Source organism: Macaca thibetana, chromosome 14 (assembly GCF_024542745.1).
Source record: "Macaca thibetana thibetana isolate TM-01 chromosome 14, ASM2454274v1, whole genome shotgun sequence".
Classification (NCBI taxonomy): domain Eukaryota; kingdom Metazoa; phylum Chordata; class Mammalia; order Primates; family Cercopithecidae; genus Macaca; species Macaca thibetana.
Window position 1 is genome coordinate 106,423,127 of NC_065591.1, and position 72,089 is coordinate 106,495,215.

The 72,089-nt window shown below is 37.8% G+C and overlaps 1 protein-coding gene across 1 annotated transcript; it reads left to right on the top strand.

Moving 5' to 3' along the window:
• The first annotated feature begins 7,557 nt into the window (after window positions 1-7,557).
• On the top strand, window positions 7,558-51,640 carry NXPE2 (neurexophilin and PC-esterase domain family member 2). Its single transcript, XM_050759273.1, has 6 exons — window positions 7,558-7,664; window positions 27,910-28,015; window positions 42,306-43,039; window positions 48,223-48,284; window positions 50,014-50,229; window positions 50,614-51,640. Exons 1-6 carry the CDS (start codon window positions 7,558-7,560, stop codon window positions 51,147-51,149), a joined length of 1,761 nt encoding a protein of 586 aa, XP_050615230.1. The 3' UTR covers window positions 51,150-51,640.
• Window positions 51,641-72,089: the final 20,449 nt, after the last annotated feature.

Below are 72,089 nucleotides of genomic sequence, written 5' to 3' on the forward strand. Positions count from 1 at the left end.
GCTAACAGAGATGGCTGAGAGCACAGCAGGAAGCAGGAACACTGAGGAAAAACCCTCCTGCATCTCAGCCCCCACCCTAAGCAGAAGGCAACAAAGAATTCAAAGTCTGTGGTACATTGAAGGTAATAATATAATAGCTAGCATAATGTATAATATATATAATATTACATATATAATAGCAAAACAAAAACCATAAACAAAACAAACCAAATTATTAGGGTGCTGTTAGGTTCACAGTGGCACCCCAGCTTGCTGCATCCCAGGTTGAAGTGGAACTTGGAACTCAGTTGGAATTCCAAAGCATTTGTTACCCAACTGATAAAGCTATTTACTTTTTCTAAAACCTACACCAGTACTTCAAATTGTTTTTTTAATCTACTGCCTAGAGTGTTTCACACCCTGGTCAAAGTACTCTAATAAGACTCCGGATGGGTGAGAGATAAGCAGGGAGAGAAGGGTCACACTGAGAGGGGCTCTGAGACCTCAGTTGAGTTAGCAGGTGAATCTGGCACATGAAAAAATATTCATGGATGTTGAGCATATGGAAGGGGAAATGATGCCCTTAAGGAATCCTGTTCCTTTCTACCCCTTTGGAAAGGCTTCAAAGCACCAGAGCCAAAGCTACCTGTGCCTAAGCTGGAAACTCCCTAGACTGTGATTTGTACGGTCAAAAATTGTCCAGAGTGAGATTCCAACACTTGCAGGATTTGAGATCTTGGGCAGATGTGTTAAGCTTCTAGGGTCTCACAGTTCTCTGCTATAGAATGAGGATTATGATGGAATTCATCTCTAAGGGCTGTTGTGAGGATTAAAAGAGATGGTCCATGTAAAATGCTTAACACAGTGAGTGTTGCTCGACATATGTTAACTGTTATTGTTATAATTGTCATCAGGAGGTAATAAAGTCTTGAAATCATTCTTGAAGTTAGAATTAGGAAGAGGAAATTGAAGCAAAGAATATTGTAGAGAACCTGACTTGCTGAATGAATATGAAGGGTGATACAGCAGAGTCAAGAATGACTCTATGTTTTGAGACTCTGGGGTTGGCAGAATGGTGGCACCTATGGGGCACTGAAATGCCTGTGTCTAGTTTATAAAAGGCAACGCATTCAGCTAGAGCATTTTCCATTTGGTACTACAAGCCTAGTGGTGCCAACCACTTTTTCAAGTCAAGCCAGAAATCCAGATGATTATGTAAAATCTGAAGTTTTAGTATTCTTAAAAATCTGGAGCAAACAAAAGATGACTGTGTGATGAAAATTTGCAACCTCTGTGTAAAATCTGGACGGCTCTGCTGATGTAGAACTCATCATTATATGTTCCATAGTGCCTTGTGCCTTTTTACTCGTTGAATGTATAAATTTTCAAAACAAGGGTTTTCTAAGAAGTATTTATACCAATACTGACTGGTTTTATAAGTTTCAAAGTTATAAAAGTATCTGGAGAAAGGGATTTTAAAACAAAACATTTATTATTCTAGATTTAACAATGTAAGACTGGAAGTGCAAAAGGAAATGTAAGCAGACATTATAAAAACGTTCTATAAGGGCTGAGCCCAGACAATATTGTTCAAGAAAGCAGCAGCCATCTCAGTCTGCTCTTGTTAATTTTATTGTCCCTATAAGTTCAACAGTTTTGTCATATAGACAATAAACCATCTATTTTTTTTCTTCATTGCTCATGTGACTCTACTTTTCTTGCTGCCTCTGGAAAGCAGCTTTGAAAATATTTAACCCTTGGATGTTTGTACTCCGTATTTCATTCCCTTTTCTTGTTAGGACTATCCTTGTCCTGCTTTCCTTTCTACCTGCCTCTGGAAAGCTCAAGATTCTAGCTTTCCCAAGCAAGGAAAAGCAATCTGCATTTGTGAACTAGAGAGGAAGTTCCCATGATATCTTGAAACATGAGTTCCAGTTAGCCAGGAGAAGGAGGCGTACCTGGAAGGAAGGCATAACCGGCAGAGGGGAAAACATGCAAAGCATGAACGTAGGGAAATCAAGTAATGACAATAATACAAAGTGGTGAAGGTGTGTACAAAGAAGCAGGAGATGAAGTTGGAAAGTAGACCCCACATTGGCTTTCAGGATCCAATCTACAACCCTTAGCCTGGCATTCAAGTCTCTTCATCGCTGAGCATTTCCAGAGTGAGATGCCTGCCTTCCACCCAGAGAAAAACACACCCAAAGCCCCTCAGGAGCTTTGAATGAAACAGATCAGTGTTAAATATATGCTCTGCCACATTCAAGCTATCGGATCTTAGGAAAGTTGTTTAAAATCTTGGGATCCCAACTTTTTTTTTTATTTCTTAAAAAAAAAAATAAAAAGGGATACACATGCAGAACGTGCAAGTTTATTACATAGGTATGTGTGCCATGGTGGTTTGCTGCACCTCTTGATCCATCTTCTACGTTCCTTTCCCTCACCCCCAGCAACCCCCAATAGGTCCCGGTGTGTGTTGTTCCCCTCTCCGTGTCCATGTGTTCTCAATGTTCAACTCCTACTTATGAGTGAGAACATGCAGTGTTTGGCCCTCTGTTCCTGTGTTAGTTTGCTGAGGATGATGGCTTCCAGCTTCATCCATGTCCCTGCAAAAGACATGATCTCATTCCTTTCTATGGCTGCACAGTATTCCATGGTGTATATGTACCACATTTTCTATATCCAGTCTATCATTGATGGACATTTGGGTTGGTTCTGTCTTTGCTATTGTAAACAATGCTGCAATAAATGTGTGCATGTGTCTTTATAGTAGAATGATTTATATTCCTTTGGGTCTATACCCAGTAATGAGATTGCTGGGTCAAATGGTATTTCTGGTTCTAGATGCTTGAGGAATCGCTATACTATCTTCCACAATGATTGAACTAATTTACAGTCCCACCAACAGTGTAAAAGCATTCCTATTTCTCCACAGCCTTGCCAGCACCTATTGTTTCCTGATGTTTTGATAATCACCATTCTGAGTGATGTGAGGTGGTATCTCATTGTGGTTTTGATTTGCATTTCTCTAATGACCAGTGGTGATTAACTTTTTTTTCATATGTTTGTTTGCCACGTAAATACCTTGAGAAGTGTCTGTTCATATCTTTTGCCTACTTTTTGATAAGATTGTTTGTTTTCTTCTTGTAAATATGTTTAAGTTCCTTGTAAATTCTGGATATTAAACCTTTGTCAGATGGGTAGATTGCAAAAATTGTCTCCCATTCCGTAGGTTGCCTGTTCACACTGATGATAGTTTCTTTTGCTGTGCAGAAGTTCTTTAGTTTAATTAGATCCCATTTGTCAATTTTGGCTTTTTTTGGCATTGCTTTTGGTGTTTTAGTCATGAAGTCTTTGACCATGCGTATGTCTTGAAGGGTATTGCCCAGGTTTTCTTCTAGGGTATTTATGGTTTGAGGTTTTACATTTAAGTCTTTAATCCATCTTGAGTCAATTTTTGTATAAGGTGTAAGGAAAGGGTCCAGTTTTAGTTTTCTACATATGGCTAGCCAGTTTTCCCAGCACCACTTACTGAATAGGAGATCCTTTCCCCATTGCTGGTTTTTCTTAGGTTTGAGGAAGATCAGATGGTTGTAGATGTGTGGTATTATTTCTGAGGCCTCTGTTCTGCTCCATTGGTCTATATATCTGTTTTGGTGGCAGTACCATGCTGTTTTGGTTACCGTAGCTTTGTAAAATTCAACATCCCTTCATGTTAAGAAAAACCTCTTAACAAACTAGGTATTGATGGAACACATCTCAAAATAATAAGAGCAATTTATGACAAATCCACAGCCAATATTGAATGGGCAAAAGCTGTAAGCATTCCCTTTGAAAACTAGCATAAGATAAGGATGCCCTCTCTCACCACTTCTATTCTACGTAGTTTTGGAAATTCTGGCCAGGGCAATCAGGCAAGACAAAGAAATAAAGGGTATTCAAATAGGAAGAGAGGAAGTCAAATTGTCTCTCTTTGCAGACGACATGGTTTTATATTTAGGAAACCCCATCATCTCAACCCAAAAACTCCTTGAACTGATAAACTTCAGCAAAGTCTCAGTATACAAAATCAATGCGCAAAAATCATAAGTATTCCTTTTCACCAACAAAAGGCAAGCAGAGAGCCAAATCATGAATGAACTCCCATTCACAATTACTACAAAGAGAATAAAATACCTAGGAATACAGTTAACAAAGGATGCAAAGGACCTCTTCAACGAAACTACAAACCACTACTCAAGGAAATAAGAGAGGATACAAACAAATGGAAAAGCATTCCATTCTCATGGATAGGAAGAATCAATATCAAGAAAATGGCCATACTGCCCAAAGTAATTTGTAGATTCAATGCCATTCCCATAAAATTACCATTGACATTCTTCACAGAATTAGGAAAAACTATTTTAAATTTCATATGGAATCAAAGAAGATCCTGTATAACCAAGACAATTCTAAGCAAAAAGAACAAAGCTGGAGGCTTCATGCTCCCTAGATCCCAAGTTTTTCATCTCTAAAATGGGGATCAAATATGTTGCCTCAAAGAAATGTTGTGATAAGTTAATTGCATGAGAAATATTTATAATATACTTAATACAACTTAATACTAATAATCAACTTCAGCAAAGTCTCAAGACCCAAAATCAATGTGTAAAAATCACAAGCACTCCTTTACACCAAAAATAGGCAAGCAGAGAGCCAAATCATGAAATTAATTGTATGAAAAATATTTTTAATATACTTTATACAGTACTTGATATTTATTATAAAATACCGTTAAAATGGTAACTAGTAGTAGTACTGTTTAAAAATACCAAATTACTGCCTGTAATCCCAGCACTTTGGGAGGCCGAGATGGGCAGATCACAAGGTCAGGAGATCGAGACTATCCTGGCTAACACAGTGAAACCCTGTCTCTACTAAAAATACAAAAAATTAGCCGGGCATGGTGGCGGGAGCCTGTAGTCCCAGCTACTCAGGAGGCTGAGGCAGGAGAATGGCGTGAACCCAGGAGGCAGGGCTTGCAGTGAGCTGAGATCATGCCACTGCACTCCAGCCTGAGTGACAGAGCGAGACAATGTCTCAAAATTATTTTCAGTTCTCGGATTGTACTATACTCATCCTCAGTTGTACAATTTTTCAGATGCTGGGACATCCACGTGGAATTTCCCTGATGCCTTCTCTGTTTTTCCTACCTCTATCTCTGATTGCTGTTGATGGTTCTCTGTTTTTAGCACAGAGGTTCGTAGCCAGGGGTCCCCTTGAGAGATCTTGATGTAGAATTTAGAGGAGTCTGTGAACTTAGATGCGAAAAAGATCACATCTTTATTTTTCACTAACATCTAATTGAAGTTCAGCATTTTCTCTAATTTGAATGTAGGCAATAAAGCTCAGCAGTGTTAGTGATATCCAAGATTTTTATCAATGGAAATTATAATATTTCGTATCATGCTACAATTGTTGCAGGTATCACAAAGTGCCATTTACTGTTACCACTACTTTGAAATTATAGCAATTAGGCCCACACTAGATATTGCTATTTAATGTTGTATAATAGGAAGGAGGTATATTTATATATCATAATAAAATACTTAGAAAACTGTAATTTAATATGATTGGTTTTCTTTATAATCTTTTATATTTAAATTCATGCATTTAATAACACTGTTTTGAGAAAAAGTACATAGATCATAAAAGGCTTCCATGAACAAAGAATAAAAGGATATACGAACCCCTGTTTTAGCACTTACCATTATATTTTTCATTAATTTACTTAAATATACTGTTTTCACTTACAAATCAGCTTCCATCCCCAATTTTACAGACTGAGCAAAATCTCTCATAGATTCATTTAACACCATCATCTTCTCAATCAAAAGAGGAATAGAATACAGTTATTTATCATTAGTCATAGACTATTAATGCCCAATCAGTTAGCTTATTGAACAAACTAACTTATTTCTTTCTTTAAGTTATATTTCCTGGTCTAAGGACCTTGTCTTCCTAACATAATTTTGTTTCCTTTAAAATAAACCTTGGGGCCAGGTGCGATGGCTCAAGCCTGTAATCCCAGCAGTTTGGGAGGCCGAGATGGGTGGATCACGAGGTCAGGAGATCGAGACCATCCTGGCTAACACAGTGAAACCCCATCTCTACTAAAAAATACAAAAAACTAGCTGGGCGAGGTGGCGGGTGCCTGTAGTCCCAGCTATTCGGGAGGCTGAGGCAGGAGAATGGCATAAACCTGGGAGGTGGAGCTTGCAGTGAGCTGAGATCCGGCCACTGCACTCCAGCCTGGGCGACAGAGTGAGACTCTGTCTCAAAAAATAATAATAATAAATAAATAAACCTTGGAAGACTTAGCTGCAAGAGGCATCATCACTCCCGTCATAAAAAAGAAAAATCTGGATAATCTACAAAGTAACTTTCACTTAACTCAGAAATTAAGGTCACAGGCCAGCTATCTAACTTAAAATCTAATGAAAGGCAGAGCAGAAAGAACACAAGTATTGACTCACTTTTGAAAAGAGAGCAGGGGAAGAGGATGAACTGCCATATAGATGGGTAAGAAGAATTCAGCTAAATTTTAAAAATGAATTTCTAAAGACTGAATGTGGGCTAGTATGAGAGTATTGAACTTTCAGGAGCATAGACATAAAGGGACTTTGCACATAAAGAGAATTTGTTCCTACCTCGTACCTCTTTGTTTTGGACCTCCACTGGGCACTCATGAGAAAGATGGGTCAGGGCGGGAGACCAGACCTCACTAATGCAGGCCTGGAGGGGGAGGGTAGCTGCCTCAAAGGAAAAGACATACAGCTCCCTCATGCCCTTCCCCTAAGAACACTAAAATGTTATGCTACTGGCAGAAGGGCAGCAAACTCTGTGATTTCAAGACACATATGAAGACCCCTGTGGCTGGGAAAATGGAAAAATAATAAACTGTGAACTTCTTGAGGAAGGGCAGAAAACCATCCTGGGGAGAGACAGGAAACTGTCCTGGGCTCAGACCATCAGAGATTTTTCTAATACTATGAAGAAGAGGACAGGATCACTGAGAAGGCCTTTCCCTAACCCTACAAAATAACATGAACACAAGACCTACCTAGGATTGAGGCTGATCCCCAACAAAAGAGAATCTCACTTGTTCTCCCAGTAGGCTAGGCAGCACCAGGTGGAAAGCAACAGCAATCTACCATGGAAGAAAGGACAAGAGCATAAAGAGAAGCTCTTTCTGGGACATTGACACACAAGGAAGGACTAAGCTAAGGGTGAAATAGGAACACTGAGAAAAGCTCTTTGTCAAAACAATAGCCACCTTAAGCACCAAGTAACCAGAAAAATTTGCAACAAAAACCTCAAACACAGCTGGACTGACTAGATTGAGTCAATGCTCCTCTCTACCTCATGGCTCAGGAGAAGATATGTACCCATTTCTTTGCATGAATACTGTTTATGTTAATCTATATTGTTTTAAACATTATGCCTTTCAATAATAAACAAAGTATGAGATGTACAGAAAAGGAAGAAAAATAATCCACAGTAAAGAGCTAGGCAATCAATAGACTCAGAGATGACCAAATGTTGGTATTATCAGCAGAAACAGTCATCAAGATGAAGTATGCTTTTGATGGCCTTATCAGTAGAGTTGACAAGCATGAGGAAAGAATCAGTGAATATGAAGATAGGTCAATGAAAATTATTCTACTAAAAAAAAAAGAGTGAAGAAAAAAAACCAGTATAGATTACCCTAGAGATGTGAAATAATATCAAATGGTCTAACAAAAAATGTTTGGAAAACCCCAAAATATTTTGAAAGAAACAATATACTTCTACATAACTCAAGGGACAAATAAGAAGTCATAAGAATACTAGAAAATATTTTTAATGAAATGAATATGAAAACAATATATCAAAATATGGGGATGCAGGTAAAGCAGTGTTTGAAGGATAAGTTGTAACATTAAATACATGTATTAGAAAAGAACAAAGGTCTAAAATCAATAAACTAATCTTTTGTCTTAAGAAACTGGAAAAAGAAAAACAAATTAAGCCCAAAGTAAGCAGAGGAAGATAATAATGTAGATAAGAGCAAATAATCAATGAAATTAAAAAACCGAAACAAAATAAAGTAAATGAATGAAACAAAGCTAATTCTTTGTAAAGATCAATGTTACTGCTCAGGATGACTAAAAAGAGAGACGGCACAAAGTTTCAATGTTAGAAATGACAGAGGGAATATTATTACAGATATAACAGATATTAAAAGAATACTAAATAATCTTATATCTATAAATTCTACAACTCAAAGGAAATGAGAATATTCCTTGAGAGACACAAACTACCAACATTCACTTAAGAAAAATAGATAACCTGAAAATTCTATAGCTTTGGGAGAAACTACATTCCTAATGAAAAATCTGCATCAGGATTTTTCGTAATTCCTAATGAAAAATCAGGCCTAAATGGTTTTATTTGCAAATTTGACCAAATATGAGGAATAAATAATAACAATTCTACTGATTTTTTTTCAGAAAATAGAAGCACTGATGACACTTTGCAATTCATTTTATGAGAAAAAGAGATTCCAAAACCCTAATTTCAAAACTATAATTAACACAGAGGCAAACATCCTCAACAAAGTATTAGCAAATTGAATTTAGCAATTTTTAAGATGGATAATATATCCTGACAAAGTGAGGCTTATCTTGGTAATAAAAGCCTTCTTCAACATTTGAAGATCAATCAATCAAAGTAATCACCGTATCATTAGGCTAAAGAAGAAAAACCCTATGATAATCTCAGTATAAACAGGAAAATTATTTAACATAATTCAGCATTCTTCATAATGAAAACGTATGGTAAACTAAAAATGGAAAGGAGTTTTCTTAACTCAAAGGCATTTAGGAAACCCTATATTGATATCGTGCTCAATGGTGAAAGACTTCTTTGCCCCAAGGTATCGAAAAAAAGTCAATAATGTTCACTCCTGCTGTTCTTATTCAGCATTATACTGGAGGTGTTAGAAAGAAATAAAATAAAAGGCATACAATTTGGATAAAGGAAAATACAACTATGTATCTTCACAGCCAATATGATTATCTAAATAGAAAATTCCAAAGAATCTACATAAAATCTACCAGAACTGTTTAGTGTCAGCAAGACTATAAGGTTCGAGGCTAATATAAAGTTTTTTTCTTCAGGCCTGCTCCTTAATATAAAGTTTTATTGTTATTCTATCAATCATCAGTTTAAAATTGAAATTAAAAACACAGCATGCTTAAGAATAGCACAGAAAACAGGAAATAGGTATAAATCTAATGAAACACACAAGATCTGTATACTGCAAACCATAAACCATGATGAAAGAAATCAAAGAAGACATAAATAAACGGGCCATGTTTGTGGATGGGCAGGTTCAATATGATTAGGATATTAGTTCTCCCAAAATTGATCTATGGATTCAATAAAATTGAAATAAAAATCCAATGGGGTACTTTTTGTATAAATCAACAATTTGATTTTAAAATTTATGTTGAAAGGTAAGGGAAATAGAATAATCAACTGGTTCTGAAAAAGAAGAGCACTATTGGAGGACTCTGCAAAGGTTTCTGGGTCTGGTCCAGTGAGACAGAACACTTGTACCACAAGTCAGGCAAAGCAACTTTATTACTCAGATAGGCAACAAAGGTAAACAGAAGCCCAGGATCCATGGTGAGCAAGCTCAGGAACGCCTGTTTTGCCTGCACTGTCATCATACTGCAGCTGATGGACTTCAAAAGTACTCTCCTCTGAGTTTTACATCCTGCGTACCACTTGGGTTGCTGAGTACGAGCATTGTAGAACATCCCATTCTGGGTGGAACAAGGACAAAACCTTGATTGTTACAGACATTTCCTCTTTATCTCATGATTTTGCATTATCGATACATTCTTCCCAAGAAATGCAAGCAAGAGGGACAAGAACTGCGTTGGCCAAGGCCACTGGTGACTTGTCCTCTTACAAACACATAGTAGTTCAATTCAAGACTTGCTGGGAAGCTGTAGTAATTAAGACAGTATGGTGTCAGTGAAAAGACAGACACATAGGTTGACAGAAAAAAAATAAAGATTCTCTGTATATACTCACATGTATATGGTCAATGGGTTTTTGATGAAGGTGCAAAGGCAACTCAATGAAGAAATTTTGTCTTTTCAAGAAATTATGCTGGTAAAAGGACCTGTGGGAGGTGGTGCAAGATGGCAGAATAGAAGGTTCCACCAATCACCACCCTCTCCACCCACCCCCTGCAAGGACACCAATTTAACAACTATCAACACAAAAAAAGCACCTTTATAAGAACCAAAAATCAGTACCTCGTTTTAAGTCCATATCACTGAGAGAGGCACTGAAGAGGTAGGAAAAAACCCCACCCTCAAATCCCGGCAGTGGTGACATAGTGTGGAGAGTGTTTCTGTGCACTGGGGGGAGACAGGGAGAGTGCACAGCAACTGTGAGGCATTGAACTCAGTGCTGCCCTGTTATAGCAGAAAGCAAAACTGGACCAAACTCAGCTGATGCCCCCCCACAGAGAGAGCATTTAAACGAGCCCTAGCCAGAGGGGAATTACCCATCCGGGTTATTGGAACTTGAGTTCCCACAAGCCTCACCGCTGCAGGCTGAAGTGCTCTGGGGCTCCAAGTAAACTCCAAGACAGTCTAGGCCACAAGGACTGCAACTTTTAGATGAGCTGCTACTAGTGCTGAACTTGGCCCAGAGTCAGTGGACTGGGGAGCACACAACTTTCTGAGACACCAGCTGGGGTGGCTAAGGGAGTGCTGGCATCACCCCTCCCCTAATTCCAGGCTGCACAGCTCACAGCTCCAAAAGAAACCCCTTCCTTTGCTTGAGGGGAGGAGAGGGAAGAGTGGTGAGGACTTTGTCTTACATTTAGGATAGCAGCTCAGCCACAGCAGGATAGGGTATGGGTCAGAGCTGTGAGGCTGCCGCTCCAGGCCCTAGCTCCCGAATGACATTTCTAGACACATCTTGGGTCAGAAGGGAACCTGCTACCTTGAAGGCAGAACCCAGTCCTGGCAGCAGTTATCACCTGCTAACTGCAGAGCGCTTGGGCCTTGAATAACCAGCAGCAATATCCGGGAACTATTTTGAGGGCCTTGGGTGAGCCTGAGACTTGCTGTCTATAAGTACCAGCTCGGCCACAATGGAGGAGAGCAACAAGCAGCCTCTTGAGGTCCCTGATTCCAGCACTTGTCTCTTATATGGCATTTCTGGACCTGCTCTGCACCAGACAGGAGCCCATTGCCCCGAAGCATCAGTACCAGGCCAGACATCATTCACCAAAGGCTGACTGAAGAGCCCTTGGGCCTTAAGGGAACATTGGTGGTAGTCTGGCAGTGCTCCCTCTGGGCCTGTGATGGTAGCCACAGGTGGAAGTGCCTCTTACTTTGGAAAGGGGAAGGGAAAAGAGGGGAGGACTGTGTCTTGTGGTTTCAGTGCCAACTTAGCTGCAGTACAATAGAACCATTAATATCCATTGTAGCCTCAATGCTGTGCCTAGGCTGCTCTTGTAGCCTGCCAATCTCTGGATTGGCGGGCCCTCTTCCTGTTCATGAGTTAGGACTCAATGGTTGTAGGTAACAAAAAACGGGTGTGGGTTTATGTAAAATAAAATGGTGGTTGCCTTAGATGGACATGGTGGTGTCTTATGGAAGCCAAGAGCATGAGTGTCCCACCCCTCAATAGGGCTGTAAACTGGGAGCTGTAAGGTCACCAGGCCCCTTCACCATCTCCTGTCTATCTCTATCTATCATCTCTATCTATCTATCTATCTATCTATCTATCTATCTATCTATCTATCTATCTAATCTACCTACCTATTGCCAAATTCAATAATAATAAGCAACCAAAGTAAAAAATGGACAAACTTTAAACATTTCATCCAAAAAAGATATAGAGATGGTAAATGAGCATATAAAAAGATGCTCAGCATCATCTGTCATTAGGGAAATAAAAATAAAATCACAGTGAGATTGTACTACACACCTATTAGAAGGTCAACTTTGGCACATTGCTGATGGAGCGCAAAAATGGTGCAGACAATTCAAAACAGTTTGACAGTTTCTTATAATGTTAAAACAGACTTATCACACAGCAACGCCACACCAGAGAAATGAAAACTTATGTTCACACAAAAGTTTATATGTGATTATTTATAGAGAGGTTTTATTCACAATTGCCAAAAACTGAAAAATACTTCAAATGTCCTTCGACTAATTAAACAAGCTGGGATACATCCATACTGCTGAATGCTGTAATTCAGTGGCAACGAGATACACAAGTACTATAATATGAATCTCAAATGCAGTATGCGAAGTAAAAAGAACACAGACAAAAAGGCTTATATAACATTCTGGGAAAGGCAAAACCATAATGGCAGAAAATAAATTAAGGGCGAGTTTGTAAAGGTCTGGGATTAGGGACAAGGGCTGAACACAAAGGTGTATGAGTAAAAGTTTTGGATAGTGGGGAATTATTCTCTCTTTTGATTGTGGTGGTAGTTACATTATCATCGAAGCTTACACCTGTAAACAAAAAAATAGTGAATTTTACTGTACGTAAATTGTACCACAATAAATTGACTTTACAAAAACCTGGACAGAGTGCCATTTCCCACATTTGCTCGTTGTCAGACTGTTCTGCACACACAGAAGAAAAGGACCTCCTTGAAAGTACAAATTCCTTAAAGTGACATATATGATTTTGTGTGCACTTAATGACACAGTCCCCAACTTGTGAGGGTTTGACTTATGAGTTTTTGACTCATAAAATGGCACAAAAGTGATAAACATTCAATAGAAACCGTACTTCCAATTTTGAATTTTGATCTTTTTCCCTAGCAATATGCTGTAGGATACTCTCTTGGGAGGCAGCGCAGCAGCAGGGAGCCTCAGCTCCCAGTCCACCACACAATCACAAGGGTAAACAACCAATATTCTACAGTGTACTACTGGGTTGCCAGATGATTTTGCCCAACTGTGGGCTAATGTAAGTGCACATTTAAAGTGGGCTAGGCTAAACTATGATATTTAGTAGGTTAGATGTATTAAATGCATCTTCAACTTATGATATTTTCAACTTATGATGGGTTTAATGGAACATAACCCCATGTAAGCTGGGGCGCATCTGTACACAGCATCATTATTATCTTATATTCCCATTTCTCAAACAAAACGTATATTAGGGTTTCATTATAGATATATAAAGTAGCCTTGCCACGTCTTTCCCATTTTCTTTATGATGATGCCATTATCTTAGCAAAATACAGAAAGTAATATCTATTTAAGACAAATTCAAAAAATGCTTTCTAGTCTCTAAAATATTCTCTCATCCAGCTTTAAGTCATTTGAAATGCTAATTTCTCCCCCACAGTCTCTCTAATTAGAATGTCGTGGTTATAAGCCCATCACATCTTGATGATCTATTAACAATGATGTTCTGAACTTGTCCAAAGTTTTAAAATTCTATGAACATAGCAAACCTGATTTCAATTCCACTTTCAGTCATACTTCGTGAAAGCCATCCATATGCCAGTCCTTAATATATCATTTCTAAAAAGGAAGGAGTTTGAAAAGCCTGAGGTTCTCAAAGCACGCAAAGAGATATGTACCTTTTAAAGTATTTCAACAACTTCTCTGAAGCCCACGTAGTTAACATCAAATATTAGTAGGACAGGACAGCAAGAACTAGAACAGACTGCTAAGAGTCAATGTAGGTGGAAGATAGTTCAGCAGGTTAAATAATTTGTAATCTGGAGTCAGAAAGACAGTGCATAGGTGGCAAACATCCACAGATAAAGTCAAGGTCAGATTCCAGGGACTTGGAGAAGGGCTAAGACTGTTCAGGTTAAAAGTTTCTCCTTGGAACTGTCCTTTCCTATCACATTACTGTCACTACTTCAAGCTAATTAAAGGTGCCATTTATTGACCACCTACAACGCACTAGGACCTTTGCTTGCACTGAAACAGTTGTCTCCATTGACAAATCTGTGTGCAGTTATTATCACTCTTGTTTTACAAGTGAAGAGACTGAGGTAGGGGACAGGGGTAGGAGTTGAATCTACAGGTTTCTGATTCCAGTGCCCTTACTTCCAACTATCCTGCATCTTATGAGAATCCTTCCAGTATTCAGGTTCCTTTGGCCCTAACACACATTTTCCCAGACTTCTGATGACTCTCCACATCTTTAGACAGCCATGCCATCCTTTCCACTGACCCTCTCCTCTCTCTAAGGCTCTCACATTTTTCTCCAGTTTGCTTTTTTGAAAGCTATATACCTTTGCTACCCTATAGCAGATTCATTCCTCTTTAAACCATCATCTTCCTGGACACACAGCAGCATTTTCATTTTTACAACATTTCTTGCTAGCCTGGGGCCACTTCCAGGGCCTCCTTTAAAGTAAAGTAAAAGTCCCACACATCCAGAATTACCCCAGTTCGGGGGTGAAAGATTTTTTTCCCCTAAAGGTAATTCAATTTGATTATTACTATCAAAGTATAAAATGTGTATCCTCACATCAGTATTGATTTGTCTTAAAATATTATATATGAACTTTCAAACAAAAGATAATTCTCCTTTTTTCAGAAATGGTAAAATGGCATAACAAATTAACTGGATTGATAGTCAAGAGACCAGTTCTATCTTAAATCTGTTGTTTAATAGGATATATGGCCTTAAATCATATAAGCACTTAGTACTTTGGTTTTTTGATCTGAAATATTAATCAAGGCTTCACAAAATAATTTCTTCACAAAATAATTTTTAAAGAGGTATTAGGGTCTCAAATTGCTAGTGTATGCACATGAGAAGCTTTTATAAGCTAGAATATCAGGTTGTCTTGGAATGCTCTCTTAGAGTATTAGTCTTTTCCTTGTATTTGCAACATTTGAACTGAATTTTTATTTCAGTCATAATGGACAGAACTACCAAAGGTAAAACAAATATTACCCTTCAGTCACAATACACACACTTCTCTATAGCATATATACAAAAAAAAAAAAAAAAAAAAACCCTGCACACACCCACACACATATATCCATACCCATAGCCCTCAGAAACACAAACACAGGTTTGAACATTAATGAACATCTAACCTTCTCACTTTTAAAGTATGTTTCTATTTTTCTTTCATTCATGCAACAAAATTTTACATGTGCCAGGTGTTGTTCTACCTGTGCTGTGATGGCCATGAGGTCCAGTGAGTTATCTGTATACACGAAGATATTAACATGAAGATCCAGGTCCTGATTGACAGACAGTGATAAAACTGGTTTTGTTCTTTTAGAACGTATCTTTCTGAACTTTTTAAATTTATTCTTTTCACATTACAAATAGGAAGTTGAGAAAGAGTAGCAGAGTGAATTTAAAAAGGTGTTTTTAATAAATGTAATTGTATTTAATAACTAGACAAATTTCTCTAAAAATGTCCATTTGAAGCTTAATTCTGAAGTAACAGACTTCTAAATGTTAATTCAGTTGGAGGTTACTATTAATTAAACATGCAACACCAAAGAGGTCCATAAATTCTTGGATACTCCACCCTCTAAGAAGTGGAACCCAATTGCCCTCCTCTTGAGTAATAATGGATTGGTCTTGCTTCTAACAAATATAATTTGGTGGAAGTTATGACATGTGAGAGTAGGTCATAGATGGCATTGTGATTTCCTCCTTGCTTTCTCTCTTGGATTACTTGCTTTGGGGAAAACCAGCTGCCACATCATGAGTACACTCAACAGTCCGTGGAAAGTGGCAAATAACTGAGACCTTGCTAACAGACAGCAAAGAACGGAGGCCTCCTGACAATAGCCATCTGAATCAGCCATCTTGGAAGTAAATCTTCCAGCCTCCGCCAGGCCTTCAGATGATGAGCGTATCTCCAGCTGCCATATGGACAGAGACCTCATTAGAGGTCTTGAGCCAGAACCACCCAAACAAGCCACTCCTAAGTTCTCAACTACACAAACTATGAGATAATAAATGTTTGTTGTTTTAAATTACTAAGTTATACAGCAGTAGATAACTAATACACAGAGGATACAGAAACAAGCAAACAAAAAATTGTGACAAGCACTATTTACAACAGTGAGGTTGAGGTTCTACAGGCACACACAGAAGGAACCTCAGCGTTTCTTAGGGAAAAGGATGTTCAGGAAGTGTTCTTGGAAAAGACTGAATACCTCTAGATAGATGGATAGTGTGCCTACTCTTAAGCTATTGGCCCTCAACTCCAAACTACTTTTCTGTGCTCTGTTTTGTGATTCTGTGGCTGGGACTCCGCAAACTTTAGCTGCTTTCCTATTAGGGTCTATGTTAATTAAGGGACACTAGAGGGAGACTTCTGGAGGAAGATAAGGGACAGGCTCCTGCTTGTCTCTTTCCTATTTCTGCTAGTGAATAGGCTAACGTACCAGTTAGAGTTCTCCAGCTAAACACAGCCATAAGGTATGTAAGGGCACATGGTATTCTAAGATCTGCCCAGAGCAAGTGGGGAAAAGGAACAAACTAGGAAGATAAATGGGAGTGGGCAGAGACCATGACTTATCTTTATATTTTCTTTATAAAATATTAATAAGTTGCTTGTTAATCTTTAGTGAATATTGTAAATATAGAAGCCGAGTATTAGGACAGCATTTTTGGAATGGTGAAATAAGAAGCTTGGCAAATCCTCTCCCTGAAATAACTGGACAAAATCATCAAAAACAATCATTGCAAAACTCTGAAAAGGAACCAAAGGTGTCCAATAAATCAGACAACACTTATTTAAGAACAATGACTGAATTTTGATGAGAAGAATGGAATCTCTGTGATTTTAACTTGGGGCTGCTCCCATTCCACTCCAAGCTCTACAGAGTGGTTTCCGTGAGGAATGGTAGCCTGCTGCAAGTGGAGGAGACTGATCAGATTTAGAGCGCCACAGAAAATTCCCATGTTCTGGAATGATTTCAAAAACAATAGAAATCGAGAGATGACTTCCAGCCAAAATGTGAGAAGCTCTGTGGACCCCTCTCCCCAGTGGAACACTCAAAATTGATACACATTATAAAACAAACAATGATTTAAAGTCTTTGGAAATTATCCCAAGGGCATACAGCAAATGAATAAACATTTTTTAAAGAAAATCTTCTATATCTCAGTAAGAATAGAAAAAGACTAGAAACTGAGCCACCAAATCCTTCCATTCTCTCCCTCCAAGCCCACAAGTTAGCATGACAAAGCTCTACTCTGGCGGGTGCAATCAAGAAGACTTCATCTTCCCTGACCTGCCAGTCAAGAATATCTTACCTGAAGGGATAGTCCACTAGCATTTCTCATTCTTTCCAATTCTGTGTTACAGAGGTTCTATTCTACCCAAGAATGACTGAGAAGTCCTGGACCCTCTTTCTCTACCCAGCCCCTACTTATAGAGCAGAAACACTTTTCTAGGTTTGACGGACTGAGAACACGAAGCTCCAGTCATTCTCACTTCAGCTCACTGGCTGGGAGAGAAAGGCCAAGAAGATTTATGTGTAAAGCTAGAGTGTCACTCTGAGAAATGGGCCACTGTCACTGACTTCAGTTCTGGCAGAAGTTTTGCCCAGGAAGAGAGGCAAGTCATAGCAACAGAATGTTCCACAGATTTTTCCAAGGGTACTGACTTTATTTGGAGCAGACTGAAGGGAATTTCAGTCCTAAAGAAACTCTTCCAAAGATAATGGGGATACTGGTTGTAGGCAATTAATTATGCCTAGTGTTCCATTATTGGAACGCTAAGCATGTGGGAGTTATTTATATCCTACTGCTTGAGGTCATCCTCAAGGTCTGATTGCAAAAATTCAAAACGTTGCAACCTCAGGCATAAATGGGTTAAGAGCAAGCTGGCAGCTCCTTGAGAGCAACAACCAAAACCATAAACCAACTAATTTACCAGAGGAAACTGCACAAAGACATAGCTAGGTAGAGCCCTATAAAATTAGAACAAACCTCAAAGACTGGTCTCAAAAACTGCCCCTCAAAGGAGCCTATATTTAATTTATTTAGACTATAGAGCAGTTTATGCCCCAGGACCTTGTGGGAAACAATGGAGCAATCAGCCAGGAATTAGTAGAGGCTAACAGCTAGGTATGATACCAACAGATGGAGAGAGCTTAGAGAAATCAAAATAAGACATGGTCAAAGAGAGCCTTGATAAAATCACGGTTATTCCAAGATGATTGTGTGCATGCCCAAGCCTTTACTTTCTGAGGAGCAACATCAGAGACTATGCACTTCTGGAGAAATAGACTTTACTAAAATAGTCCAGCCTAATTACAAACAAGCAGATGAAGCGCAGTGGCTCACATTCTGTAATCGTAGCACTAAAGTGGCCCTTGTGGTAGGATCCCTTGAAGCTAGGAGTTTGAAATCAGCCTGGGAAACATAGCAAGACCTCATCTCTACAAAAAATTAAAAAATTAGCCAGGCATGGTGGTGCACACCTAGTCCTAGCTACTTAGGAGGCTGAGGCAGGAGGATCACTTGAACCTAGGAGTTCAAAGTTACAGTGAGGTATGACTGTACCACTACACTCTAGCCTGGGAAACAGAGTGAGACTCTGTCTCTATCAATGAATAAATAAATAAATGTAAAGCAAGCAAACAACAATATCAAGTTCCATAGAGTGGAGACCAGTATATAAATTTGCTACAATATTTTATCTGAAATATTCAGTTTTCAACAAAAATTATAAGACATGCAAAGAAACAGGAGAGAATGACCCACAAACAGGAGAAAAAGCAGGCAACAGAAACTGCCTCTGAGAGGGCCAAGCTGTCAAACCAAGTCAGACAAAGACTGCAAAATAGTCAGTGTAAATATGTTCAAGGAATTAAAGGAAGGCCTGCTTAAAAAAAGAAAGGAAATTATTATGACAATATCTCATCAAGGAGAGATAGTAAGGACAAATATATATATATGGACAAATATGTATATAATATAATATATTATAATTATATATAATTTATATATAACATAATTATATATATAAATTATATATGTAAACATCATAAATTGAAATTCTGGAGTTGAAAAGTATAATAACTGATATGAAAAGTTAACTAGTGATACTTAGCAGTAGATTTGAACTGTCAGAAGAAGAAATCAGCAAACTTGAAGGTAGATCAGTAGAGATTATGCAGTCTAGAGAGAAAAATAATAAAAAAATCAATAGATCCTTAGAGAAATATGGTAGAAATTTAAGCACAGCAGTAGAAACATAATGGAGGAATTAGAAGGAGAGTATAGGGAGAAAGGAGCAGAAAAACTGAAGAAATAATGGCTGAAAATTCCTCCAATTTAATGAAGAACATTAATCTATATATCCAAGATACTTAATAAAGTACAAGTAGGATAGTGTAAAGAAATCCACACCCAGACACATCATAGCAAAAATGAAAGTCAAAGTCAAAGTGGAAATTTGGAAAGCAGCAAGAGGAAAATAATTTATCACATACCAGGTAACCACAATAAGATTAACAACTGACTTTTCTTTAGAAACAGTGGAACCAGAAGGCAGTAGGATGACATATTCAAAGTGCTGAGAGAAAAAAATAAAAGGAACCTGTCAACAGAATATTTTATCTAGCAAAACTGTCTTTAAAAGTGAAGGGGAAAAAGAAATTCTCAGATAAACAAAATTGAGAGCATCCATAACCAACAGATCTGTTTTACAGGAAATAGCAAGGAGAATTCCTCAGTTTGAAAGCAAGTGACCACAGACAGTAATTTGAATACACAAACAGACAAACACACTGTATTAGTCCATTCTCACACTGCTATAAAGACATACCTGAGACTGGGTAATTTATAAATAAAAGAGGTTTAATCAGCTTATGTTTCTGCAGGCTGTATGGGCTTCTACTTCTGAGGAGGCCTCAGAAAACTTACAATCATGGTGAAGGCAAAGGCGAAGCAAGCACATCTTCACATGGCTGGTGGGAAAGACATAGAGAGAAGGAGGAGGTGCTACATACTTTGAAACAACCAGATCTCATGAGAACTCTATTATGAGAACAGCAAGGGGGAAGTCCACCCCCATGATTCAATCACTTCCCACCAGATTCCTCCTCCAACACTGGGAATTACAATTCAACATGAAATTTGGGTGGGGACACAGAACCAAACCATATCATACACAAAAAGCAACTATAGAGCATAAAAACCATGAATAATAAGAATCTACTGTACAAGTTAATTGCTAGAACAATCCCTAATTTTTTTAAAAAAATACAGCAATAATTAAAGGAATTAAGATGTTACACTAGAAAATATTCACTTAATGCAAAAGAAATCAGTAAAGGAAGAACAGAGAAAAAAGATACTAGATGCATATTAAAAACAAAAGGTAAAATAACTATTTTAATGATAATACTTAATGTGAATAATGGATTAAACAATCCAATCAAAAGGCAGAAATTGCCAGACTGGTTAATGTGACAAGATCCAACTAGCATATGCTGCCTACAAGACACATACTTTACATTTAATGATACAAGCAGTTTGAAACTAAAAGGATGGAAAAAAGATATCATTCAAACAGTAATAATAAGAAAAATGAAGTGGACAAAATAGACTTTAAAACCCATAACATCACCACAGATAATGAGGAACATTTTCTAACGATAAAAGTGTCAATACATCAGGAAGATATAATACCTAGAAAAATATAAGCATTTAACAATATAGACCTAACATATATAAACCAAAACCTACAGAAATGAAAAAAGGAATAGACAATTCAACAATAATAGTTAGAGACTTCAATATCATACTTTCAATAATGGTTAGAACAACTAGACAGAATAATAATAAGAAAACGGAAGACTCCAAAATTATAAGCCAACTAGACCACATAGATATCTATATAACATTCTACCCAACAACAACAGAAAACATATTCTTCTCAAGTACACATGGAATATTCTCTAGGATGGACCATATACTATGCCATAAAACAGCCTCTCTCTCTCTCTCTTTCTCTCTCTCTCTCTCTATATATATATATATAAAAAATATATAAAATAATTGAAATCATGCAAAATATACTCTGTGACTATATGAAATGAAATTAGAAATCGGTAATGAAAATAAATTTGGAAAATTCACAAATATATAAAATTAAACAACACACTACTAAATAATCAAGGTGTCAAAGAAGAAATCACAAGGGAAATCAGAATATACTTTCAGATGAATGAAAATGAAGGTATTAACAAACCAAAACTTATGGGATAAAGATAAACTAGTGATTAGATGGAAATTTGTGGCTGTTCACACCCATATTAAACAAGAAGAAAGATCTCAAATCAATAACCTGACATTTCACCTAAGGACACTGGAAAATGTAGAGCAAACTAAGCATAAAGCAAGCAAAATAAATAAAATATAAAAATCAGAGCAGAAATTAATAAAATAGAGAATAGAAAAACAGGACAGAAAAATCATTGAAACCAAAAGAAGCCCTTTCAAAAGACCAATAAAATTGACAAACCTTTAGCTAGAATAACTCAGAATAAAAGAGAAGACTCAAATTACTAAAATCAGGAATAAAAGAGAAAAAATCCCTATTGTGAAAGAAAATAGAATCTTGGGACCCTTAACTCTCTATGCCAAAGAGAAAGTTAAGCTTGGGAACTGAGTCATGCAATACTGCCTTCCTTTTGTTCCCAAAGATCTATAATTTCACAACTCTATGTGAGAGCCTCATCCGTAAACTGGGTTCCCACAATGATAGGAAGCCACATATCTCCCCAGATAGCCTCCCTCAAATTGCTCATGAGGAAATTCTTTGTGAATTCCTAAATCCTTCAAGATACATATCCCTCCTATAAACTAGCCCGAAACCAGAATTCTGTTAAATCTCACCCTGACAATGTCATTTATCAGCTTATCTTCACAAGTACAGGATAAAGACAAGACTAGAAATCATCCCAAAGATGATGATGGGATTAGATGATATTAAAAATTTCAAAGGGAGAGAAGGGGCCTCCAGGGGCTGGTGGACGTTGCTTAAAAACAAACAAAGAAACAAGCAAGTAAACAAAACCTGCTAAGGGATTAAAATGCCTTGGTAGTCTTTTATTTTAAAAATTCATGCATATGTTGCATTTCCTAGCATGGTATGCTGAAGTTTAGACTAACAAAAATGTTTGAAATTATTTGCCAACCAAATAACCTTAATTTTCCCTCGAAAAATCATTAAATAAAAATAACACAATGGGAAAAATGTGCTTCAGTAATTATGATGTGGCTCAGACACACATTTATCATCAAGTGTTTATGGTGTTGAATAATTTCACTTAGCTACCTAAAGACTAGATTCCACATTAGGAGAGAATCCTATTGTATGTGGTCAAAGTTGTTATCACTTTAAAATGGATTTTAGAGCCATAGAATGTTTTATGCAAACCTCGTGGCAACCACAAAGAAAAAACTTGTAGTAGATAACATAAAAGATAAAGAGGAATCGAAACATACCACCCCCCCAAAAAACAAATCAAATCACAAAAGAATACAACAAGAGAGAAAGAATGGCACAAAGTAACTATAAAGCAGTTAGAAAACAATGAACAAAACTGTTCAACAAAGAAGAGCCAGCACCTGATGGCTTCTCTCGTGAATTCTAGCAAACATTAAAGAAGAAATAATGCCAACTCTTCCAAACAATTGAAGTAAAGGGAATACTTTCAAATTCATTTTAGATGACCAGCATTGCTACAATATCAAAGCCAGACAAGGACACTAGGAGAAAAGATAATTATAGACTATCATCTCTAATGAACATAGATGCAAAAATCCACAAGAAAATACTAGCAAACTGAATTCAATAGCACACTGAAAGAATGAATCACCATAATCAAGTGAGATTTATCCCTAGGATGCAAGGATTGTTCAACATACACAAATCTATACGTGTAATCCATCACAATAACAGAATGCAGGACAAAAATCATATCATCTCAAGAGATAAAGAAAAAGCATTTGATAATATTCAATGTCTTTTCATGAAGAAAAAATCTCTAAAAAATTGAGTATAGAAGGATTATTAGAAGGATTATACTCCAACACAATAAAGACTATATATGACAAACCCACAACTAACATCATACTCAGTGGTGAAAATCTAAAGGCTTTTCCTTTAAGACGAGGAATAAGAGGATACCCACTCTTGCTATTGCATTCAACATAGTACTGAAGTCCTAGTCAGAATGGTTGGGCAAGAGAAGGAAATAAAAGGCATCCAAATCAAAAATGAAGATGTAAAATGGTTTCTGTTTGCCGGCGACAGGAGCTTATATGTAGAAAACTCTAAAGACTCCACCAAAAAACTGTTAGAACTGTTGAACAAATTCCGTAAAGTTGCAGGATACAAAATTAACCACAGAAATACATAGATTTTCTATATGCTAACCATAAACTATCTGAAAAAGAAATCAAGAAAACAATCCAATTTACTATAGCATAAAAAACACTTACGAATTAATTTCATGAAGTAGGGAAAAGATCTGTTTGTAGAATAATATCCTGTGTTCATGGATTTGAAAAATTAATATTGTTAAAATGTCCATACTGCCCAAAACATTCTACAGATTTAATGTCATCTTTATCAAAATTCCAATGGACTTTCTAACAGAAATAAAAGTAATAATTCTGAAACTTACATGGAATCACAAAAGACCCCAAATAGCCAAACTAATCTTGACCAATAATATCAAAGCTGGAAATATTAAACTACCTGATTTCAAAATCTACTACAAGCTCTAGTAATCAAAACAGCATGGTAAGGACATAAAAACAGATACATAGAAGAATGGAACCAAATAGAGACCCCAGAAATAAATCCACTTATTTACAGTCAACTGATTTTTCAACAAAAGTGCCAAGAACACACAATGGAGAAAAGACAGGCTTCTCAATAAATGGTGCTGAGAGAACTGCATATCCACATGTGGAAGAATGAAACTAGACTCTTATTTCACACCATATTAAAAAAATCCAACTGAAAATGGATTAAAGACTTAAACATAGGACCTGAAATTGTAAAACTGCTAGAAGAAAACGTAGGGAAAAATCTCTTTGATATTGGTATGATCACTGAGGTTTTTCTTGATATGACCCCAAAAGCACAGGCAACAAAACAAAAAATAGACAAAATGGGATTACATCAAACTTAAAAACTTCTGTACTGCAAGGGTGACAACAGAATAAAGAGACAATCTATGAAATGGGAAAAAAATTTGCGAACCATACATCTGATAAGGAATTAATATTTAAATTAAATTTAAAAGAACTCAAATAAGTTAATAGTAAGAAAACGAATAATCCAATTAGAAAATGGGAAATGGGGCCCGGGCGTGATGGCTCACGCCTGTAATCCCAGCACTTTGGGAGGCTGAGGCAGGCGGATCACGAGGTCACCAGATCGACACCATCCTGGCTAACATGGTGAAAACCCGTCTCTACTAAAAATACAAAAAATTAGCCGGGCGTGGTGGCGGGCGCCTGTAGTCCCAGCTACTCGGGAGGCTGAGGCAGGAGAATGGCGTGAACCCGGGAGGCGGAGCTTGCAGTGAGCCGAGTTTGTGCCACTGCACTCCAGCCTGGGTGACAGAGTAAGACTCCATCTCAAAAAAAAAAAAAAAGAAAATGGGAAAAGGAGCTGAATAGATATTTCTCAAAGAAGACATTCTAATGGCCAAGAGGTATACAAAAAAAAAAAAAAATGTCCAGCCTCACTAATCATCATGAAAATGCAAATTAAAACTATAATGAGAGCTTACCTCATACCTGTTAGTATGATTATCATCAAGAAGACAAAAGATAAGTGATGGTGAGGAGGGGGAGAAAGGGAATACTTGTACACTGTTAATGGGAATGTAAGTTAGTACAGCCATTTTGGATAACAGTATGGAGATTCCTCAAAAAATTTGAAATGGAAATACTGTGTGATCCAGCAATCCCACTAATGGGTATATATCCAAAGGAAAGGAAGTCAGTATTTAAGAAGATATCTGCATCCCATGTTAATTGCAGCAATATTCACAGTAGCCAAGACATGGAAACAATGTTAAGTATGCATCAACAGATGAACTGATAAAGAAATTGTGTCATATATACACATAAACAGTTGGGTGTTGTTCAGCCTTAGAAAATAAGGAAATCTTGTCATTTGCAACAACATGGGTGAACCTGGAGGACATTATGCTGGGTGAAATGGGCCAGTCACAGAACACGGAAAGAAAAATACTGTATTATCTCATTCACATGTGAAATCAAAAATGTCAAATTCATACAAATAGAGCAGAATCATGGTTGCTGAGGGGCTGGTCAGGGAGAGGGGCAAATAGGGGATGTTGGTCAGAAGACTCAAAGTTTCACTTTACACAGGATGAATAAGTTCTAGAGATTTATTGTACAGCATTGTGTCTATAATTAATACTTTTTTATTGCATACTTGAAAATTGCAGAGAGTAGATCTCAAGCGTTCTCACCACACAAATAAAAATAAGTATGTGAGGTGATGGATATGTTAATTAGCTTGATTGTAGTAGTCACTTCACAATGTCTGCATATATCAAAATGTCACATTATACACTGTAAATGTATACATTTTTTCTTTGTAACTGTACCTCAATAAAGTTGAAAAAAATTGTGGATGCACTATTATAACTGTCATAGCACTGCAGCACAAGGCAGAAGAGAAGAACATGCCTTATAAGGAGTGAGGAATAATTGGCAGGATCTATATCTTTTTTCTTTCAATAAATTTCTTTAAAAGTTATCTACTGAATCTCTGAGCCAATCTCCAATATGCTGTGATTACAGTTCTGATATCCATGCTGTTATATAGACATGGAGGGATATGTGGTGGCTAGAGGCACTGGCTTAGATGCAAACAAACAAATGCTATGTGTATATAAATATATATATATATCTCTATGAAATATACACATGTATATATCCATATTTATATCTAGATAGCTATCATCTCTCTATATCTGGATATAGAGATCTATATCTAGACACTCTCATGCAGAGCAATGCATACTGAGTGTGGCTCGTGTGATATGGTGGTATCAGGGCCACCTGGCTAGTAGTTGCACTGTGACCACTGAAGATCAGTGTCATACCCACATCCGCAGAATTTGCTCTTTTGGATTCTCTTACCTTGTTACATATTCAAGTTGCAGTGAGATTTAGACCTGTGGCTGTTCCTCTTGTGGCCTGAGATTTAACTTAAATCGTCACTGTTGGACTGCTTGATGTATGCAATGGTTTAGAGCAAGAGAAAGTTTACAAAGAAAGCACTCCAAAAATTGAGAGGACCCAGCTGAATCAATTCTCAGGCCTTCAAGAACTGTGGACTCGGGGCTTCTGTTTTTCTTCTTTCTGATTTTTCAGTTACTCCTCCTGCTACCTTGGAGGTGACTAATCCCACGTGGAAACCATACGAAGGCATGAGCAAGGGAAGTGCACTCTGTCTATAAATAAGTAAAACCTCAACCAGAGGTGACCCAGTGCTGCAATTAGATGTCCAGTCTCTAAAAACAAACTTCAGAGCTTCCTCATGGCATTTTTCTTCTGGCTCTGTGGTGTGGGTTGGGCAGGAACAGATCATGAAAAGGAGGTGTATGATTCCAGCTGGCACACTGTGGCCACAAATAGGATTTCAGCTTTTGATCAATGAAGCTCATAGGGAAGCTCCAACCCTAAAATAAATGCAAAGACTGCTTTAATCAAGGAGAGTCTCTGGACAACTGTAATTCCTGTGAGAACATGAGAAGATGATGGAGAAAATATTCATCCATAGGTGTGGTACTTTCCAACTCTTACTGGCAAGCTAACATCAGGGAAGGGAGGGGAGAACTATAGACCATTTGGTGTTTTTCAGATGGTGTGATGCAACCCTTTAGAGGATAGTAAAATCATTTTACTTGGACGTAAAAATACTTTTAAAATAGAATACAATTAAATGGAATAAAACAGTAACTAGAAAAAAATCATAGTGCATTGTAGATAAGTATTGTTTTATGAGTTTTTTGCGGGATGTGTGTGTGTGTGTGTGTTTGTGTGTATGCATTCATGTGTCCTAAATTGGGATTTGGTATGATGTGTTTTTTTTTTTTTTTTTTTGGAGAGGGGGTTGTTTGTTCTGGTTTTTTACTGTGGGTCCTGGTCAAAAACGTTCGGTAAAGATTGCCATACTTTAGCTCTTTGCCACATACTTTTGGGATTCTGTGTTTTAAAAACTAACACTAAAATTCTAACCACTCAACACTGAGCTTTTTTAAAGACTAACTTTTACTCTTTTTGGCAGTGTTAATCAACTGCATTGGCTTGAGGAGATAACTGAGGTGGCAACAAGCTGCCTAAAATAGTAAATGGGAGGTTTATAATGAAGCTCTTGGAAGCAGATAAGACCAGGGAGAGAGGACACTAGACAACACGTGTGTGCTTGTGTGTGTGTGTGTATCAGAGAGAGAGATTTAGAAACCACGATTCACTAGAGGACACGGCGGGGGTAGGATGGGGGTGGGGGTACTGTTTTTTCTGGTAAATAATCTAAAACCTTGCTGTCCATGCTGAGACCTCAACAAGAAAACAGGTTCCAGTATGTGATGTGACTCCAAACCCAAAGAATTAACCTGAGCATCAGAAACCAAGAGTCCTTCTGGGATTTTTGTTCCCTACCTCAGGGAAACACTTTGTTTCTGATTGACAATAGAAGATATAAAGGAACTTTTGGAAAATCCAGGATAACATCACCTTGTTCTGGAAATTACTGAAGAGGAACCAAAGTATATGGAGCTATGTCGTGCTTTTTTGATTTAATGTGATTATTTCTCCTGTCCTCTCTTATAGGATACTCACTTTGTTTCCAAATGCCATAGCTCGAAAATTACTGCTGATGTTGATATTTATCTTAATTTTCTGGGTCATTTACTTGGCTTCAAAAGACCACACAAAGGTAGGAAGTTTCCTTTTTAAGAATTTCACAGAAGGTCACAGTGACTTCATTTGAATGACCCCCTTTATCATGGCAAGAAATAAAAGTTAAAGGCATATCATCTTAGCAGGAGAACGTGGATCGGGGGTTCACTGTTCAGCATAAATCCCTTTGGCAATGCATACTTTATCATGGCAAGAAATAAGTTAAAGGCATATCATCTTAGCAGGAGAACATGGATCGGGGGTTCACTGTTCAGCATAAATCCCTTTGGCAATGCATACTTTATCATGGCAAGAAATAAAAGTTAAAGGCATATCATCTTAGCAGGAGAACATGGATCGGGGGTTCACTGTTCAGCATAAATCCCTTTGGCAACGCATACTTTATCATGGCAAGAAATAAGTTAAAGGCATATCATCTTAGCAGGAGAATGTGGATCGGGGGTTCACTGTTCAGCATAAATCCCTTTGGCAATGCATACATTATTATTACTATTTTAAATGGCAATGTATAGATTATTATTGTTTCTCTTTAGAAAATGGCAGATGGATTTGTGCCATCTCTGTACTACTTGGCACTGTAAACATCCAGCCTCAAAATTCTCTCCTTCTCCCTTGGCCTCTGAGATTTCAAACTAATTAAGTTTCTGTTTCAGTCCTCTGCCTTTTTCACAGGGGTTTTCTTATTCTTTAAGTAGTTTAGTGTCTTTTGACTCTTCCCTTTGTAACTTTTTCTTAACTCACCTTGCTTCCAGTTTCTTTTCTTCCCGACCATTTAGTACAAACATAATCTTTCAGAAATTCTGCTTTCATCATCTCCCGGTCCTGATCAAACGCTTTCACCAATGACAATATAAAGAACAAACTCCTTTGTTTAGCCATTTGAGGCCCGTTTACATTTGAACCCAGCTACCTTTAAAAGTGTCTCTCTTAACATTTGTCTAATGCAGACTTACCTCCAAGCTTCAAACAAGAAGCACCACAGTCTAGGGCATTCAGCCAGTAATATGAACTGGTTAAAAAAAAAAAAAAAAAGGCTTCAGAGCACAGCGCAGGAGGTTTCTTTTCCTGGGGCCTCTCTATAAATATGTATTCTCTAGATTTCTTCCTCTGATCCTCTTCTCTTCTATGCTTGTACCTTTTAGTTCATTTGCCCAGGTCCTATCCACTACCAATATTAGTGTTTCACAAAGTGAGGTCTGGGAGCCTTCTGCCCAGAACACCTGTGTTTATTCCTGTGCGTAAAATGCAGATTCCTGAGCCATACTCCAGAACTACTGTAATCTCAGTATTAACAAGCTCCTCAGCTTGTTCTTAAGCATGCTAACATTTGAGAATCTCTGCTATGTCCTTCCAAGGCTGAAACCTTTTCCCAGCCCCACTCTTGAATATATACTATTCATTGGATATCTCCACCTAAGTCTTCCACTAGCACTACCAACACAAAAAACACACACACCAAATTTATAATCTGTCTCACCATCATCCCCTAATAAAAACAAAACAAGCATACAAAATCAAATAGAAACAAATTCTCTACTTTTATCTCTCCAGTCTTAATAATTGTTGCCATAGCCTGTGTAGTCAATCAAGCAAAAACTCCCTCCACAAGCTATCAGCCATCAAGTCTTATCAATCCTACCTCCAAAATGTCTCTCAAGTCTGTCCTTTTATCTCCATCCACATTGTCTTTCTTTAGACCAATACTTTATCATTGCTCATCTAAATTGTTGAAATAGTTTTCCAATTAATTTCCCTGCCTCCAGTCTCAGCCTGCTCTAAGCATTCATTCAACAGACATTTGTTAAGTGTATATTGTGTGTCAGGCACTGGTCTAGGAATTAAAGATACAGAAATACAGGACATCATCTTTGTGTTCAAGAATCTGAAAATTTATTTCTAAAATGAAAATTTGAATATGGTACTCTACCTTCAGTGGCTCTTCATGCAGCATGTGTATGGCCCAAACTCCTTGGCACAGTGTTTTATTGGACTCATTTAAATAAAGGGCACAGAAACTCACTAGGCCTGGTCCAAGACATCCTTGCACTGGCTGTTTTCTTTTTCTTCCCTTTCTCCAGATTTCCATGTAACTTCCACATAGTTCTTACTTCCTTCAAGTTTTTTTCATCTTCTTGATTTAACACCAGACACATCTCCACTCCCACCTCTTAGCATTCCCCTTACTCTGAATGTTTTTTAACATGGCAATTATAATTATTACTGATAACATACATTAAGTGATATCAGAATTATAGGAGTTTCCCATAATTTTGGAATACGTACTAATAACATATTTACACAAATGCAGTGCAAAGAAAACTAAACACCATTTTATATTTGACAATGCTTCCTGTATAATTTTTACACCAAATAAGACAAACATGTCATTTTTGGACTTTAGGGGACCTATTAGTAATATCTTAAAGGATTAATAAGGTCAGAAAAAGACATAATTTATAATTTGAATTTGGAAAGTTTGTCAAATATCAAAGGTTTAAAACACTTGATATTACAAAATAGGATCACAGGTCATTGTAAAATAAATCATTCATTTACCAAACTGATAACTCAAGGATTTTTTAAAAAAGCAAAACCTTCATTCTTTGAGAGAGGAGACTTAATTTTCCAAACAACAAGCCCTAATAAAAACAGCAGGAAGCCAATTAAATTTATTTTCCAAAATTTTATAAACAATCTATAAAATTATCATCCTGATCATAAGATATAACTTCCATAAGTCTTTATAACCTTTATTAAGGAGTAGGTTAATGCTTCAAGAAAACCTTGTTAATCTGACATAGGGACCCACATGCTGGTCTTGCATCAGTGTGCCTTTGACATTAATGATTAATTTATAGAGAAACTGATCTTATTTTATCTTTTAAAATTGGCTCTTACAATCTCATATGCCCACCTCTTCCAAGATAGTCCCTGAGCCTTGAGGAGTTGAATAGCTTTAATTTCTAGCCCTGTGTCTCAGGAATGCAGTTAATTTTGATTGGCATCTTCTACCAGGCCTGAAGATGAGGCTTTAATTGCTGTCAGAGCTTAAGTTTAGTGGGACTTAGTGTTCTTTTTAGACCCAGAAGTCAAAGCCCTGTAACTCAATGTCACAAGGACTTTAAAAGCACATACAGGAAGATACAAGGATGCAATAACATTAATTAAATTTTTTTTAATCTCAATTTTTTCCTGAGCAAACCAAACTTAATAATAGTGGCATAGGAATTATTTTGATAAAACTTAAAATCTGTTAGTCTAGTTACCAAAGGCAAAAGAAAAGACCTTTTGTAGTGCATAGAATATTATGGTGGAAGAAGACATTTCCTTTAAACCTTTAAGAAAACATTGCTAGCATCAGGCCAAAAGAAACAGAACCTGAGCAGGAAAATAAATAAATAAATAAATAAATAAATAAATAAATAAATAGAACCTTATATGAACTGAAAATGAGTTGAAGGGTAGTGTTACTATTTCATGTCTTTTAAAAGGGGAGAGAAAACCAAAACCTGTGAGATGCAATAAAAGTTGAACTTTGGGTTAAAATTAAAAAATTAAAATATCTTATAATTTATTAAGGGTGAATAAACCCTTAAGAAAGTTTCATTGTTCTAATCAATTCTATTCTTTAGTGTATAAGTGAGGTTTTTTTTAACATCAAACCTGATCTATAGAAAGACCATCATATTTTCCCTTTAATCATAGAGAACTAGATCATTTAAAAGTTTTCAAGTTTTAAAAAATAAATCCTCTTATTGTCACTTACACAGGCTGTTCATGACATGCTTGGACTTTCTGATTTGTCCTGAACATCCCTTTTCCTTTAACAACCAATCATTTTACTCTAGGACTAAATTTACCATAAAATTCTTTCTTGTTTGAATTATTTTTTGTAGTAGTACTTTTCACTTTCTAAAATAATATATGATTTACTCATTTATTATGTTCATTGATTATTGTCTGTCTTTATCTAGTATATAGTAACATTTATAGAGTCAAAGTTTTTTTTTTTTTTGAGATGGAGTCTCACTCTGTCACCAGGCTGGAGTGCAGTGACGCAACCTCGGCTCACTGCAACCTCCGCCTCCCGGGTTCAAGTGATTCTCCTGCTTCAGCCTCCTGAGTAGCTGGGATTACAGGCACATGCCACGATGCCCAGCTAATTTTTGCATTTTTAGTACAGATGGAGTTTCACCATGTTGGCCAGGATGGTCTTGATCTCTTGACCTCATGATCCACCCGCCCTGGCCTCCCAAGAGTCAAAGATTTTTATAAGTGTTTATTGGTATCACAAGTGCCTAGAACAGTGTCTGGTACATAGTAGATACTTAATAAATAACTAGTAAATAACAAAATAAAGAAAGACTGTTCAGTTATCTGGGTGAGAGGTAATGGTGGCCTGAAATAAGCTATTAACAATAAGGATAGAGAAAAGTCAATGAATTTGGGCTATAATTGACAGTAATTGTGATTGACTATGGGAGGTAAAGAGGCAAGTTTAACCAGGAGTTACATTCCAAGTTTGTACAACTGCATGGCTGGTGATATAATTCACTGAAGTATTGACCAGAGTAGGAGAAATAGTTGGACGACAAAAGATGGATTTAGGTATGAACAGTCTAGGTTTGGTTCATTTTAGGTCAACGAAGTGGAGATATTGTAAATATAGATCTGAAGCTGGGAAAGACCTGGCTTAGAAAAACAGATTTAAGAAACATCAGAATACAAATGGCAGCTGAAGTCATTGTAGTCTGTGACATTTCCTTGGATGAGCTATAAAGTGAGAAGAAAAAGTTGCTAGTGATATAATCCTGAGAAACAAAATAAGCACTGGGCTGAGGAGTTAGTGTTAGTGGAGAAGGTACACATGGGATGGAAGAGGACCCTTGAGAAACTTAATTGGTAGAGGTGAGGAACTGATGAAGGTTAGAATAGCAATTAAAGGGGGAAACAGAGGCTCAAAAAAATTTCCTTTTTGTAATGTGGGAGATACTTGAATACATTTTAATTCATATGGAAAAAGGCTAATAGAAGAAAGTAGGAAGTAGAAAAGAAAAAGTGTGATTACACATGTTTGGCAGTGTGACAGGAAGTTGAATTGCTAAGTGATTACTCTTACAGTTCTCTAAAGCCAAGAAGCTTCAAGAGCAAAGAAATTTAGGTATTGGAGGAACTGCCTCCGGGGATATTGAAGTCTACCTGGAAGATGTCAAGACTTCTCGTGATTAAGACTAGGAGTCAAGTTCTTCATGATCTTCTGTAAATGAGTAAAAGAATCCAGTTGGTCAAAAAATGACAGAGAAGAGGAGGATTAGGTAGTAATTGGTGACAGTTGGTCAGATATATCATGGAGAACAAGATATCTTAGGGTCTTCTGAAAAAATGTATATCCCTTAATGTATATAAATCTTTGAAATATCTATGTATTTGAAATGTGTGTGCATATGTGTGTGAAACCCTGGTTTTAGTCCATTCAAGCTGTTCCAAAAGAATGCCACTGACGGAATGGCTTACAAGCAATATAAATTTACTGCTCACAGTTCTGGAAGCTGCAAAGTCCAAGATCAAGGCACCAACATATTTGGTGTCTGATGAGGGCCTGCTTCCTTGTTCATAGATGGGTATCTTTTCACGTGTACTCAAATGGTGGAATGGGCAAAGGAACTCTCTGGGGTCCTTTTTGTAAAGTCACTAACTTTATTAATGAGGGCTCCATCCCCATGATCTAATCACCTCTCCAGAAGTCCCATCTCTTAATACCATCACATTGAAAGTTCAGTTGTAACATACAAATTTGGGGGAACCACAAATATTCTATCTATAGCAACATTGGAGATTAGGTTACAACATGAATTTTGGGGAGATGCAAGCATTTAGTCTATGGCAATTCTAGTGTGTGCATATGTGTGTGTGTGTTTAACAGGTTATTAAATAATGAAACAACTGGGCCTCACATGAAATTGAGCACTAAATGATGATCCTGGCCCTGCTACTACTATTTTAAAGAGACTTTCCTCCTTCTGTGCCTAATTTTAAGGGTCTAGCACAAAACTTTTTGTTTTTCCTTGCTCATATTTGTGGCTCATATGTTGCATAATTCTACTACATAATATTCATGACATGACAAAAATCATAGAAATAAATAACAGATACATGGTTGCCAGAGATTAAGGAATGGCAGAGGGTGAGGGAAAAGTAAGCATGGTAAAAAAGCAGCAACATGAAGGAGAGGAAATGTTCTGTATCTCGACTATATCAGTTTCAATATGCTGGTAGCAATATTTTACTAGTTTTGCAAGATGTTACCATTGAAAAAAACTCAGTAAAGGGCACATGAGATTTCTCTATAATTTATTTTTTTCTAAATACTTTTATAATTTTTAAAATTTTAGATTCAGGGAGTACATGTGCAGGTTTCTTATATGGTTATATTGCATGATGATGTGGTTTAGGCTTCTAATGCTCCCATTGCCCAGTAGCAAACATAGTACTCAATAGGTGGTTTTTCAATCCTCACCATCCTCCCTCCCTGCTTTTGGAATCCCCAGTGTTTATTGTTCTCATCTTGGGTCCATATATACCCAACGTTTAACTCTCACTCATAAGTGAGAACATGTGGTATTTGGTTTTCTGTTTCTGTGTTAATTCATTTAGGATAATGGCCCCCAGCTGCATCCATATTGCTACAAAGGACATGATTTTGTGCTTTGTTTTGGCTGTGTAGTATTCCATGGTGTATATGTACCACATTTTTTTATTCAGTCCACCATTGATGGGCACCTGGGTTGATTCTATGTCTTTGCTATTGTGAATAGCACTACAATAAACATACAAGTACAAATGTCTTTTTGGTAGAACAATTTCTTTTCCATTGGGTACATACCCAGTAATGAGATTGCTGGGTTGAATGGCAATTATATTTTTAGTTATTTGAGAAATCTTCAAACTGCTTTTCACAATACCTGAACTAATTTACAGTCCCACCAACATTGTGTAAGCAATTATTTTTCTCCGCAACACTGCCAACATGTGTTATTTTTTGACTGTTTAATAGTGGCCATTCTGACTGGTGTGAGATGGTATCTCTCTGGAGTTTTGATTTGCATATCTTTGATGATTAGTGATGTTGAGCATTTTTTATGTTTGTTGGCCACCTGTATGTCTTCTTTTGAGAAGTATCTGTTTGTGTCCTTTACCTACTTTTTACTGGGACTATTTGTGTTTTTCCTGTTGATTTATGCTCCTTATAGATTCTTGACAGTAGTCCTTTGTTGAATACATTGTTTGTAAATATCTTCTACCATTCTGTAGCTTGTCTGTTTGCTCTGTTGATAGTTTGTTTTGCTGTGGAGAAGTTCTTTAGTTTAATTCTGTCCCAATTATCAATTTTTGTTTTTGTTACATTTGCTTTTGAGAGCTTAGCTATAAATTCTTTGCCTAGGCCAATGTCTAGAAGAGTATTTCCCAAGTTTTCTTCTAGGATTTTTGTAGTTTGAGGTCTTATATTTAAGTCTTTAACCCATTTTGAGTTAATTTTTCTATATGGTAAGAGGTGGAGGTCCAGTTTTATTCTTCTGCACATGGTTAACCAGTTTTCCTGCACCGTTTATTGAATTCCCCAGTGTTTATTTTTGTTGACTATATTGAATATTAGTTGGTTATAGGTGTGTGGCTTTATTCCAGGGGTCTCAATTCTGTTCCATTAGTCTATGTGCCTGTTTTTGTACCAGTACCATGGTGTTTTGTTTACTGTAGCCTTGTAGTGAAGTATAAAGTTGAACAATGTGATGCCACTAGCTGCATTCTTTTTCATTTAGGATTGCCTTGACTATTTGGGCTCTCTTTTGGTTCCATATGAATTTTAGAATAGTTTTTTCTAATTTGGTGAATACTGATGTTGGAGTAGCATTGAATCTGTACATTGCTTTGGGCAGTATGGACATTTAAATGATATAGATTTTTCTAATCCATGAGCATGGGATGTTTTTCCATTTGATGATTTTTCTCATCATTGTTTTGTAGTTCTCCTTGTAGAGATCTTTCACCTCCTTGGTTAGATGTATTCCTAGGTATTTTTTGTAGCTATTGTACATAGGATTGGATTCTTGATATTTTCTTAGCTTGAACATTATTGGTTTATAAAAATGCTTCCAATTTTTGTACGTAAGTTTTGTATTCTGAGACTTTGCTAAAGACCTGTTTATCAGGTCTAGGAGTCTTTTGGCATAATCTTTAAGGTTTTCTAGATATAGAATAATATCATCAATGAAGAGAGATAATTTGACTTCCTATTTTCCTATTTTGATGCTTTTTATGTTTTTCTCCTGCCTGATTACTCTGGTTAGGACTTCCAGTATGTTGAATAGGAGTGGTGAGAATGGACATCCTTGTTCCAGCTCTTAAGGACAATGCTTTCAGTTTTTGCCTGTTCATTATGATACTGGCTATGAGTTTGTCACAGATAGCCATGATTATTCTGAGGTGTGTTCCTTTGATGCCTAGTTTGTTGAAGGTTTTTATCATAAAGGGATGTTGCATTTTTATTGAATGCCTTTTCTACATCTATTGAAATGATGATATAGTTTTTGTTTTTAATTCTGTTTACATGGTGAATCACATTTATTGATTTGCATATGTTAAACCATCCTTGCATCACTGGAATAAAGCCCACTTAATTGTGGTGAATCAACTTTTGATGTGCTGCTGAATTCAGTTTGCTAGTGTTTTATCAAGGAGTTTTGCATCTATATTCATCAGAAATATTGGCCTGTAAGTTTGTTGTTGGTGTTGTGTCTTTGCCAGATTTTGGTATCAGAATGATACTGGCTTTGTAGAATGAGTTAGAGAAGAGTTCTTTCTCCTCGATTTTTTGGAATAGTTTCAGTAGGATTGGTACCACTCTTCTTTGTACGTCTGGTAGAATTCAGCTGTGAATCTATGTAGTCCAGGCCTTTTTCTGTTTTTAAACAGTTATTATTATGATTATTATGATTTCTCAAAGGCTTTGTTCATTTTTAAAAATTATTTTCATTTTTAATTTTTTTTTTTGAGACGGAGTCTCTTCATTTTTATTTTTATCTGAGTGGTTCATTCAAAAAACTGGTCTTTGATCTCTAAAATTCCTTCTGCTTAGTCTTTTGTTAAGGTTTCCAACTGTATTTTAAAATTCCTTTAGTAAATTTTTTAATTCCAGAAGTTCTGTTTGGTTCTTTCTTAGTACAGCTATGTCATCTTCCAAATCTTGGATCATTTTTTCTGGCGCCTTGTGTTGAACTTCAAATTTCTCTTGAATCTTGGTTAGTTTCCTTGCCGTGCACATGCTGAATTATATACCTGTCATTTTAGATATTTCATTCTAGTTAATATACATTGTTTGTGAGTGAATGGCATCCTTTGGAGGTGATGAAATGCTCTGGTTTTTTGTATTGCCAGAGTTCTTACACTGGTTCCTTCTCATCTGAGAAAGTTGACACTTCTTTTCTTTCCTTTGAATTTGCTATCATTTGGATAGGGATTCTTGATTTTTTCTTTTGTTTTTTTCTTGGGGGTATGGCTATGGTGTATGTTGTGTATGATAAAATGGCTTTGTTTCCTGGTGTTTTCAGGGTGCCTAGGCTCTTTATGGGCTCATTGGTTACAGATAGGTTGCAGTGGCTTTCTCAGATATTGCTTTTTGTAGCAATGTAATTTTGTTTGGTGGTGTAATTCAAGCAGCAATTTAGTGTGTGGCATTTAAGAGTAACAGCTGGAAGCTAGGGGCAGCGACAGAGACAAATTGGGAGTGTGAAACATGCCCTCTCCTAGCACACATGCACCTTCAGTGGTGGTGGAGACACTGGGGAAGCTGTCTCTTTCAGTCCATGCTCCCCATGCCCTGATAGGAAGAGCTGCTGCTAAGTCTACAACAGTACACTGAGAAGAAAGGTGGGGGTGAGCGATGACCTCCTCTCCACATGCACTCCTGGGCTTTGGTGATGCCACCTTCAGCAGCTGGTACCATGCTTGCATTTTCTTTGGCCCAAGGGGGGCTTTGGTGAGCTGTGCTCCCCCTTCCCTTAGGGGCAGATAGTGCTGAGGGTTAGATCTCCAGGGAAAGTGAGGTCTGCCTCCCTTCTACTTCTTGAAGCTGATGGGCACTATCCCCTAAATGGCCAAGGGAGCAGGCTGGAACACCAGGATTGACACACACAGACTGGTTCCAGATTGCAAAGCTGTCCCTGGCTATAAGCCTCACCACCCAGGAGAAACCCTGGTTTCAGAAACTCTCCTCCTGCTCCAGGCCTGTGACAGGAAAAAGACTAATTCCAGTGCCTACTGCTGGGGAACTCTCCACATTCACCACTCAATTCTCACTGTGGGTACCCTTCTGCCTTTCCAGAGCAAATGCCTGAGCATTCCAGTGTAAACTCCGGCCTGAGCCCAAAATGCCTGCTGTGGTCACCACTGCCAAGTGGCCAAACAGTGTCTTTAAATGCTCAAAATGGATCTATGGCTTGGTTTCTGTTATTAGTTTTGGAAAAATTTCAGTCATTATTTCTTCAAATATTTCTTCTGTTCCTTTCTCTTTATTTCTCTTTATTCTCCTTTTGGTATTCCCATTATGTGTATTTATGCCTATTGTGTTTGTCCCACGGTTCTTGGATATTCTGTTCTTTCTTCATGCTTTTTCTCTTGTTTTTAGTTTGGGAAGTTTCTGTTGACATACCTTCAAGCTCTCTTATTTTTCACATGACTATGTTCAGTCTGTTCATGAGATCATCAAAGATGTTCTTTATTCTGATGCAGTGTTTTTTTTATTTCAGCATTTCCTTTTGATTGTTTCTTAGAGTTGCCACATCTCTACATGCATTACCCATCTGTTTCCACTTGTCGTGTATTTTTTTTTATTAGAGCCCTAAGTATTAATACCTCAATCATAGTTATTTTAAATTTCCGGTCTGATAATTTCAAAATCTCTATTATAACTAAGTTTGGTTCTGATGCTTGCATTGTCCCTTTAGACTGTATTTTTTTTTCTTCTTGTGTGCCCTGTAATTTTTATCAAAATCTGGATATGACATAGTTGGTCAACTGGAACTGAGATAGGCCTTTAGTGTGAGCTTTTATGTTTATGTGGTTAGGAGTTAGACTGTGTTTACTGTTTACTGTAGATATTGTCTCAGAGGCTACAATTTCCTCCAGTTTCCATCTTTATGTCTCTCCTAGAGACTTCATCCTTGGGTGTTTCTAGGGACCCCTTTTTAAATAGGGTCTGAGACTTGCAGTGCTTTTCGCTATCATCTTCTGTTTCTATACAGAATTCCTATTGAGTTGGTTGTAAGATGTGCAGGAGGGGAGGCATTCTGTAGTACTGTGATTTATTCTCAGTATTTTAGTGAGCTTATGCCCTTAAATGGTGACCTTCACAAGTGCTTGTCAGCTTCCCGTTTTCCTATACCCACATCAATCCTTAGGTGAAATAAGAAGGCCAGATGGGGGCTGGGTTTGGGTATTTTCCTTACCCCAGGTTGATCAGGTTTTGGCAAAACCCAACTTGGTTAGGCTCTAGTAACCTAGTTCCCCTTGTTCTCCTTGTTAAGGAGAACAGAGAGTTCTGGTACATTTAAAAATAGTGGCATTGGAATTAGAAAAAGAGAACAAAGAGAAAACAATTATTAAAATGGTAGACTTAAATCAAAGCATATCAATAAGAACACTAAATATAAATAGTCCAAACACATCAGTGAAAACACAGTGACTGTCAGAATGTATAAAAAGAAGAAATCGGCCAGGCACGGTGGCTCATGCCTGTAATCCCAGCAGTTTGGGAGGCCAAGGCAGGCGGATCACGAGGTCAGAAATTCAAGACCAGCCTGACTAACATGGTGAAAGAACGTCTCTACTAAAATACAAAAAAAAAAAAAAAAAAAAAAAAAAAAAAAATTGCTGGGTGTGGTGGGGCACACCTGTAATCCCAGCTACTTAGGAGGCTGAGGCAAGAGAATTGCTTGAACCCGGGAGGTGGAGGTTGCAGTGAGCCGAGATTGCACCACTGCACTCCCCTGGGTGACAGAGTGAGACTCCATCTCAATTTAAAAGAAGAAGAAGAAGGAGAAGGAGAAAGAAGAAGAGGAAGAAAGAAGAAGGAGAAGAAGGAGAAGGGGAAGGGGAAGAGGAAGAAGAGGAAGAGGAGGAGGAAGAGGAGGAGGAGGAGGAGAAGGAGAAGGAGAAGAGGAGAGGAAGAGGAAGAGGAAGAAGAAAGAAGAAGAAGAAGAAGAAGAAGAAGAAGAAGAAGAAGAAGAAGAAGAAGAAGAAGAAGAAGAAGAAGAAGAAATAATAATAATAATTAGGTGGGGCTCAGTGGCTCAGATCTATAATCCTAGCACTTTGGGAGACTGAGACTGGCAGATTCCTTGAGCCCAAGAGTTTAAGACCAGCCTGGGCAACGTGGTGAAAATACAAAATTTACAAAAAACTTTGTACAAAAAATACAAAATTTACCCAGATGCTGGTGGCTCACACTACCTGGGAAGCTGAGGTGGGAGGATCACCTAAGCCTGGTAGATCAAAGATCCAGTGAGCTGTGATCATGCCACTGCAATCCAGCCTAGATGACAGAGTGAGACTCCATATCCAAAAAAAAAAAAAAAAAAGAAAAGAAACCAACCATAAGCTAACATCCATTTTAAATATAAAGATATAGGTAGGCTAAAAGTAAAATGACAAAAATAGATATACCATGCAAAACCTAACCAAAATAATGCTTGCATGAATTTATTAATATCAGACAAAGTAGATTTCAGAACCAGGAAAATTACTAAGAATAAATAAGATCACTATATAATGATAAAAGTGACAATTCACCCCAAATACGTAACAAGCAATACATGTGTGTACATCTAATAGCAGAGCTACAAAATATTTGAAGAAAAGCATATATCAATAAAAAGAAAAGGAAAGATTCGGAATCATAGTCAAAAACATTAACATTGTTCTTAGTAATTGATGAAATATGTAGAGAGAAAGTCAGTTGAGGAGGTTGAATGATGGCCCCCTAAAAATGTGTCTACTTGAAACCCCTGAATATGACCTACAGTAGTCCTCTTTAAATCTACTAAATATATATTCCAAGACCCCAGTGGATGCCTGAAACTGCAGATAGCACCAAACCCTATACAGTGTAAATGCTGCTTTTTCTTATACATAGATACCTACGATGAAGTTTAATTTATAAATTAGGCACAGTAAGACATTAATAAAAGTAACTAATATTAAAATAGAATAATTATAACAACATACTGTAATAAAAGTTACATAAATATGGTTTCTCTCTCTCTCTCTGTCTCTTTCTCTCTCTCAAAATATCTTATTGTACTATACCCATCTATTTTTGGACCATGGTTGACCATGGGTAACTAAAACCATGAATAAGAAAGTGCTGCTATATTTAGAAAAACACTCTTTGATGATGTAAGTAAGTGAAAGGGCTCAAGATGAGATCATCCTGGATTCAGGGGGATCCTAAATCCAGTGACAAATGTCCTTTTAAGAGAAGAAAAGGGGAAAACACACACAGAGGGGAAGGTTACATAAACATGGAGGCAGAGATTGAAGTAAACTATCTACAAGCCAAGGAACACCAAGGATTACTGGAAATCACCAGGGGTTAGGAGAGATGTATGGAATATATTCCTCCGCAAAGCCTCCATAAGGAACCAACCCTGTTGACATCTTGATCTCAGACTTCTGGCCTCCAGAACTATGAGCGAATAAATTTATGTTGTTTTAAGTCACTAAATTTGTGATGCTTTGTGATGTCAGCCCAATGAAACTAATATAGTCAGTAAAAATGTAGAAGAACTAGAGAACACAACCCTTCAACTAAATCTGATTGACCTTCATAAAACACTTCCTCCAACAGCAGTGGAATATACATTCTTTCCCAGTGTACATGAAACATGTACCACATTGTGCTCTGTTGTCTGCATTGTCGATATAGAAAATGATAATATGATTTTTCAAAAGAAAAGTCGAGGGGATAGCAAAAGGAAAAACTCTAAAATTGAATCATGAAATGATATGTATTGATTATATCTAGTTAATTTTTAAGCCAGTGACTCCTAAAGAAAACCATCTGCTGGCAGCAGAGGAAGTCATACTACATGGAAACCAATTCTGATGATTCCATAACTGAAAACCAGTTAGTATTGATTTTTGATATTTAATTTATCACACTGAAAGGTGTAAAATAAGCCATAATAATTCATATAGAAAAGCAAGCACTATTATTTGCTGATGATATTTTCTTTTCCCTTTCAATATTTCAGTTCTTGTTCAGCTTGGAAAACCATATTACCCTGAACCAAGGGAACATCTTCAAAAAATCTTCACACTCCGAAGCACCACTGTGTCCAGCAGTTTCACCAAAAGAGACTGAACTTAGAATAAAGGACATTATGGAGAAACTAGACCAGCAGATCCCACCCAGACCATTCACCCATGTGAATACCACCACCAGTGCCACACACAGCACAGCCACCATCCTTAACCCTCAAGATACGTACTGCAGGGGGGATCAGCTGGACATCCTTCTGGAAGTGAGGGACCACTTGGGACGCAGGAAGCAATATGGTGGGGATTTCCTGAGGGCCAGGATGTCCTCCCCAGCCCTAATGGCAGGTGCTTCAGGAAAGGTGACTGACTTCAACAACGGCACCTACCTGGTCAGCTTCACTTTGTTCTGGGAGGGCCAGGTCTCCCTGTCTCTGCTGCTCATCCACCCCAGTGAAGGGGTGTCAGCCCTCTGGAGGGCAAGGAACCAAGGATGTGATAAGATCATCTTCATTGGCCTGTTTGCCAATAGAACTTCCAATGTCTTCACTGAATGTGGCCTGACCCTAAACACAAATGCTGAACTGTGCCAGTACATGGATGACAGAGACCATGAAGCCTTCTACTGTGTGAGGCCTCAACATAGGCCCTGTGAGTCCTTGACCCACGTGACCACTAGGACAAGAAATATTTCCTGTCTTAGCAAGGAAGAATGGAGCCTTTTCCACAGGTAAAGAGGCTTCCAAATACAATAATAGACAAAATGAGGTATTTGACTAAACTCTGCCTAGTAGTTTTGCCTAATCAAACTTTTGTATCATGTCAATTATGTTGACTAAATTATAATTAGGTCCTCAGAGTCCGTTCAGCTTGGAGTGTGTTCACAGGGATCCATACAAGTCACCTCTAGAACTATTTGCTGACAGGAATATAATCAGTGAAGCACTTAATGTAGACCTATAGTTCTCCATGGTTTGCAGTACTTCCAGGTTCAGTAATTTTTTATAGACCAGTATTTTCTATAATGTGTTCCAAGGAATACTAATCCTATAGAGTATTAATAGATGCTGTACAATAAAAAAGTGGTGAATGATATCATTGTTCAGTCAAGCTTTACCCCTTACATCCAGTGAATCATCAAGTTCTATACATTATACCTCCCAATTATCTCCTGAACCCAGCCATTTCTGTCTACCACGATTGCCTCTATCCTTGTATAATCTGCCATCATACCTCAGATCATGCAACAATCCCCAGAGCTGATTTCTCTGCCCTCAGTCTTGTTTCTTCCAATCTATTCTCCACACTGCACCTAGACTAATGTTTTTGAAACGCAGTTATATCTTTTACTATTTCCTCCTTAAAAGTTTTAAGATGACCCCATGACACTAAGGGTGAAATTTAAACTCTTTAATATGTTTACAAAGACTTTTCTCCCTTGGCAGCCTCTTGTCTCACCTTTATGCTGCCTTGCTCTCTGTCGGTCAGTGGGACTCCTTTTATTTCACAAATGGACCATGTCCTCTCACCTCTGGCATTTCACAGGCTTTGGTTTAGACATCATTTCCTCTAGGAAACTTTCCATCTCCCTGAGTGAAGTTCTAGTCCTATATTCTTCCTTAGCATTTTGTTCTTCCCCAACATAATTCTTATTACATTATTAATTTTCCAATTTATTTTTAATATCCTCTGTTAAGTTGTAAGCTCTGCAGAGCATTAAGTGTTAACTACTTTTCACCATTCATTCTTTTTTTTTTTTTGAGACTGAGTCTCGCTCTGTCACCCAGGCTGGAGTGCAGTGGCACGATCTCAACTCACTGCACCCTCCACCTCCTGGGTACAAGCAATTCTCCTGCCTCAGTCTCCAGAGTAGCTGGGACCACAGGCACCTGTTACCACGCCTGGCTAATTTTTGTATCTTTAGTAGAGACGGGGTTTCACCATGTTGGCCAGGCTAGTCTTGAACTCCCCACCTCAGGTGATCCACCCACTTCATCTTCCCAGAGTGCTGGAATTATAGGCATAAGCCATCATGCCTAGACCATTCTTTCAGTTTATAAGTAGTCAGCACCTTCTGTATTCCAGACACAGCCCTAGGTGTTGGGAATTAACATTCTAGTGGGCTAGAAGGACAAAAAGTAAATAAACAGATTTTTCTTTTACTATTTCCTCCTTAAAAGCTTTAAGATGACCCCACGGCTCTAAGGGTGAAATTTAAGCTCTTTTAATATTAAAACTCTTTACTATGAAGGTCATAAGAGTAAGGGTTTGAAACGTGATGGTTGATGCTATTTTAAAATGGTGTCAGGTAAGGCTTGTCTTGAGCAGCAACCTGAGTGAAGGGAGGGAGTAAGCCATGTCAATTTTCAGGAAATAGCATTTTCAAGAGAATGAATAGGACCTGAGGCAAGAGCATGTTGGAATGTTCCAGGAACCATGGTGGGGGTGGAGTGCAGTGAGGCTGGAATGCAGGAAGTGAGGGAGACAGAAGATGAGATAGGTAGGCAGGGCCTTAGAAATCATCTATCTGTGTCTCTCAGGAAGTCAGTCAGGGCCAGTATTTTGTCTCACAGGCCCAGCACAATGCCTGACACTGAGAAAGTTCTGAATAACTATTTGTTGAATGAAAAAATAAGTGAAATAATGCAATCTGGAGAAATAATTAAAGTTAAGTTGGTTTCTTTGCAGCAGGACTTCTCAGAAACTTTAATATGGATCCCTTCAAGCAAGAATAGAGCACACAGCATTTCCCAAATTTATTTGGCCACAGACCACTTATTTTATGGATCATTTAAAGAGACTTTGGTTCCCCAGTTTGGGAGCTGCTGCCATAGAAAGGCTTTAGTTTTCTGATATGTGTTCAGAAGGGCAAATTTCCAGGAAAGCACAATATCCTGGAAATTCAAATTCGAATCCAATTTAAGCATTATGATGACACAGAGAGTTGGGTACAACTGACCCTACATCACTTCAGGCTCTCCCTTTCACCCCTACGTCACCTTCACTTCTTTACATTTTCCCGATCAAGGTATGGAAAAATCTCTTCATCCCCTCTGGCTCAGTTAAAAGAAGCTGGGATTTTTAAAATAAATTTTTATGAAGCAAAGGAAAAATGATCATGGAGACATAAAGTTCTTCCTGTTTTGAAGGTCTCAGAATTATGTCTTAAGTGTAAGGGTGGACTTAAGTTTCTATATTCTATATGTTCTATGTGTGCCTGACTCTATATTCCCTTTTGGCTACAGCTGGATCCCTCTTGAGTTAGTCCTCACTGAAAGCCCAGGTTGGAGGTACCATTCTTGCTCAGTTGCTGGCTGTATCTCAGGAAATCCGAAGTCCCTAGTCTGGCAGACTGGCACACATTTTGGGTCCTAATCAGGCTTCTCAAGGGGGCTGTGCTCATCACAGTAATCATGATAGTAACCTGCTTTATTTCCAAATGGACATAAGTCCTTCCCAGATGCCCTGCTCTATTCAAGCTATTAAGTTTTTTTCCCCTGCTGCATGGAAATAGAGATTTCAGTCTCCTTACGGGTGATGTAGTGCATATGCAAGGAACAGCTGATTACACATTCAAGAAGTCTCATGGACCATTCTATTGCTAAGCTCTAGGGCCCCTTCTTAGACCCAAGCCCAGTTCTTTGACATCTTTCCTTCTCACAAACACAGGGACTAAGCCAGTTCCTGTTTCATTTGTAACATAGTAGCATTAATTCTTGAACAACCCAGATTTGGACTGCACAAATCCACCTGTATTCAAAGAATTTTCAACCAAATGTGGATCAAAAATATAACATTCACAGGATGCAAAACCTACACATAAGGAAAGCTGACTTTTCACATGCTTAGGTTCCATGGGGCTGAATGCAGGACTTGAGCACATGCTGATTTTTGTAGATGCAGTGGGGGTCCTGGAACCAATCTCCCACATATACTGAGGGATGACTGTAAATATATTTTCCAACTTGGGTTCTCTCTCCCAACCCCGGCTGAAGAATCAGAAATGTTACTTCCTAGGACATTTATTTCTTCAAATTAAAAAAGTCTTTTTCTTTTTAATTTAAGAGTTTTATGGATAATCGTGATAAAAAAATAAATGAGGGGCTACCACAGGAGAAGACATCACATAGGTAACACAGTTGTTCACTATTCTGTTAGTTTATATTATGGTCTAATTAATTATAGACCTCTTTTTAAAATTTAATGCACATACACAATTACAAAAACAGGAGGCATTAAAATGAATTCCTTTATAACGTTAATACATGGTTTTAATCCTAATTTTAATGTAGCATCAAAGTTTTCTTTGGTAACCAAATTTACAAGGTAGCCAGGTCTTGATCTCTTTTGTTATCCTCAGGCTTACCTAAGATAGGTATGGGAGAATAGAGGTTTGGTCAGGTTCAAATTTCTTAGAGACAAATCTTAATCTTGTGCCAAAAATAAGTCTGATGGGATCCTCAGTAGGTCAGTAATAATAATTGCAATGATTATCCTCAGTAATAATAATTGCAATGATTGTTGAGCACCTACTATATGTCAACCTTTATGTTAGATGCCTCCCTTATATTATACCATTAATCCTCAGTAATATACTCTGGAGTGACTATTATTATGCTCATTTTAAAGATGAGGAAATTTAGGCATATTAAATAGGTTGGCCAAAGTCACATATCCAGTTGAATTACAGAGTCAGAACAGGATAACCAGTCATTCTTATTCTAAAGTCAATGGGCCATAGTGCTGTCTCCCATGACTCCACCACTCCATGCAACCATCACCTCCAGCCATTCTGACCTCTCTTCAGTCCTCTGGCCTTCTTGATGAAGGGGATATTATCTTCACTTGACCCAAAAACTCATTTCCTGAGATTCAGGCAATTCTTCTCAATATTAGAAAGTGCTTTCTCCATCCTTCTTGAAGGTTTCTGTGGCTCTGGCTCTTAAAGGGCCTACCTTCCCCCAGACGGTTTTCATTCTGATAGAGTGAATTCAGTTTGGCCAGACATAGTCAACATAGTCGTTGGGACTGATACATGGTTAATACATTGTTTTAATCCTAATTTTAATGTAGCATCATTAAGATGAAGCTCACTGTGCTGGGCACTGGAAATATTATAGTGAGTAATATTGACTTGATTCCTATCTGAGGGAGATAACAGACTATGAAAAATAGATTCCTGGGAACTCAAAAAGATGAAGAGTAGATGAAGATGAAGCTGACAATGTAGACACTCATAGGAGATTTTTTATACCAGTTAGGGAGCTTTTCCTGTAGGTTAGGACAGAAAGTCATGGGAACATTTTACATAGGGGAATAAAACAGGTAGCATAGAGGTTGTATTTCGGTGGGATAAACCAAAAGGGCAGAAAGATAGTATTATAATAATTTAGGACAGGGTTCTCAAAGTAATGTCACTGGACCATTGGCTTTGGGTTTGCCCAAGAGCTTGTTATTATAGAAATCCAAATTCTTGAAAATTTGCCCCATAACTATTGAAACAGAAATTCTGGGTGTGAGGCTCAGCAATCAGAGTTGTAATAGGTACTGCAGGTAATTCTGATGCAAGCTCAAGTTTGAGAAGCACTGGCCTACGAAAAGGTTGATGAAGGCCTGAATTACTACAGGTGGAAAAGGTGGAGAGGGTAGTTTGTGGTAGAGAGCCACTTAGAAGGTAAAATTAAAAGGAGGATAGACAGATAGATAGACAGATAGATGTTAGATAGATTTGATGGATTGCATATGGAGGGTGAGTGACTTTTCTGGATCTCCAGATTTCCTGCTATTAGCAGAGGAACAGCTTTCCAGAATCCTGACCCATTTACTTTCCCAGGATATCTTAAATATATCAAAATAATGGGGGGAAAGGCATTTGGCAGATATTAAGCTAATTTATTTTCCCATTTCTTGCAGGTCCAACATAGGAGTTGAAATGATGAAGAACTTTACTCCCGTTGAGGTCGTACCATGTAACAGTAAGTCTGGAGTGTTGTTGCCTGCCATGATCACAATTTATCTGTGGAAAGGACATGCTTACTTAGAGATATTTATTCCACATTAACCATTTGATCTCTCATTTCCTGGGCCAAATTACATCAACCACCTTGGGTTTTAGAAGGGATTTTATTCTTGGAAATTATTTTCATATTGATTTAAACCAATTTTCATCCCAAGTCAGATATAAAAGGCTAGGGAAACTGTTAACTTCAGTGGCACCATCTCAGAATGTACAGACTATTTGTATTTAAATTTGAGATTCATTCCTCCAGAGCCAATGATCAGGTGCTGGTGCCATGTGAAAAATGAATCAGGTGAGCTGCACAGATTCAGAGTTAGGATGTTTCTTTGGTGGTTTCTAATTTCTCATTTAGCCAAGCCATCTTACTTTAAGTTCTATGAACTAGAAATTTCTGTGATTTTTTTCTCAGTTTAATCACATGAACTTTAGTGGTCAACACAAAACCATTTCCCTCTAGAAGTGATATTTGTGCTATACTGGAAATGAAGTGAATTTCAAAATTAAAGTAAAGCAAAGGACTTCCATTTTAACAATCAACGGGGTATACAGTTACTCATTACCCCTTTTTCATGCATTTAGCAAATGTTTACTGAGGACCTACTATACACAAAGAACTTTGCTAAACCCTGTGGAGAACATAAATACAAATAAATCATGAACCCAGATGTAAAGCTCACAATCTATGAAGAAGACAGATCCCTTCTCTGCTAGGGCAACTATCATTCACACCCAACTTTTACACTGAAGAAAGTTCTTAGATTCTTGAGGCAACTTGAATGCTCATAGCACCTCTTTTGTTTCCCTCTTGCCTGAACAGTAATTTCTAGTAAAGTCAGTCAGTTTCTTGGAAGATAGTACCAGACTGTAATTTTTGGAGCCACTTACAAATCTGATGTAATTCGATACGAATAAATATAAGTTCCTAAATATGTACCCCATACCCCAACAATGCAGGTAAATGACAAAGAAGATGTGCATATTAAGTGTTGAATATAAAAGTGACCTCAGACACTTACCTGGGGGAAAACTCAATAGGAGTCAGTAAATACAATTTAGGCTATTTTAATAGAAGAGCATTCAGAAAAGGGAGGTCATGATCCTACTTTTTTCTATGTTAGATCACACTGAGAATATTACATTCAGTTCTAGACACAACAATTAAGATTTAAGGATTTTAGAAAAATTATTAGCCAGAGAAGATGATTCTGGGACACACAAAATAAACAATGTGTGACACTCATTTCATAAACACGTTCAAGCTTCTTTTCCTGGATAAGTAGTTTGAGGAAGATGAGATTTAAAATTCAGCGAGGCCAATGTCATTGGTGTAATATTTGGCAGGGCCACTGCACCCTGCTATTTCACGGCCCCACATTTCCTCCTGACTCTGGCTGACTGTTCCACAGCAGAGTGGCTCTGGGGACAAGGTGGAGCCCAGGGAGACATTGCAAATTCACGAGAGCCAACAGATCCCCACTCCAAGAAAAACTATTCAAGAAAAACTATTTAATTCACCCTTTTAACATGATCTTACTAAATAAATATTTGTGGAAGAGAGGAGGGCAAAACAGCGCTGAAGAGAAAGGGGGAGGAAAAAGAGGAGAAGGAAGGCAAAAATGAGAAACATTTTTCCAAAATAATTTGCGGTAATAAAAATTACTTAGTCTGGAAATTTGTATTGCCAGAGAGCGAGAATATAAAAAAGAACTGCCAGATTGGAATGAAGACTCCTTTCCCCAGTGGTTATACTTTGAAAAAAATGTGGATTACAGCATTTTGTAAACAGATCAAGTTCAATGAAACACAAAATATAAATGACTGCTTGGAAAGAAAACTTATTTATCTCATGGGAGATTCAACACTGCGTCAGTGGATTTACTACTTACAAAAAGCTGTAAAAAGTATGTATTTAATTTATATTTTGAAATTCTATTTGACTTTTGAGGGTTTTGAAATAATAATTAGAATTATTTGCTTTTATTTTCTAATATTTATTTTATTATTTTTTAAAATTTGCCTAACTTTTGGCTTTGGGCTTTTAATAAAAAGTTAAATTTTATATTTTCATTCACAAATGTTAATATTTTTCTTCCTCTTCATGTATTCTCATAAAAAGTTCAAGATTTTGTTAAGATTGTAATGCACCTGGTAAAATTATCCAGCCTACATAGGCAACAATGCTTAGTTAGAAGTGATCTTGGTTAGAATTTTGTACATGTTGTGTGCAGTTTAAAGTTGTATCATTTTTCTTTTGTTAAAAGATTTATTGATTTGTCTTTCATTAGCCCTAAAATATTTTGATCATCATGGAGCTGGGATCTTTAAAACACACGTTCTTCTGGATGTTGAAAGACATATTTTGATTCAGTGGAAAAAACATGGTCATCCATTTGTTACCAAAAAGTTATTCTCAGTGAAAGATGAAAACTATATCCCACGGGAAATTGACCGGGTAGCAGGAGACAAAAACACAGCCATTGTCATTACCCTTGGCCAACACTTCAGACCTTTTCCCATCAACATTTTCATCCGTAGGGCCATCAATATTCAAAAGGCCATTGAACGTCTATTCTTGCGAAGCCCAGAGACCAAGGTGATACTTAAAACTGAAAACACCAGAGAGATACATCAAAATGCAGAGATGTTTAGTGACTTTCATGGCTATATTCAGAATCTTATCATAAGAGATATTTTTGTGGATCTTAATGTGGGTATTATTGATGCCTGGGACATGACAATTGCATATTGCACCAACAATGCCCATCCACCAGATTATGTGATTCAAAATCAGATTGGCATGTTCTTAAACTACATTTGTTAGAGGAAAAATACGAAAATAGCACTAGCCACTTTCTATAGATGATCTCGCACATACAGTGAGGATAGTTTAATGCAATCCAAGTTTTGAGGAAACTAAATTTGAAAAAGTTTTATTATAGTTAAATATATGTAACATAACATTTACCATTTAAGCTATTTTATTATTTTATTTTTGAGATGGAGTTTTGCTCTTGTTGCCCAGACTGGAGTGCAATGATGTGATCTCAGCTCACTACAACCTCCACCTCCAAGGTTCAAGTGATTCTCCTGCCTCAGCCTCCCAAGTAGCTGGGATTACAGGTGCCCACCACCACGCCCAGCTAATTTTTATATTTTTTAGTAGAGATGGGGTTTCACTATGTTGGCCAGGCTGGTCTCGAACTCCTGACCTTAGGTGATCTGCCCACCTCGGCTTCCCAAAGTGCTGGGATTACAGGCATGAGCCACCATGCCCGGGATTATTTTAATTTTTTGAGACAGAGTCTCACTCTGTCACCAAGACTAGAGTGCAGTGGCACAATGTCAGCTCACTGCAACCTCTGCCTCCTGGGTTCAAATGATTCTCCTGACTCAGTCTCCCACGTAGCTGGGATCACCAGCGTGCAGCACCACTCCTGGCTATAAACATTTTTAAGCATACAATTCAGTGGTATTAAGTAATTTACAATGTTGTGAAACCATCATCATGATCCATCTCTGGCACATTTTTAACATTCCAAAAAGAAACTCGGTACCTATTAAACAATAACTCCCCATTCGCTCCTGTCCTTGGCCCATGGAAACTGCCATTGTATTTTCTGTCCTTCTGAATTTGACTATTTTAGGTAGCTCATACAAGTGGGAACATGCAGCATTTGTCCTTTTCTGTCTGACTCATTTCACTTAGCATAATGCCTTTAAGGTTCATCCATGTTGTAGCATTTGTCAGAATTTTCCTTCATTTTTAAGACTGAATAATATTCCATTGTATGTATGTGCCACATTTTGTTTATACATTCATTTGTTGGTCAACATTTGGGTTGTTTCCCTTTTTGGCTACTGTAAATAGTACTTACTAGGAAGAGAAAACCAAATTTAAAGGCATGTCTCCAGTGCGGAGCATGATGATTGAATAGCAAATGATCATCACCCATAATTTGAAGACATGTGCAGCCCAGAAATGCATAGATTAAATGATTCAAGTTTAGAGAAAGTATGATGTATACAGGAAAACTCAGTGGGATCATAATAGCAGTTTTCTTGCTTAGGAAAATTATTTGGAACTTAGTAACCAGTTGTTCTCTAGATTCCAGTAAGAATCGTGGGTCACAATCCAAAACCCACAGGCTCATTGAGAGAAACCAACTTAGTATTATGTTAATGTACAGACCCCAAAACCCTGATTCTTGGATATCCTAAAATATGATTTGGGATCTCCTCCAGAGGGCCTCAAATGACAAATTTTGTCTCTAAATCGTCCTCTTATTAGAAAGATACACTCCCTTTCTATTAATATATTCTAGGTCTCAAGAGTGGGAATATTGTTATCAAGGATACTTCCCCTGTTAGGACTGTGTTTCTTAGTGAAAGAAAGTGAAGTTATAATGCTGTAACATCAGTACAAAGTCTGGGTCATCGGGAGGTGGAGGTTGCAGTGAGCCAAGATCGCACCACTGTACTCCAGCCTGGGTGACAGAGTGAGACCCCATCTCAAAAAAAAAAAAAAAAAAAAAAAAAAACCAAGAAAAGTCTAGGTCATACACCTTAACACTAGACTCCTCTAAATAAGGGAACTCACGTTAGAAGTTCCTTCCTTGTATCAAGCTACTTATCGGTTCTAATTCTTCCTTTAGGAAACTTTGAAAGTAAATTTAATTATTCTTCCAACCATTGCACTGTTAATTGCTTAAATGAGTTATCATTTTCCCATCACGACCACCTCAAATTCCTTCAACCTAGTTCTGATATGATAGTTTCTAGTTTTCTTACCTTCTCTTCACATGTACTGGTTTGTCTATATCACTCTACAACTCACTCTATAATGTGCCTTCTCCCCCATCTCTCACCTCAACAAATTGAATGTTTTAATTTAAATGTGATCCATTAACCCCTATAAAAGAGGGTCTATTATTTCTGTTGTTCTAGAATTGCACTGTACAACACAACAGTCATTAGTTGCATAGGGCTATTTAAATTTAAATTAAATTAAGTGAAAAATTAGTTCCTCAGTTGCACTATTCACATTTCAAGTGTTCAATAGCCACATGGAGGTAGTGGTACTGTACATATAGCACAATATTTGCTTGCATTCTTCTCTAGAAAGTATTTTTTAATGTTTTGTCATTGTAATTGGTCGTATTTTTAAAAGCAAATTCCATCATGCCTTATAATTTTTCGTGGTGAGTAAAAAACAAACAAAAAAATCACCAAATGTTGGTAAGTGTCAAGTCTCTGATTTTTAAGCCATTTACTTCTTGTTTATTTTTTAAAGAAATTGTGGTATCTGAATATTTCATAATGTTTTGCCTTAAAGTGAGAGCTTCAGGTTATTGCAGATATTGACTATATTGCTAATATACAAGACTTGGAAAGCCATTTGAAATAATCGAAATGTTCTCTCTTGTTATTATCAAACCTCTTTCAAAAACCCATTTCTGCACAATGGAATGAAACAAAACTAGAAATCAATATCAGAGGCCAGGCACGGTGGCTCACACCTGTAATTCCAGCACTTTGGGAGCCAAGATGGGCGGATCATGAGGTCAAGAGTTTGAGACCAGCTTGGCCAACATGGTGAAACCCTGTCTCTACTAATAATACAAAATAGCTGGGCATGGTGGCACATGCCTGTAGTCCCAGCTACTAGGGAGGCTGAGGCAGGAGAACTGCTTGAACCCAGGAGGCAGAGGTTGCAGTGAGCCAAGATCACAACACTTCACTCCAGCCTGGGTGACAGAGTGAGATTCTGTCTCAAAAAAAAAAAAAAAAAAAAAAAAGAAAGAAAGAAAGAAATCAATAGCAGAAGGAAAATAGAAAAATCCATAAATATTTAGAAATTTAACATTACACTGTTAAACAGCCTATGGGTCAAAGAAGAACACACAAGGGGATTTAGGAAATATCTGGAGACAAGTGAAAACAAAGATACAACACATTAAAACATACGGGATGCAGTAAAAGTGACACTAACAGGGAAGTTCAGGCAGTAAATGCTTACATGAAAAAAGAAAAATGTTTGCAAATCAACAGCCTAACTCTGCCCTTCAAGGAATTAGATAAAGAGAAACAAATCAAGCCCAAAGTCAGCAGAAGGAAGGGAATAATAAATATTAGAACAGAAATAAAGGAAATAAAGTAAAGCATAAACCATAGAAAAGATCAACAAAACTAAGAGTTGGTTTTTCAAAAAGATCAAAAATTTAACAAACTCATAACTAGACTAACAAAAAATAGAGAAGAATAAAATAGTTAAAATTATAAATGGGCAATAAGACATTACAATGGATGTCAGAGAAATAAAAAACATTTCAAGAGACTGCTATGAACAATTGTATGCTAACAAATTGTATAACCTAGAATAAATTGATAAATTCATAGAAGCATACAACCTACAATGACTGATTTATAAAGAAATAAGAAATTTGAACAGACCTATAACTGAGAGGACATTGAAACAGTAATCAAAAACCTTTCAATAATAACAACAACAATAAAAAGCCTAGGCCCAGATGGCTTCAGTGGAGAATTCTACTAAACATTTAAAGAAGAATTAACACCAATCCTCAAACTCTCCCAAATAATAAGAGAAAGGAATTCCCCAAACTCATTCTGTGAGGCAAGCATTGCCCTGACACCAAAACAAAGACAAGAAAAGAAAACTACAGGCTAATTATCTCTGATAAGCATAGATGCAAAAACCCTAAAAAGAAGGAATACTAGCAAACCAAATTCAATAGCACATTAAAAGCATCATACACCATGATCAAATGACAATTATACCTAGAATACAAGGATGGCTCAACATATGAAAATCAGTCAATATAATATGCCACATTCACAAAATGAGGAACACAAACCACATGATCATCTCAACTGATGCAGAAAAAGCATTTGACAAAAGTTAACATCTTTTCATGATAAAAACATTCAATAAACTCTGAACAGAGGGAAACTGTCTCAACATAATAAAAGCCACATATGAAAAGCCCAGTGTTAACACCATATGCAACTAGGAACAACTGTTTTTCTTTTATGATCAGGAACAAAGTAAAGGTGCCCATCCTTACCACTGCTATTCAACATAGTCCTGAAATTTCCAGCCAGAGCAATTAAGACAAAACAAAACAAAAAAGAAATAAAAGACATACAATTGGAAAAGCAGAAGTAAATTCCCTCTGTTCACAGATGACATGATCTTATATTTAGAAAATCTTAAAGATTCTGCACAGAACCTGTTAGAACTAGGAAATGGATTCAGCAAAGTTTCAGCACACAAAATCAACACTTAAAAATCAGTTGCATTTCTATACCAATAACCAATTCAAAAAGGAGATTCAGAAAACAATCCCATTTCTTATAGCACCAAAAAAGATCAAATAGCTAGCAATATACTTAATCAAGGAGATGAAAGACCAAAAAATATAAAACATTGCTAAAAGAAATAGAATATAAATAAATGGAAAGATATCCCATGCTTGTGGATTGAAAGACCTAATATTTTTAAAGTGTCATAGTATCAAAAGCAACCTACAGCTTCAGTGCAATCTCTGTCAAAACCCAATGGCATTTTTTGTAGAATTAGAAAATCATAAAATTCATGTGGAATCTCAAGGGATGTTGAGTAGCCTAAATAATATTGAAAGAGAAGAACAAAGTTGTAGGCCTCACACTCCTTGATTTTAAAACATGCTTCAAAGCCACAATAATTAAGATGGTGTGGTACCAATATAAAGATAGCTATGTAGACCAATGGAACAGAACAAAAAACCCAGAAATAAACCCTGGCATGTCTGACTACATGATTTTCAGGAAGTGTGCCAAAACTACACAGTCAGGAAAAAAAAGAACAGTCTCTTTAACAAATAGTATTGGGAAAACTGAATATTCACATGCAAAAGAATGAAGCTGGACTCTTACTTTATAGCATATACAAAAATTAACTCAAAATGGATTAAAAACCTAAATGTATCACTTCTCGGCCTTTTGTCTAAGATAAAGTGAAGACCTAAATGTAAGATCCAAAACTATTAAACTTCTAGAAGAAAATAGAAGGGAAAAGCTTTAGGACAGTAATTTTTTGGCTATGACACCAAATGCACAGGCCAAAAAATTTTTAAAAAAGCAAACAAATGGGACTACATCAAACTTAAAAACTTCTGCATAGCCATAGAAACAGTCAACAGAATGAAAAGGCAACCTACAGTATGGGAAGAAATAATTGCAAATATTATATCTGATAAGGTGTTAATATCCAGAATGTAAAAAACAAACATTTAAAAATGGGCAAAGAAGTTGAATAGATATTTCTTCACAAAAGATATACAAATGGCCAATAAACACATAAAAAGATGCTCAATGTCACTAATCATTAGGGAACTGCAAATCAAAATCACAATGAGGTATCACCTCCCACCCATCAGGATGGCCACTATCAAAAGAACACAAAACAACAAGTGTTGGTGAGGATGTGAAGAAGTTGGAACCTTTGTGCACTGTTAGTGGGAATGTAAAATAGTGCAACCATTCTGGAAAACAGTATGGAGGTTCCTCACAAATTAAAAGTAGAATTGCCATACAATCCAACAATCCTATTGTGGCTAGATATTCACAAAGCAAATTGAATTATTTCCAAATAATTCAAGGAGATACTTGCACAACCATGTTCATCACAGGATTATTTCCAATAGCCAAGAGGTGAAGCAATGTCCATCAACAGGTGAATGGATAATGAAAATGTGGCATATACATACAGTGAAAAACCATGTAACCTTAGGAAAGGAAGGAAATCCTGTCACATGCACACATGGATGAACCTTGAGGACATTATGCTAAATGGAAGAAGCAAGTCAGTGACAAAAGGATAAATACTGTAGGATTCCACTCCTTTGATGTATTCATAGCAGTCAAAATCAGAAACAGAAAGTAGAAAGGTGGTGATCAAGGGCTGCTAGGAAGGGAGTTAGTGTTTAGTGGTATAGAGTTTTAGTGTTGCCAGGTAAAAATGTTCTAGAGATCTGTTGCAACCATGTGAATATATTTAACACTACTGTACTGTACACTGAAAAAATGGTTAAGAGGATAAATTTAATGTTGTTTTGTTACCAAAATAGTAATTTTTTAAAACCCTCATGTATGTTCTTTTCCTTTCATGGCAAATAAACTTAAATGTGGAAATCAAGAGTATGTCATTTCTTTGTCCAACTTGCTGACATGAAATACAAAATACAATTGTCCCTCTATGTATGCGGGGAATTGGTTGCAGGACACCTATGTAGATCAAAATTCCCTCATGCTCAAGCCCCGAACCTGAGTATATGAAAAGTTGGTCTTCTGTATACATGGGTTTAACATCCTGCAAATACTTATTTCAATATTTTGATCCACATTTGATTGAAAAAAAAAAAGTCAGATATAGGTGGACCAGCGCAGTTCAAACCCCTGTTGTTCAAGGGTCGACTGTTGTCTCAGTTGTTCAGCATCCATTAATGACTTGAATTCTCTATTTCCTTCGATACTGAATCAACGTTAGGAGGCATATGATTAAAAACAGTTATCTGTTAATAACGGAACAGGTGAGTTGGCATTCAGGTACAGGTCTTGCTGCACGCATAGCTGCTGCTCTCATAGGAATAATCCCAATGTTCTTTTCCAGTCTACACCATGGATCGCAAAATAATTTATATAAAAATTCTTCCTGTACAGCACGAGTTTTCAATGACAACCAGATGCAAAAAGCCATCAAGTGCTTCAGGCTCTTATATATGCTGCACAGATGCCAAGAACATATTCTTGTTCCACATATAAATCATTTCCATCTACTATAAAGCAAAATGTATTCTGGTACCTACTTTTTCATTCACATTATGTGCTATTTACAGTATGTTTGTATAACAGTATCATTTGATATAGGAATTTTGCTGACTTACTTCTGATTTAGCATCAACTATATGTATCATTAGCTTGTGGTTGGCTTTATAAGCTCCTTGCCAGTGCTTTGCATTGTACCTTTTTTACTATCAGGAGTGCAATGACAAATGATACCTTGGTAATTCTAGTCTTTTTTCTTTTTACTTTATTGACAAAACTCATCAAGTTGGTACTGGAAACCAGTATCTTGTTCTTGTTCATTCTTGTTCTGAAGAAAAGTAGACTGCCTTAGCAGAGAGGTGAGTGTGCTTTGCCTGATAATTATATAAAAGTCTTTGACGGCTTTTGTCCTCTATAGTAGCTAAGACTTTTATACAGGTAATAAAAATCTACCTCAAAGTAGCCCACGGAGGCATGGGAAGCACTGAATTAACTCATGACTGAGAAGGCAGGAAAAGTGCGAAATAATTGAGGGATGTTGTATCCACATTCTTTTTTTTTTTTTTTTTTTTTTTTTTGAGACGGAGTCTCACGCTGTTGCCCAGGCTGGAGTGCAGTGGCGCGATCTCGGCTCACTGCAAGCTCCGCCTCCTGGGTTCACGCCATTCTCCTGCCTCAGCCTCCTGAGTAGCTAGGACTACAGGCGCCCGCCACCGCGCCCGGCTAATTTTTTGTATTTTTAGTAGAGACGGGGTTTCACTGTGGTCTCGATCTCCTGACCTTGTGATCCGCCCGCCTCGGCCTCCCAAAGTGCTGGGATTACAGGCTTGAGCCACCGCGCCCGGCGTATCCACATTCTTAAAGGACATGGCCATGCCTCTGTGTCTCCCATGCCACCTCTTGGCTCTGCATTTTTCTGTTGGCTTCATTTTCAGGCAGGTTCTTTACATGTGGCAGCTGAAAAGTTGTATGATCCTTGTGATTTGTGACCCCACAGTAATAGAACACTTTCCTAGCACTTGTATAGAAATAAAAATAATAGGGAAGGCTGGACGCAGTGGCTCATGCCTAGAATCCCAGCACTTTGGGAGGTTGAGGCGGGCAGATCATAAGGTCAGGAGTTTGAGGCCAGCCTGGCCAATATGGTGAAACCCCATCTCTACTAAAAATACAAAAATTAGTCGGACGTGGTGACACACACCTGTAATCCCAGCTACTTGGGAGGCTGAGGCAGAAGAATCGCTTGAACCCGGGAGGCGGAGGTTGTAGTGAGCCGAGATCATGCCACTGCACTCCAGCCTGGGCGACTCTGTGTCAATCAATCAATCAATCAATCAATCAATCAATAGGGAAGACTCTGGTTGTCCCAGTTTGGAGTACATCTCCATGCTGAAATCAATAACACTGGTTGAGGATAGATTATTTTGATTATCAAGCCTATACAATATGCCCACTCGTGTGGACAGATTTTATTGCTAGAAGTGAAGGAAAGAATATACACATAAAATATTTTTCTTCTATTGCAGACACTACTTAAGAAAGCTTCATCAAAAATAACACCCAAAAGGCAAATAGACTAATGATCCAATAAAATTCAATTTTCAGAGATTCATGCTTTTATTTCTTTTTAGCACATTTTGTTTTATGTAATTGTGCAAAATCAACACATTCACAGATAATTTGAAAAGAAGCTCTTCTCTGTATGTTTAAAAAGTTATTTTGAGTTGAAGCATTTATGTTACTAATGTTTTCAACCTCTTTTACACTCAACAATTCACTCTTAAGCCTTTGATTTATTTATTTTATGGTGAAGATATTAAATTACATAAGAGAAACCAATAAATTGTAAATAAAAACCCATAGTAATGTAAAGTAAAAACAAGTTTATGAAGACCAAAGTGCTCCAGGTTAACTGAATATTAGTCAAGATTAACTGATCAGATAAACTTTATGATTCATGTACAATTTTTAAGAAAGCAATTTTTATAAAAAATACGAACTGTGGAAAAATCATAATTAAAGTACAATTTAAATTTATGAAGTATAAATAAACAAAATGTTTAAATACTTTTCTTTGAGAACTACCAAAACACCTCCTGAGGCTTCCATAGATGACCTCAGACCACACTCTGAGAACTGGCTCTTTTGCTTCTCAGAGCATATTCAGAGTCAGCTTTTCCACATGCCTGTGTACCACAACTGCCGAAGGAGCTTTTTAAAAACATGCATTTCCACATCTAGCTTCTAACTGATCAAATCAGACTTTTCTTGGGTGGTGCCCAGGAATCTGTATATTTTAGTCTTTTAATGTAATTCTAATACATCTATGTTGGCACCTGGGAATACGACCAATTTAGGAATCACAACCTAGAGTATCCTCTTTCCAGTCTATTTCCCCACTGTCAAACAACTTACACATGCCCATTCACCCTGTCCATGTACCCCCTCGGTTTTCATTTAAACCTATCACCTGGCTGGGTTTTTACCAAAGGGTGCTATTGGAAGAGCAGGGAAGCAGCTACCAAGATAGGCAACTCATAATCCTTATGGAAGTTTCATCAGCAGCCTGATTACCTGGCAGCTTGTTTCTCCCTTCACCTACTCTGGATCCAAATAAACTAGGTCTTTCTGCCTCTTCTACATTTCATGAAAAAAGGGGATTCTGGTGCTCAATGGAGATCACTCCATTTCCTGCACATTGATTACCCCAGGAAGAGGGGAGGAGTGATGAAGCATGAAATAAAAATGCTTTGGAATATAGGTGGGTATGTTTCCTGTATCCTCCTTTGCTCACCTCTGTCTTAATTATCTGGATCTCAGAGATATTTATATGTCCTTCTTGCATGGTGGGACCTGGGCAGAGAAATTATTGTGTGCCCGTCTTCAAATATTTGGTCAGTGTGTATGGAGAGGGCAAGATGAAGACTGTATGGTGGTACAGCAGAGAAAGCTCAGCGATGCCCCTAATGTCTTGAGCAATGTAGCTGTGACCACAACGTTGCACATTCCACTAAGCCAAATAAAAGCTCTGCGATCAGGAGACCTGCCCTACGCAGAAGGCAGTTTGGTATCAGTCCATTGCCACTTGATTATGTTTTTTAAGGGGCAGGCAGGTGCTGTTTTAATGTCCCATACTCTAAGCAGTTTATCATTTTTTTTTTCCGATGACAAAGAACACTGTCTCTGAGAACAATTGTAATGAGTAGTTTCTGTCTTTCTATATATTTGGTGCTAGTTTATAGCAGGGGTCAGCAAACTAACAGCTGCCAGCCAAATCCAGCCTGCAGCCTGTGAGCTAAGAATAATTTTTTAAAAATCTTTTTACAGATTTGTAAAAATAAAACAAAGATTAATATGTGGCCTGCAATGCCTAAATTATTTACTATCTGACCCTTTACAGGAAAATTTGCTGATCCCTGAGTTAGAGCCCTTTTAGACTGATGTACCTGGTTACTATCTGGCTGACCCTCTTAATTTAACTCTTCTTGGCTCCACCATGAAGACCAGCTAAGAGTCATTTCTGACCTAGTTCTAATATTTGTCTTCCAGTTTACCAGATCCCAGTGGTGTGCAGATAAACAGTGGTGTGCAGAACCTGCTCTCTGGACATAAAAGTCCTGATTTGTAGCATCTGCCAATTTCTGTTGTGTAAATACTCCCTTCCATGGCTGATTTTAAGCTGCCAAAATTATGCCCCTGAACATGGAATTGGGAATAGATGGAGACAAGTCGTCTCCAGCACACCATAGCCTGATCTCAAATGTTTTGAAGTATCTGATATGGTGGAAAGAACGTCATCTGCAACTGGTTAAATACCCCTAAATTCAAACCCAATCTTCACCACTTAATGAACTGCATGATCTTTGATAAGTCATTTAACTTCCGTGAATTTGTTTTACATTTGCAAACCTAAGATAATGCCACATACATTTCAGGCAAAAGAGTTTGGGAACAGTAAGAGCACGTACTGTTGAATACACTACACAGTTCCTGGTACGCACCTTCCCACTTCCCCGACCAAGAGGAGGTTTCTCATTCCCTCTTCCCTCATCTTCTCGACAGCTCTCTGTGTAAGCCACGACTGGATGTGAGCCCGGTAAATCTTTCTTCTAGGTCTGTTGGGGGAGAGTGAGGGTTGCCAGAAGAGTCTGGGCCCTAGGAAAAGTCTGAGGTCTGAGAGAGTTAGCTGGGGCCTGCTACTAAGCAGGACAAACTTGGAAGAATAAATTAGATAGCATGTCCAGAGGATGTTTGTCAAGGGAGAATGTCCATTTGATTCCATTTTAAGGGCTGAGTTCTGCTGTTATTTTTCTCTGTGTCTACAATGCCAGGCTCAGTTGTGTAGTCTATAGAGCAACTCAATATATAATTGCTGAATGAATGAATGAATAATAAATATATCAGCAATAATTTAATGGAATCATGATCATCCCAGCAATTAGGAAACTGAGCTCTGAACAGCCTGGATTCAAATCCCAACATGGGCCCTTACTATGAGATCTGTATCTTTGGACAAGTTATTTAACTTCTCTGTATTTTGATTTCTTAACTTGTAAAATGAATACTATTAGCAACTACCTCATAGAGTGGAGTTAAAGTACTTAGTAAAATCAGCCTGGCACATTGCAGGTACCCAATAATATAAGCTATTATTATCATTATCATCAAAGTCAACATTAACAACAAACACACATTGATATCTACTATACATCATGCTCTTAGTTTAATCTATTCATCCAATCATTTCAAGGAGAGAAAACATGCAACAACATGAGTACCACTCTAATGTGTCACAATGCCTAATTTTAATAAACCAAATTTATTGCAACTAAATATTTACATTCTTTTGATCTCTCGTGCTCATCAAACCAAAAGAGCAAAGGTTACAATAATTGTGGGATAAAAGCTGACGTTCTCTTACACTTGAGGGGTCTGAAAAGAAACTCCAGGAGGCTCCCAGGGTTAAACTATGGGACAATTTGAGCACCAAAAAGGAAAGAATGATTGTAAATGTTTAAAACACATTGAATTATACTTGATGTGTGTATGTTTGAGGCAGAGAGAGGGAGGAGACCTTATTTATCATCATTGGAGGTAGCTAGTGTAGACATACTGCTATGCTCTGGATGTTGGTGTCCCCCTAAAATTCATATGGTGAAACTGAACCCCCAAAGTAATTGTATTAAGAAGTGGGGCTTGCTCTATTCTCTCCTTCCAAAGAGTTAATCATTTCTGTTTTAGTCCATCATAAACTTAAGTTTGTACTCCTACTTAATGATTATACTAACATTAGAAGAAATCCACTGAGTCATTGGGAAGGATGAGGAATTTAGATCACTTCCAGCTTCTCTCCTCCACTGTAAGATCTGTTCCTTGTATTATTAGTTTCAGTTCTTCTGGTTTTTTTTTTTTTTTTTTTATTAGTTTCAGTTATATCCTCAAACCTCTACTTCATGTTAGACGTCCTGTAGTCGGTATATCTTTACTGCCAACATGTGAGATAAATAATAGTGCCCCTCCACTACTTCCTCCTTCCTTTTACCTGCCTCCTAATCCAAACCCAGGAAATGACAGAAATAATATGTTTAAAGAACAAATTAATAACCATTCTAGGAAACAAGAGAAAGTAACAACACCAGATGAGAAATATGAGCAATCTGAAAGTCAGAAAACAGTGTTCGTCCTGGGGGATATGAGGAGGCAGCAGCCTAATGTGGCAGAGGATTGGGTGCCACAGGCTCAGGAGGGCAGGGGAGCTGCTTGATTGTGCCTTGGTTTCTCATCACCTTGTCCTTGGTGGATGTTTGCCTGTTCTGTTGTCATTGGGGGCACCTGATATGAATCAGAGGTAATCATTAGAGCCATTGAATGCATATGGGTAGAGAAAGAGTTTATAACAGTCACAGACTTTGCTTCTCTAGGCCTGATGGACAATCTGCAGAAGCAGCTGTTGCCAGCCTCGTGCGCTCACCCGGACCGGGCCCTCAGCCTGCTTCTAAAGGCTGCGGTGACGAGGGTCAGGCCACAGGGTGAGTGTCGTGTGGCTCCTCTGAAGCAGTTTCCTGGTCATGCTCGGGGGCTGGGAGCCTTGAGAGGTGAGTGGGGCCTGAACGGGTATGGTACTTTGGCTAGTGTACAGGGCCCCGAAGACCCTGTCCTGATTCTCCTCCATCAGCCTTTCTTAGACCTGCTGCCTCCTAACGTTTGCTTGTTTCCCATTCTCGTGCTGTCATGCTTCTTTGAAAGCCAGCTCAAGTGCCTGGACGTTTCTCCCTCAGTCTGCAGCTGAATATGGACAGTGTTTGCTGCCCTGGCTGGGGCACAGTCGGGATTGTCTCTGACCTCCACAATGATCAAGTTTCGGTTCTTTTCTTACCTATCAGCAACATTTAATGATTTAATGCAATCTCCTCCTTGAAACCGTTTCACTTGTTTCTAGAGAGGCTGCTTCTATAGTGTTCTGTTTTTAAGAACCCCTTCAGGAAAATAAAGCCAGAGCAGTGCAAGTAGAATGAATGATTTCTCATGAATATTCTCACCAGTTGGCATGGAGGGCACTGAGCTGTTGGATCTGAGCAGCACACTCCATATTAACAGAGGGGCGACTCAGCTAGGGGAAGACCCACTACAGGGGAGGGAGTCTCATCTGAGTCCAGCCCCAGCCTTCTGTATCCCTTGATGTATCTGAAGACCTGCTTCTTTGTAAAGCAAATGTGTCCTTTGAAATTAACAACAGACATTTTGCTGTTTCTGCTGTTCATATGGTTCGGGGTAGCACAGGCCACACATTTGGGTTCATACCTTAGAAAGCTTCTGGGTCAAAAGCTGCGCTGTCCAATTCAGTAACCACTTGCCATGTGTGGCTGCTAAACACTTGAAATGTTGCTGGTGCAAGTGCAGATGTGCTCTAAGTGTAAAGTGATCACCACATTTCAAAGCAAAAAACACCAGAATATAAAATATCTCATTAATAATCTTTATGTTGATGATGTGTTGAAATGATTATAGGTTGAATATACTAAGTTAAATAAAATGTTATCAAAATATTTATTTCCTTATACCTTTAAAATAGATTTACTAGGAAATTTCAAAATACTTGTCTGGGTTACATTTCTATTTTTAATGCATTCAGGTCCAGGCACAGTTGAGCTCATGATTTTGTACTGAGGTCACTCTCAGAGATGGTTTGGGAGGATCTGATAAAGGGCTTCTTATTCTCTAAAGAGCAGATACCCCTTTTTTCCCTTGGGTGATAAGCAGAAGAGACACCTTGACCCAGGTGAACTTGATGAGATAGATCCCATTGTTAAGTTGGTTACCCTTACTCAAGCACCTGCCTGCAGTCCTAGCTTATAGGAAATCCCCTTCTCCTGCCCCCACATACACCTTTTCCTTTCCCGCAGGAGTTCTCTCATCTTCAGCAGGATATTGAGATGACTGAGATGACCCCTCTGAGGACCATTCTGGGGGTTGAGGGTTGTGAGTGTACTGAGGTCTGAGTTCATGTGGGATCATCTGGTTTGGCTTATTCGGGTTTTCTTTCTTTTGGTTTTTTGTTTGTTTGTTTGTTTGTTTGTTTTTTGTTTTTTTGATATTCAAATCAGCCTCTGCTGCTCTTTGCGCCTCAGGGAGCAATACGTGATCCTTTAGAGTGGGACCATAATGGAATGACAAAGAGCATACTTTAGTGATTGAGCAAATCACAAAACCTGTTTTCTGCCTGATCATCCATGTCGGTGGGTTTGTAACTATATGGATACAACCTGCTGCTGATTCTTGTCAGGACTCTACTCCATTTCTGGATCCTCTCTGTTAGAGAAAGGGAGCTTGAGCACACCTGCATTGAGATCCAAGGAGTTAGAGGAGGTGAGGTGAATAAAGGCATGTGGAGGATTAGCTGACAAGAAATCAGAAAGAATGGAAAATACAGAGGAAAGAGATGGTGATGATTGTAATAGCTTTGGGGAATTGACTCTGGGTCAGGCACTGTGCCCAGTGTGTTAGTATTTATATTATTTTATCTACTTCTCATAGTAATCCCCAAGGCAGGTAGTAAAATTATCCCATTTTATAGATGAAAAAACTGGAACAGAGAGAGGATAAATAATCTGTCAAAATCATAACAATGGCCAGTGGCAGGAGGAGGATTTGAGCATGGGTCTCAGTCTGGAGCACGTGTCTTTAGTTACTGTATTCTACTACCCATAGATAGAAATAGAACAGGGGAATGTAAGTGGAAAAGAAAAAGGCACATCAAAAGGAAAAAACAAATAGAAAAAGAGTAAAACAAATGTGCACTAGAAATGTAAGTTGTGATGTTTGACTTGAAGGAGATGAGTTTAAAAAGAGGAGGCAGTAAAAAGGAAATTGGAAAGAAAATGGAGTCTCAACCTTTTCTTCATATATCTAGAAGATTCTTATTCTCATATTTACCAGAAAATTCCTATTTGATAAGGTTTGACTCTGTGTCCCCACCCAAATCTCATCTCGAACTGTAATCCCCATATGTCGAGGGAGGGACCTGATGGGAAGTGATTGGATCATGGGAGCAGTTTCCCCCATGCTGTTCTCATGATAGTGAGGGGATTCTCATGAGATCTAATGGTTTTATAAGCATCTGGCATTTCCCCTGCTCACTCTTTCTTGGCTGCTGCCATGTAATACATGCCTGCTTCCCCTTCCACCATGACAGTAAATATCCTGAGGTCTCCCCAGCCATGTGGAACTGTGAGTCAATTAAACCTCTTTTTTTTTTTTTTTTTAAATACCCAGTCTCAGGGAATTTATTTATAGCAATGTGAAAATGAACTAATACACTATTTAATTTTAATTTCCTTATATAGTTAGGGAGCTTGGTTTTTGGTACATGTGTACATGGTAACAAAATGTGGGCAGAGACAAAACGTACCTTTGAAGTTAACTCAAAGCCAGGACCCTAAGATATCCTGGTTTTCTTGCTAAGGATTCTTCACAGATCCCTGAAAGAATGCATAGACTCAGAGATGCCACTAAAGAGGTCAGCAGTGCTGCATATGAGCATTGCTGTCCTGTACACTGTTTTTGGCTTGGAATGACATTTTCACCAAGTTTAGATAGAATAACAAAACCAAGGCAGTACCTTCTATAAACATAAATGTGTACAGTTTAACAAAGGACTGTTCTTTGTTGTGAGATTATTTCTAAGTTGGGGTATTGAAGTGCCACTTCTTATAAATGATAGAAGCATCTTCTAGCTTTTAAAATGTCATTTAGCAAACAAAAAAATGAAAGCTCTTTCTCAAAAACAATGTTGAGAAAAAAGAGGAACTTGCAGGATTTAAACGGTATGAAACTATGCATATAAAGTTTGAAAACCTTCAAAACATTACTATGTTGTGCATGGTTACATACATATGTGATAAAATTTTAATTTCATACATAATAATGATTAACATCAAAATTCAGGGTAGTGGATGCCTCTGGTAGGGAGGAGGAGAGGAACTGGATTGGAGATGGTAACCAGGGAGCTTATTTTTGTTTGTAAAATTGTATTTCTTAAACTGAGCAGTCAGTACATGGAAGTTCAATTCATCTTTTCACAAACTATACTGAAAGTTTGCAATACACTGCAAAATTACAAGGAAGGAGTGAAGGAAGGAAGTTAGAAGAGAAGGGGGAGGTAAAGGAGAGAGGAAGGAAAGGATGAAAGGAAGAGAAGGGAGGAAAGATCACATTTTATTAATCCAAGGTGTGGAAAGTAGAGTTAGAAGTGATGTCAAAAACACCAATATCCATTTTGGGCAGGAAGAAGGAGAAAAACTGAAGGTTAAGTCATAAAGCAAAATTTCCTGAGGAATTCAGAAGGAAAGACGCTCAAGATAAGATTTATATTTGTGTGCAGCTACAAATTCCCCTGAGCATGCTCTAGCTGTATCCCCAAATCTAAGTTACTTTCCTAAAGAGATAGATTTACCTTGGCCTGCCTGGACAGGTGGATTTTCAAATGAAACCACTCTTTTGACTAGCGCAGTGCGTGAGAAAACACTTCTTAGCTTTACAAAGTCCCTGGTGGGGTTGGTGTCACAAAAATGATCCTGGCAACTAGTACAAGCACTGATTCTGAAAATGATGTATGTTTTTCCTTCAAACACAAAAACTGCAGTGTGAATTCTGTGATAGGTAAGCACAGAAGAAGGAAGGACATATGGAATCACAAGCAATGTGGCCGCCTTGGTGCTCTTCACTAATCTTTTGTGTGCCCCGAACCGAACCCTCTCCTATTTTGCTTCAAGTTCTTCCCAGCTGTCATCTCTGTGTACCTCAGAATTTATCAATAATGCCTTCTAGAGAAGAGGAGAATCACAGACTAAGAAACTTTCTGTTTCCTTTTAGAAAATAAAATGTCAAACTGGTTGGAGAGAATAGCAGCAACAATCATATCCTATCAGTGGAGACCGTTATAGTCTCCATTGGACAGATGAGGAAACTGAAGGCCAAAGAGGATAAGTAAATTTCTCAGGGTCACCTGAAGGGTGAGCCAGTAATCTGAGACTTAATTCCAGATCTGTGCAATTCTTCCACCGGGTTCTAACTGCCACTCCTGCCATCACAGTGACTCACGTTCCAGTGAGGTTCTTATCCCTCACCCCTGAGTGGACTGCAGAAGGGAAATTTCTTTCCTCGTACTCCACAAGAATGAATAAAGACATGGGACTTCAACATATTGACGCTGAAACCATGATATTCACTTCTGTCCTATAATGAGCAATGTAATAGCCAGTAGCCAGTGTGTCCACATCTGTTTTTAAAAATAACATTGTCAGCCTTTATATATTGTTTTTGCCATCTATTTTTCCCACCACTAGACCAGTCCTTTGCAGAGTTTTTAAACCTCCATGGCAATTGGCTATGCTAAATGAAGACACTTTTTGCCCTTATTGCCATATTTTAAGTCACTCCAAAGTTTTCTAGTAGCTCAAGCAGGAACTTAATCATCCTCCATTGCACACCAACCCCCCAACACCAAAAGGTTCTGTTGGTAATCATCCCCAACTGGATGTCTCAAGTATGCCTCCGAACCAGTCTGTTGACCTCACTGTCTCTGCCTCTTCCACCCCTCTCTGCTTTGGTTGACAAGCAATTCTTGCAAAGCTACTTGAGGGAGTATTGCTGTGGCTTCCATGGCTTTTTTTTCCCCCTCCACTTAATATTGCCTTCAGAAATGATTATTTTTTAACAATAACAAACCTAATAATCCTTAGGGTGCCAGAATAGTGCTAGGCTTTAGGTGGAGTCTGGGAATTTTGCGAGACCCTCTACTGTGCTTTTTCACTTGAACACAGGAGCAGCAGCATTTGTATCCATGGTTCATAAAAGTATATTTCCCACACTAACAATAGCTGAAGTCTAGCTCAGCCAGCCAAACTTCCTTCTTGCATGTCATTAAATCATGCAGTTATAGAACTTTAAGTTAAAAAGGACAGAGAAGACATTCTATATTAACGTTGTATATGGTACTAAATTTCCCTTTATATCAGTTGTTTCCTAACATTAGCATGTATCAGAATCACATGAAAGGCTTGTTGACAAGTGTGTCATAAATTTGTTTATATAGTTGCTGCCTTGACATCCATGTTTAGACCTGATAGAAGTTGTTGAAAGCAGTTATACTCCATTGCCTTTGGCCTAGTTAAAGCTTCCTTTCCCTGTGTGGTTGTTTATTATATAGCCGCCTCCTTCCTCATCTCACTGACCCCAAGCCCAACACACTCCATAGCTGCTGACCATGATAAAACCTATGGTTAACACCAGAGTCATATAAATAAGTTTCCCCCTTTCCTGAGTGTTTTTTTTTTTTTAACTAGACTGTAGCAGGATGAGCCACAGAAAAAATTCCTCAGACACTGGATTAATCAAGGAAGAGGTTTATTTGGCCAGGAGCATTGGCAGACTTGCATCTTAAGAGCCGAGCTCCCTGAAAAAGAAATTCTTGGCCTTTTTAAAGGCTTACAACTTTAAGGGGTCCACATGAAAGGGTAGTGATAAATCGAGCAAGTGTGGGGAACATGACTGGGGGCTACATGCATCAGCTAACAGAACAGAAAGTTTTGTAATGCTTTATCATACAATATCTGGAATTTACAGATAACACAAGTAGCTTAGGTCAGGGGTTGATGTTATTGTTGTTATTATTATTTAACTCCTAGGGCTGGGTGGTGGTACCAAGGTTGTCTGGCTATTTATCTTACTTTTGTTTCTTTCTAACTTGCTTTCTCTCTTTTCTTCTGTCTTGTGAACTAGGCAAGGTGGGGGGAGGAGGGCAGCAGGAGTAGAAGTAGTCTCCTTCCTTAAGACGATCCATAGCCCCCTCAGGAAAGCATAAATGATAATGCCTATGGATCTTAATAATGGCATAGCCCCACAGGTTCTCTCTCACCCTTTCTCTCTCACTCCCCACCCTCTGGTTGAGATCCTTGATATCTATAGCCTTCTTGTCAGTCTCTCATCAGCACCCCAATCTCTCTCAGTCCTCTGAATAATAAAGTTTACTTGATAGAGCTCAAACTGCAAATTCATGGGAAGGAGATCAAATCTCAGTTCAATGTTCTTCGGTTTCATGCATTTTGGTTTCATATCCTCATTGTGTCTCCCCTGACACAGACAACTGAACCTAACTTTCTTCCCCAGTTAGATTCTCCTAGAGAGTGGCTATCTTGGCGTATGGCCCATCTGGACAGAGAGATCTCAAGACAAAATTAGAAAACCATAACAGTAAAAACCACAATAAAGTGTTTCTTGCAGTGTGAATGCACTGACAAAAATTCTTTTAACTTATTTTATCAGAAACTGCTATATTTTATCTCATTCTTGAAATTTATTTTGTTGGATATAGAATTCTGTGTTGACAGTTATTTTCCTTAAGGACTTGAAAGATACTGTTCTTCTGTTTTCTGGCCTCCATTATTCCAAAAAGAAGTCAGCTGCCATTTAAATCATGCTCCTCTTTTATGTTCTATGCCAGTCTTTCCTGGCTGCTTTCAAGATATTCTGTTTATCTTTAGTTTTCAGTAGTTTGACTATAATGTGCTTAGGAAATTTTCTTCAAATTTATCCTGCTTGGGGTTCTATGAAGTTCTTGAATTTATAAATTTATGTCTCTCCTTCCTGTGTTGCCCAGGCTGGTCTCAAACTCCTGGTCTCGTATAATCTTCCCACCTCAGCCTCCGAAAGCATTGGGATTACAGGAATGAGCCACTGCACCCAGCCTAATATCCTTACTAAGTGCTCCGTCTGTCACATCTTTATTGTTGTGTCTCAAATATACTTTCTTATTTTTTGTATAATGGACAGGCTGAGAATTTCAAAATCTTTAATTTTGGCTCCTTTTTGCTTGCTTACCTTTCATGTTCAATTAATTTATTTCCCCTTGTATTTTCCTATAAGATGTCAGGAGGAACAAAGCCACTCTTTCGACACTTTGCTTAGGAATCTGTTTAGCTAAATATCTGATTTCATTGCTCAGAGGTTCTATCTCTCATAAAACACTAGAACTCAAACACCGTTTATCCAAGTTCTTTGCCACTGTATAACAAGAAGTGCCTTTTTTCCCATTTCCAATAACATGTTCCTCATTTCCATCTGAGATATAATCCGAATGGTCTTTACCATCCATATTTCTACCAATATTCTGGTCGTTGTATTGTCTAAGAAGACAGAAGCTTTCTCTACAGCTCTCCTCTTTCTGAGATCTCACCAGAATTGCCTTCAAATGGCCATTCATGATAATCTAGGCTTTTTCTAGCATATACATAAAAACTCTTTCAGCCTCCACTCATTACTCAGTTCCAAAGCCACCTCCACATTTTTGGATGTTTGTTACAGCAACACCTTCACTTCTTGGTACCAATTTTTGTCTTAATTTGGACTGCTGTAACAAAACACTATATACTTGGTGGCT

Coding starts and splice junctions, on each gene's coding strand:
- NXPE2 (XM_050759273.1), top strand. CDS start 7,558: ATGTTGGTATTATCAGCAGAAACAGTCATCAAGATGAAGTATGCTTTT. Junction 28,016..42,305: donor CTTCAAAAGACCACACAAAG/GTAGGAAGTTTC, acceptor TCAATATTTCAG/TTCTTGTTCAGCTTGGAAAA. Junction 43,040..48,222: donor GAATGGAGCCTTTTCCACAG/GTAAAGAGGCTT, acceptor CATTTCTTGCAG/GTCCAACATAGGAGTTGAAA.